The sequence below is a fragment of the Pterocles gutturalis genome, unplaced genomic scaffold (assembly GCF_000699245.1).
Source record: "Pterocles gutturalis isolate BGI_N339 unplaced genomic scaffold, ASM69924v1 scaffold12894, whole genome shotgun sequence".
Classification (NCBI taxonomy): Eukaryota; Metazoa; Chordata; class Aves; order Pterocliformes; family Pteroclidae; genus Pterocles; species Pterocles gutturalis.
In genome coordinates, this window is record NW_010128369.1 from 15,562 (window position 1) to 71,774 (window position 56,213).

At 42.9% G+C, this 56,213-nt stretch overlaps 1 protein-coding gene across 1 annotated transcript; it reads right to left on the minus strand.

Moving 5' to 3' along the window:
• Nucleotides 1-10,950: 10,950 nt before the first annotated feature.
• Nucleotides 10,951-47,130, minus strand: PTPRJ (protein tyrosine phosphatase, receptor type, J). The gene is made up of 25 exons (XM_010079600.1): nt 47,065-47,130; nt 34,777-34,795; nt 33,565-33,732; nt 32,533-32,799; nt 31,797-32,057; nt 28,631-28,897; nt 27,733-27,999; nt 26,322-26,588; nt 24,861-25,127; nt 23,675-23,941; nt 21,665-21,952; nt 21,276-21,410; nt 19,783-19,990; nt 19,523-19,641; nt 18,856-18,943; nt 17,778-17,819; nt 16,935-16,943; nt 16,757-16,844; nt 15,570-15,660; nt 14,588-14,661; nt 14,293-14,427; nt 13,767-13,886; nt 12,828-12,988; nt 12,181-12,316; nt 10,951-11,331 (listed from the first exon to the last, which is right to left on the minus strand). The coding sequence occupies exons 1-25, from the start codon at nt 47,128-47,130 to the stop codon at nt 11,173-11,175; spliced, it is 3,969 nt and encodes a 1,322-aa protein (XP_010077902.1). The 3' UTR covers nt 10,951-11,172.
• Between the last annotated feature and the right edge of the window lie 9,083 nt (nt 47,131-56,213).

Consider the following 56,213-nt stretch of genomic DNA (forward strand, 5'->3'; position numbering starts at 1 on the left):
GAATGAAGGAGCAAGATGAGCCTGAGGAAAAGGGTGTGCGTGTTTTAGTTTGTCTTTGTTCCCCGCTATCCAAACCTATTTTTTTTAGCCTGCAGTACATTAATTTTTCCCAAGCTGAGTCCATTTTGCCCATGGCGGTAACTGGTGGGCAGTCTCCCTGTCTTTATTGCGGCCTACCAGCTTTTTTATCTTATCTTCTCCCCCGTCCTGTTGGGGGAGGGGGATGAGAGAGCAGCTGGGTGGGGGTTTCCAGCTGGCCGAGGTCAACCCACTGCATATTATTATTTATCAAACTACAGGCCTTGCACTTGTTCTTTTCTTTCCTGTTAACTATTGTCTCTCCACTATTTATTCTTTTGATTTGCTTTATGTGTTTCTGTGGGACAATTTTCCTGTGTGTTTTGCTCTCTCCCGTGCACTCAGTTTTCTTCACATCTCTGTGCCTCAAGGTACGTTCCCTCAGAGCGGCAGGTACATTTTTGCCCCCACAGTAGTACCAGCTCTGCGTTTAGTCCACTGTTTTCAGGGCCCTCTTATGTATAAACCCGTGGAATAAGGGACTATGTACAGCACAGTAGCTTTTTCTGTGAGCCAGTGTCTTAAAAGTTGCTCTCAACCACCAGTGCCACAGGAGTGTTACCTTGACTCACACATGTGCTCAACAGGTTCATGCATGGGAGCCATGAAGCCTTCCTGAGAAGAAAACCTTTGATGCCAGCCTGGTCTTTCTGAATCAGCTTCCCAGCATACAAGTCCATAGGCGCAGCCAAACTGAGGAAAAGTAAGAAATTATTACTGGTTTCTGTTATTTAAGTACCAGATACCATTGCTTGCATTTTATTCCAGACTCCATTTCCAAACAGCCACAAATAGATTTCTGTTAAAAAAACCCCTTTCTTCTCCTTCTAGTAACAGTGATGTGCTGCAGTGTAGAAGAGGTATAAATCTGTTGTCACCACTGCTCTGCTGGCCCAGCGCCCTCAGCTGCGCTGTACTGCAACTTCGGTTAGCGCAGAATGCCTCAGTCAGCATTGCCAGTAAATACATCAAGTATAATATGCTTTTTTTAACTTTTAAGGCTTCCCCTCCAGCTTGCATAACATTACACATCTAATTTCTTAATTTCCTACATGCAAAAACTGAGCTCTTTGTTCTGAAACCACACAACTTTCATCTGCTGCCAAAGGGGAATCCATCTGGGTGCCGTGACTTCCGCCCTTTGAAATGAGTCCTCCCCACACCCGTTAGCAGGCAGCAGGTCTGCGGCGGCATTCAGAATGCCTGCCTGGTTTTGGTTTGTCAGCGGAGCAGGAGGTTGGAGACAGCAGGCGTACTCAGGCTGCTCACAAACGCCTCCTTGCAACTAAACAGCCAGCTTCCAGGGTGGAGGGATTTGCCCAGGTGTAGCAAGACCCTAATCACCACCATGTTTTCTGTTTGCTTTCTGCCTTTGCTGTGAAGTTACTCAGGAGTAGCTGGCATTTCAGTTAATAGTATGAGTTATTCTAGGTTTTCCCATCCGTTGCAGCCCTATGGTATCTCCTGGTTTCCCGTGCTGTGGCTCTGCTTGGCGCAGAGGGCCCTGGGGCTGCTCCTAGGGACTGGCGTATGCCAGAGAGACAGAGCTCAGACAGCTCCTTTGCAAGGCTGGCAAGGCACCACAGTGAAACACTGTGACTTCTTGTGCTGGCCCCTCAGCTGCCTTTGCATAGCAAGAACAAGATCAAAAAGCCAGGAACATCCTGAGACGACTGATTTTCCCCAAACACCTCTTCCCCCACCCACAGTCTTTAGCTCTGGCAAGTCCCCGTAGCCTCGCCACCCTCACGCCTGCTGCCTTTGCACAGCTCCCACCCCCACCTTATGTTTCAGTTTCATCGTTTAAGTTATTTTGCTGCAATTAGTCAATTGAGTCCCTCATATGCAAATACTGAGCCATCCTGAGACTATCATTTCAGAGGACATTTGTCAGGTTTGTCACTAATAATTAAAGCGTCTCCACCCAAGCAGACTGCGCTTTTGATCAAGAACATGCAGTTTGCTCCTGAGTGCGGGCCAAGGAAAGCCATGGCAGATGTCCTAGTGAGCAGGGGAAGCTCACTTTGTTATGCTTAGCAGCTCCTGCCTTTCAATCATGGGAAATCATGATTTGACTATTAGCATTAAGAATTTTCCTTACATGCCAGCAAGGATAAAATGCCACTGTCAGCTTGGAGCATGATGCCTTCCCTATGGAGGCTGTTGAGCGTCTCCACACTAATCTCAACCTGCTGTTTTCCTGCTGGTTGCTGGTACAGTCCCAGTTATTAAGATGCTCTATTAGTTGTAATGGAATTACTTAACTATGTGGAAATACTTTTTTTTTCTTGTTTCATGCAACAAAGAAGGGAAGAGGCACCACAGCCTCACTTCTGCAAACATTTGCAGTGTACACCTGCAGCGAAACACACAGTTTTCCCCACCACGGCCCCTTGGTTCCAGCACAGCAAGAGTGCGTTCTGCTTCCCCCAGTGCATGGGAAAGTGATTCAGCCCCACAACACAGCTGCTGGCAAAGATATGAATTCAATTTGCCCATCCTTTTTGTGGTATTTCATAGGTGATTGCGTGGCTTTGTTAGAAATACCAACATTCACTGTCCAGGCTTTGAATTACCCACAAACTCCACTCCACCCATTTTCCTGAAAGGAACTACTAGTGAATATTTTGCAAAACTGCTTGCAAATGTCTCCTAAAAATTTTGTATTTAAGAACTACAAAAAATGGTAGAAAATTGCAAATGCTGCTTATTAGGGTGACCGTGATCATCACACAGCTGTCTTGTGCCTCACTCAGCTGCTGGTTATATTTATCTCCTGCCTCTAGTCCTATATCACTGACTGCAAACTCTCATCAGGAGATGGTCCTTCCTTCCTCAGCAGCTCTGCCCCAGCCCAGAAAGCAGCCAGTTTGACTCCCCAAGAGCCATCCTACCTTTTCCAAAATAAACTAAATAGTGGAGTCCCCGAAAGTTGAAATGTTCGCCAAGTGAAAGACCAATCACGAGAAAAATTGCAGTGGGTGTTTTCTCTGAGTGCAGAGAGAGCAGCCCCTTCAGACTGCGGTGCTGGGAGTTCTGTTTTCACATAGATTCTGGCTCTACCTAGTAAAAGCACTTAAAACGTATTGATCGCTTTATGTAATAAATTGAGACTACAATCATGTTTCATCTGGAACCAATTTGCCATATGCTATAGAATAATACTTACAGGTACTTCTAATATCATTTAAAGCCAGTGACTTTGAGAGCACCTTAAGGGTCTCATTTGGTAATAACATTTTGCCTTCCTCAGACTGATGTGTAAAATGTCAGCCTACCCAGCCACGCACACTTACATTGCATTGGAATAACTTGGCTAGAGGCAAAAATTTTTTAAAATCCTCTAATTTCTGTCTGTGAAATGGAAAGTTGAGTACCTAAATACACATGGTGGATGGCTCAGTGCAATGCCCTTCAGGAAAAAGCATGTACTTTCTACAGCTGTTTAGAATAAGGCCCTGTCTCAAATCTATAAATCAAATATGAGAAAACTGGGGAAAAAATACATTTTAAAGGTATTGACCTATTTCAGTACAAAAATCTACATATAGAAGAGCTATCAGTATTACAGTAATTTGTCTTCCAGATAGCTCAGGTTACTACCTGCAGAAAGTTTAAAGGGATATTACTGATTGACATCCATATATATTCAGATTCCCTATGATCTGTCCCACTGTTTTCTAGCTGGGTGCTTAGTTATGTCAAAAAAAAAAAAAAAAAAAAAAAAGAAAGAAATGCCAAGGCCCTTTATAAGCTGTTTGCTCTGGGTATGCCTCTGTTCCCTCTCTCATCTGACTTGCAAGGGTAGGGGGCCAGGGATAAGGTAATGTACCACATGTGACTGAAATTGGTGCTTTCTTTGGATTTCTCTGTATTTCAGTCCCCTTAAACACAAAACACATTTTAGAGAAACAAAAATGGAATATACTCTTAAATCCTGATTGAAACAGTTAATATTCATCTTTACTTTTAAAAAAAAATATGTCCAAATGGTGGGGAAAAAAAAAAAGGAAGAAAGAAAGAAATTCCCAAGAATTTCACGTTCTGTGGAACTATTCAAATCCAAATCTCTGCTGACATTTTTGAAAGGCAATGCTTTCTAAAATCCTAAAAAGCTAATTTTCAAAATATAACATGCTGTTAGCGAGCATGACAAATGAAATATTGATGGTCTCGCTGCAGCTAACCCTATGAAATCTATTTTGCTGGCATCTCAGTCACATTTTAGGAAATCATCATACAGAGGAAAAACAGTGCAATAGCTTTAGAAATGGCTTATTATTAAATTACAATGGTTTTACAGGTTTGATTGATCCATGTAGTTCACAAAGTTTTCTCAGTATTTTGGTAAATGGCCTACAAATGGCCTCCAGAGCTCAGCTTTCCTCCTGCACATGCCAGCCTGGCCTGTCACTGTTGGCACTGGGAGGCAGCAGGCCCAGGGGCAGCAGCTGAGAGCTGTTCAGCCCCATCAGACCCTCCTCAGAGCACATCTTCCATGGGACCAATGGTGATATACGAGCATGGGAAGTTTCGCTGTGAAGTGTTATTTCTAGTTTTGATTTATTTCTCATTCAAAGGCAGAAGGGTTTCTAAGCAGCTGGGTAGGTTTAGATATGTCTTCCAGTAGATTTAGAGCATTTGCTGAAGCTTCCTCACACACCCATCTCCATTATAGCTGTGCTTATGAAAGATATATATCTATCACTAGAGCTTTGCATTGAAATTTTGCTGTATTTCATGTTGGAGGTGGAGGAAGCCAAAAGTAACTCAGCAGATGTTGCTGAATGCTTTAAAAGGTGCATTTAAAACCTCCCTGAGGACCTATGTAAAAAAAGGCATGGAAAAATCATGGCTAGTGTTACACACACACACAAACAGATCCAGTAACTGAAATAGCCTTTTAACTGTAACTTGTATGGAACAGTATGAGCAAGCACACTGTTGTTTGCTGTATTTATCGATGTATCTGCACTGTGTTCAGCAATCCTATAAATCTGTTATTGCTGGGAACAGCTGCAGAGCAGACTGATAAGCTGGGAAATGAGCACACAGCCAGTAATGCCAAATAACCAGCTCCAGGCTGGTCTGAGCCAGAGCCCTCACACCTTGGACTACGTGCACCATCAGAAAGTGTCTAGGTATCAGCGAGACTCACATGTAAGAGCACTTCCCAAGGAAGCAAAGGATTATTTGGCGTTGTTGTGCTATTGCTGAACTTAAAGAGTTTCTGAAAAGAGTTACCTGATCATCTGTACGATGTTCTATAGATGCACATGAGGTACCTAGCCCCTGCGGAGCAGGCAGCCAGCCTTACACAGGCATGGGGGCCAGGGCTGGAGGGGACATTAGCAAGGGCTGGAGGAGACAGGCTGTGCACCTACAGCGTAGGGACAAGGAAGAGGAAACTGCACTGGGGTGCAGGGAGGTTGTCAGAATCTGGGAAGGAAGTGGAGAAGCAAGCAGCCTGGCAGGAAAAGCTTTCCTGGGAAAGAACAGTGATATCATGTGCCATCTAGAGGCCTAAAGCAGAAATGAACAGGCTATACTTTCTGGAGAGACAGCAATCCCCTTCTAGGTAAGATACATACTTTTAATCTGAGACCACACGAGCCTGTTTTCCTTCTGATAGTACATTCCCAACACTGGAAACACATCAGAAAACTGCCAGATCAAAAAAAAAAAAATTAGTCCAGAAATATCTTAGAGAGGATACATATCTTCTTCACAGTCCTGCCCTGCATTGAAACAAGGGCAGAGACATGGCATGGTGTATGGAGAGTACTCTGTCCGTAGCACAGTGAGCACACAGCTTCGTGTAAGCGCTATTAACATAGCAGGGACATCCATGAAACACAAGCATTACATCCAGAACATTGTTCCAAACAATCTAGCTCTTCCCTGGTCACTCAAAAGTTGGAGGCAACAACGATGGATCAAAGTAGACTACCTTTCTTTGTAAGAGGGGCTAATTTGCTAGCTTTGCTCTGGCTGTCAGGAGATGATTGATGTCTAATAATTTAAATAAACCCAGGAAAAGCAACTTGAATTAATAAATTGGGTTCTGGTAAGTAACAGAGACAAAGAACGGGCCTGGATCCTGTATGTTTTTCTTCAGATCTAAGAAATGGCCTGAGAGGAGTTCCCCTTGTGAGATGTACAAACATGTTGCTCCTTCCCTTCTGCCAGCAAAGCAGTCGGGAAACAGCTCCTCCTAGTGCTTCCAAGTCAGGTTTTCTGCTTCATTTGCAGCCTCCTCCCTCACAGGCAGGAGGCTGGCATGGGCAAAGAGCTTGCCCAACCCGAGAAGAAGGAAAAATGGAACAAAGCACACCACCAGAGAGAGCCGCTGTTTGGTACCAACTCTGTAAACACTTTTGCAAAATGCTAAAAATTAAACCATTTAAAGCCAGAGGTTTTAACACAAAGTTTCTTATGTGAAGACTTGAAAGGGATTCCCTGAAGCAGAGCCACAGTAACTGGCAAAAGGAAGTAAAGTAACTTCTCTGGTGGGTATGAGAAGTGGGAGAACACTGTACCCACCTACCTCAGAAGTGAGTAAACTGCTGATCTTTGCTTGCACGTCATTCTGCCCCTGGACAAAACTGATTGCATCTGCATTTTTAAATTAGTTTTACTCAGATCACCCAGGAGTTGTTAAGCATCTTTCCCATCACTAGAAGTGTTTTTCTTTTGCTTTTCTCAAAGCAGTGTGTGCAAAGTTTTCAGGTGTTTTTCCTTTCCAAACTCCTATTTCTGACCCTCTTCCACAAGAACATCTACATCTGTTCATCTCCAAACTCCATTCACCGCCTGATAACACCCAGCCAGGAAGGGCATGCAAGGGCAACAGTATTTCTGATTACATCCCATTTATCAAGCAAAGAAAATGACAGAAATGTTTCGTCCTCTCCTTTCTGACCTCCACCTTTTTAGTCTCAAAGGCAGTAAAACTAGTAAATGACAAGACCAGGTACAGAAAGTGATTTCCAGATACACAGGTTCAACTCTACCCACATCAACAGACTAACACTCCAAATGGCAGAACAGTTGGCTTTACTGAAGGTGTAGTATTTCAAACTTGTGTGATTTAAGGAGAAAAAAGTGAGGAATTTTTGCTCCCAAAGTCTCCCTGAGGCTGACTGCCCCTGGCAGTGGTGGTGACCTGCTGCAGGTCCTGCACTGGGAGGTTCATTGTCACAGCTTCTCTTCTGCAGCACAAGCCTCACCAAAAGCACTCAGACAACCATCGTGTGGCTGGCACGTGCTTCCACTGGAACATGACGAGACAATCACGCTTCGCTCCTCCCATGTCACCATGCAGTCATTTCAGAAAATGCACCAGAGTTACCACAGAGGATCACAAGATTCTACAGTGTCAGCACCCCATGTGGAACTGGAGAGCTGCTGAGTTCCAGTATCACCCTCCAGGCATGTGATCTTCCTCGTGAGTGATTCAGATGGCCACGAGGAATGGAAACTAAGAATTTTAGAAGAAAGGGACTTAAATGTGGTAATTTTACATGCATCTACCGTCAGGTAATCTGTAATCAAGAAACGAACTATAACATTACAAAGATATTTCTGCACACCCTTCTATCATCTCCCCCTGACAACAGAACATCCCCTTCAAGGGATGAAAAAGTCCTCACTCTTGTTTTTCTGGAAGTAAATGAGTGCTAGAAACACTGGTCTTCCCCCAAGGCTATTTCAGTGAGTGGAAATGTTCTGATTGGCCTTGGGTGAAGGTGCTGTTCCTTTAACTGGTATCAAGCTCTTCATTTAGAGAAACCACCAACCGCCAGGGCACAGGAGCATCAGACCCTGGTTCTGCCAGGCAAGTGTCAATGACAAATGAACACCCTTGCAGGGAGCCCCAGTGACCATAATACAAATCTGACAAGTGCCACTCACTTTCCTTATCCATTCTAAAGCCCTTCTAAATGAAATGGGTATTTTGGTAAATTAATTTTATCCAGAAGGAACTGAAAACCCCAAGAAAGAAAACAAGACAGAAAGTGCTCTAGGATGATGCTTTTTAATTGTTATTTTTATATCTTCAAAAAAAAATCAAACCATCAAAAAAATTATAGACATGTGCTGAAATTTCCTGTACAACAAATATGAAAACAATAAAATTTGTACATCATTTCAAGATATTCAGCAATCACTTATTTGAAACACATCAACTTTTCCCTTCTTAAGCAGGCCCCAAATGGGAAAAAAAGAGTAGAACAGAAATGCAGATGTAATTGCCACAAAGTGGAGCTTTCAGCCTGAAAAGTGGATAGCTTTAGACAAGCAACGAGAGAAAACACTGACCAAAGAGACAGATTTCAGCAATTGTAACACAGAGAACATCAGAAGGCAGTGAAAAGTTATTTGCAGGAACTCAAGTCATCTTGACCAAGACAGATCCACAAGGTAGTGGAACATTATCTGTAATCCTCCTCCTGCAGAGATATCCTATGAGGCACGTCCTACTTATTCACACTGACACTATGGCCAACTTCACTTTTACAATATTTTCCACCTATACCTGGGATCAGCAGGTCATTTACTTAAAACTTCAGTCTCTTCTCACAATGAGTCAAGTTTTGAGAAAACACATGCATACAGTTGTATTAAAAATGGATACTCATTAGATGATAAGTGAGAATTTGGCGCCTGCTTCCAACGTGAAAACAATGGGACAGATACATTTGTTTTCTGTAAGAGTATCTGGGCCGTGGTTAGGTAGAAACACATACCAGAACACACAGCTAGTTTTCTGATGTTCTGCTGAAATATAATGCAAACACATGATCTAGCAGAGAAGATTCATCTCCCTCTCTTCTGTGCTATACAAAACAAGGGCCTTCTGAAGCATGAGAGCATTCGCCACCCTAAGGCAGCAAGCTCTTGGGAGACCTGGAATAATAAGTACTGGCTCTGTGCTCTGCACAGATGTGCAGTAATTAAAAGATTAAGAGAGAAAAAACTAACATGACTGTAAGGGGTAGGCTTTCCTCCCTCCTGGTTCCTTTGGAATGGTTCTGTTTGGTCCAAGTGGTTTATCTTTGTCGTCTGACAGCAGCCTTGGAAGAATGCCAAGTGAGAGATCCACTATGTGGACTACCAGCTTGGATGGAGTTGGGCAGGATCATTAACTTTTTTTAAAAAATTATTTTCTTAAAGTATTAAAGAAAGCGAGAGAAAAAAATATTCAAGAATGCACAAGTAGCTGCTACCAAAAAAAATAGCTGAAGCGTACTGTGGTTTGTCGTCCAGTTCTGCTCACACAGCACACCACAATTTCACACCAGGTTGTAAAAAATTCCTCTGGATATCTGTAAAGTTACAGTTGTGCACCAAGAATTCCTGCGTTTTCCTTCAGTTGACAGTGGATTCTGCGAGGTTGACAGGTTCCACTGCAATGCCACATATACTCCTAGTTTCTGTAGCTATTTCTGACAACTCTGCTAAAACAAACAAAAAAACAAACCAAAACAAAACAACAACAACAACAAAAAGCAGCAGAATTCCAGGGACTCTGGTTATTAAACCTTCATAAGATTTTCACCACTTTATAGCTATGCTATAGCATTATTCATAAACTTCATATTCCTCTGCAATGCAACCAGTGCAATGATCCAAAGACCAAAAAACACCCTCCCCCCCAAGCTACTTAAGAAGTCCTTCATTGGTAATGCCTTCATAAGTCTAACAGTTATGTACCAGCAAAATAAATCCAGTCTAATCCCTGACTTGTAAAACCAGCAACTAAGGGTTTTCTGCTTTTGTTCTGTTTTTAAAAGGAACAGTTAAAACAACAGCAGCAGTATATTACAAATAACTGTAAAACAATTACATTAGATCAATGAGATGCAGGCAAGTAAGATGTGTCTCAGTTTTGAACGGCTAAAACCACCTAGAAATTGGTCTTTACAGCAGAATTTTGTGCAATTTGGTTTGGTAGAAACAGTAAAGCCAGTCAATCTGTTTGGGAGTGCTTGGACACTTGGAACCTTAGTTCAATATTTTCACAGATTTATATACTTGAGGAAGAAGAACAACAACAATGATAAAAAGACACCAACCTGAGTAAAACTCTATTAGAATAGAGTGATCATTATTCAGTAAATCATATATTGCACCTTTAAATAAATCATTATAAATTGTATAAAAACAGGAATATCAGCCAGGAATAGGGAGGAGCTCTTCTGTCCTTCATACACACCCACAAACACCCCTGCACACACATTCACATATTCACTTGCTCAGTTTTTTTACTACAATTAAAGCTCAGAGTGACAGACAACATTCCTTTTCCTCTAGCAGAGGCACCGAAACGTTAAGGCAGGGGATATTTGTGGTGAAATGCTAAAACAAAGCTCACCTCCAGACTTCTGGAGAGTCCTGCCAACAGTGCAACTCAACTACAGTTAAGTTTGACATAAGCCTTATTTAAAAATCTGTGTTCTCATTACAAGTTTCAGTACAAAAATAGAATCTCTGCTGGTTTTCTTCTAGAGTAGCAACTAGAAAAGGCACAATTTCCAAGTATAAATGTCCATTTGAAGGAGCTGTTTGAACTCCTTTTTTTAAATAAAAAGGAACACAAAAAAAAAAATCACAGAGGCACATATCTATTAGCTAAGTAACCAGATACAGTAGATAAAATATGTTCCTGAAACTTATAATTAAATATATTAAAACAGCCCACAAGCCTGGTGTGTCTGTAAATGAAATAATATAAAATTGTAATAAAATGCTTGTGTTATTATTTTAATATTTAAATTCTAGTTCACCGTTCATACTGTGAATGCTGTTTCACCTATCAGTACTGTTAAATTCCCAAGAAAAAGCAAGATTCCTCTGTTAACTTTAAATAGTTTTGCTTGGGTTTGTTGTGGGTTTGGTTTTTTTTTTAATATCAATCTGCAGCTCCTGCCAGCATTGTGTTTTTCCTCCTGTAGATCATGTCTTCAAATGCAGACAGAACTGGAGAAGCCAAGCGTGAGACACTGCACACAATCCCGGAAAACACGAGCAGAACATCCCCCTTTCCGCTGTGCAGGTAACACCTCCTGGAGACACCGTGTTCCTTCCAGGCTATGTGTGGTAGCCATTGGCCTTCCCGAAGCCTGACCCAGGTGTGAAATTTTCATAGATTGCCATTGCTGTCATGTTTTGGTAAATAAGATCGGCTTTCTTGTCTTTCTGGGATCTAATAATATCCATAACACACTGGTTTAGGAAGACGTACTGGTCCTGATGGGAAAAAAAGAGAGGGTAATACGTTTCTAGAAAATACCTGATTTTGGAAGTAATTCTGCTCCTGAATACAGGTTTTAGATGTACTACACTGAATGTTATCACAGAGTATTTTTTAGAAGTTGCATGTATAGTTCACAGAAAAAAAGGGCTGGAAAGCACCTCATGATATAATCTGATCAACCCCCCGTAAAAATCTAGAATCATATCATAGAATCATAGAACCATAGAATGGCCTGGGTTGAAAAGGACCATAGTGATCATCTAGTTTCAAACCCCCCCCCCCCATATAGGCAGGGCCGCCAACCACTAGACCAGGCTGCTCAGAGCCACATCCAGCCTGGCTCTGGGATCAAATTTACACCCTCTTAAAAGACTTTGAAGATAGAGATTTTACAGCCTTTTTTACACCAGTTCGAGTTAATCCACACAGCTTTTTGGATCAAAGTGATAATTCCAGCAAAAAAATATGTGCGGCAGAACACAGAGGAAAAGATGCACACTGAGACCACCTAACTCAAGATAATACTGGCTCACAGCTGTAAGGATAAAACTCACATGGATAAAACAAGCTGTAAAAAAAACTTTTTCAGGATTTGATTCTTTCCAGCTGCAGATGCCAGTCTTACAAAATACTCTATAAAGAGACTGCTTGGACATACTACAGCCCCTGGCTGCAACTACTGGTGTGGGAGGAGATGAATCAGGAAGGAGGGAAGTTAAATCAAGAGCAATTTCAGATTACTCTTTAATATCTCCCTGTAATTCTGAGCTACATCTTGAGTCCACCCTTCCTGGATTATTACGCACATTTGAACAACATGCTGCTGGATGAAAGAGCCCTACCTCAGTTTGCACCATTAACGGTCGGTGCATGCGAAGATCATACACCACTCCGTACACGTCCACAGTATTCTCCATGTCAATCTGCTGAATGAGGCGGTCAATAGCAATAAATGTCCCCGTCCTCCCGACACCAGCACTGCAATGACACGGGGAAGCTAGTTACTGCTTTTTCTCAACCGCCTGCTCACCAGTAGCCTGATGAAAAGCCAGTGAGGCTACTAAGATGCTTTCTGTTATTTCAGTGACATAGGTACTACAAGTCCGCAGTCCAGAGAAGTGGTTCTTACCATCAATAAGATGGAGGGAGGACACACTTCTGGGCTTCCCAGCCTTGCACATGCACAAGATTACATGTAAAAGCACTTGAAAAGGCAACTTTTTCAGCTAAATTTTGCAGGCTAGGAGAGACAGTCTGTTCTAACGAAATTTTATATCATGTACTTTGCTACCTACATAGCATTGCTGTGTTTCTGAACCACCAGGCAATGGTTTTAATTTTGCAGGGTGAATAAGTCCATGCTGTTAAGCAAAGAGACTTCTTTTCTAATGTTGTGGCTTTTTTTTTTTTTTAAATCACACTGAAAAATAATTGTTCTTAAAAAAGCCACAAGATAAAAGTGTGTCTCACACAAACACATTCTTCCTACCTGCAGTGCACCAGAACAGGAGAGTCTATTGGATTTTGACTGCTATACTCGTGAACAAGGTGTCTGAAGTTGATGAGAAGGTCTGTTGTTTCTGGCACTCCATGATCTGGCCAGGAGGTGAAATGGAACTGCCGCACTGTGTGGCTCTCTGGTGTGTTGGACTAGAGGAATCCACATAAGAAAAAAAAAAACAAAAAACAAACCAGCTTCAGAGGAGCAACAGTAGGGCTTCCTGCCCTATCTACTGGGCAAAGCAAAGCTTCATTAAAGACGCATGCTAGAAACTGTGCAGCAATTTGATCAATGCTATTTCAGTTTCCCTCTTCCGCTCTGATAGAGAATACTTGGAAATAATTTCCTTTGACTTTTCACTTTACTCCAAGATCATCTCTGCTGCATCATTACGTTTGTTGACAGAGATGTGGCTACTTGTTCATTCTAGCAGATATTGCAAATAACTGCAGAAGCACAAGTTTTGGTGCAAGTCTCAGAGAAACATGAGCTGCAGGATCACTGACGGGGCAATCAGTAATTCCCATTAGCAGGCTGGATTTTGCTGGCAGATCCCTTTCTGCGCTGGAGAGGGTCTTATAGACAACTCATTCCCACCTCTGGATATGTTACTAACACACTGCTGTGAGAAGCCAGGGCATATGAACAAACGCATATAAATAAATATCACTGAAATCTCATTGTCAGTAAGTAGTGTCAAAGATTTTAAATCAGACAGTTGGTAGAAAGCAGACCAATACAATCAAAGCCTCAAATTAAAATAAACCACTCTTATCCTTTCTCTTCAGATAACTGAATTTGATTAAGTTTTACTGAAATTATTACATTCTGTCACTCCAGTGTTGCTTGACATTTGAAGTCACAGTGATACGATAAACCACGTCTACAGATATTTATACACTAACAACCAAGCAATGGGGTACTCACCTTTTCTACAGTGAAGTCCCTTATTGTCCATTCTGGAAGGACAACCTCTGAGACCATTGTCACAATAATGTCACCATAGCTCTTGGATTGCTCGTCTGGCCAGTATTGTTCACATTTTGTCTAAAAGAGCATTACAAGGTTAGACACATTACACACAGCAACAAAGCAACTTACTTTTAGTTTTAAATAACACACCATCTGAAGCAGGGCTAGAAAGCACGTCACCCTTCCCAGTGGCCAATCCAAAACAGGAGAAGCTCTGCCAAAATAATTTTTTAGGGAGAAGAACCCACCCTTAAAGGTAGCGATTCCACAACCCTCCTGAGACAATCTATTGTGGCAGTCAGCATATATAAAAATGGGAAAAAGCTAAAAAAATTGGGCTTATTTAATTTAGAAAACAGTCTTCCAGTAAGTGGATGGTTTTAGAAGAAAGTGGTCAGCTTCCAACCTACTAGGAGTAACAACAAAATTAGAAGAGATCCAACCGTCTTCAACAGGAGATTCAGTTTTAATAAAACCATACCCGGCCTTGTTCAACACATTTTGTCAGCATAACAACGGAGTAGATATTCTTTTCCCAAATCATGCGCCAGAAATCTTCTACAGTATTGGGTAAAGGACCCTGTGCAGCAATAAATGCCTTCTTTGAGTTATAGCCCTAAGAGGAAAAAAAGAAAATATATATATATATATACACACACACACACACACTTGCATCAATGAGACATAAAAAGCCATTTTTAAACATCATTATGATTGTTAAGCCTGCATCATAAAAATACATGTTATATTTCATTTCAACTAATGAAGCAACTTACAGGCATATAATTTGCATTAATATAATCATCAGTTGGAGAGCTTTGATCTGAAAGTTTAACACGAGAAATATCATCTGCAGAAAGAAAAAAGGAAAATAAAATTATGAATTTTAGAACTAGAACCTTTTCAGCAAAATACTGTTTATCTAATACATAGTTTCTACACAAAAGGTGTTTTAGAACAGTGTGCATTTTAAGAATAAGAATATAGCTTTAGGAATCATAAATAGCAGTAGTTTAGAATTTTTATAATGAAAGACTTCAGAAAAATGAGTGGCCAAAATAAAAATTCTGACTAGTCAACACAGATTTTTTTTTTTTAAACATGGTTTGGTTTTGCATATTTATATATTTTTAAACCAACAAGAGATCTACTATAGTTTTAATTACTCAAGGAAAAACAGGTAATTTGTCTCCTGCTGCCATTGCAGCTGATGCTTTTCCTCCAAAGCATTCCCTAAGTACCCTTCACTGTTTGCCTTCCAGTTCCTTCTTACGTTCTGCTACCTTGGGGTGCCGGCAGACAGCTTGGCAGGGTTTAGGCTCTTAGTTCATCTGCAAAGCTGGCCAGCAGGGTCTTAATATTTCTCATAGCTCTGCACATCTGTCTGTCCATAGTCAACCATTAACCTCTTGTTTTTTCAATCTGCACTGCAAGTTTCTCACAAATGGAAAATTAAAATTATTTAATTAAGGAAAAGTTTTTTAAGGGAACTTTCTTGAGGGAAAGTTTAGGAACTTCAGGGAATATTCTTGAGGGAAAGCTTAGGAACTTCAGGGAACATTCTTGAGGGAAAGCTCTTTAGTGTTTATAGAGGGATTTTGGGCAAGCAGCAGCCCAAATTCATTCATTTGGAAATTGAAAACATTAATCCCTCTTTGAAACCTCTGTGTACTGCTAAAGCCAGATCAGCCAAACCCAAGGTTTTGCACCTAAAAACCTCAACCAGCAGAAGATGCAAAACTTAAGAGAGTAACTCACATGGTAAGACATTGTTGTATCTATTTTTTCCCCTGTTCTCAGCAAGCTCAGCAGCAAATTTGGGCTGATGAACACCAGCAGACTTGAGTTCCTACAATAAAAGAAGGATTCATGAGCACCTGGTCCTGGGCTAGGAATCATACAGAAACACAGGACTGAAACAAACACCCCAAGCACTCTTGGCCTTTGCTGTAAAAGTAGGCATGTTAAACTGGAATAAATGAGGATAAAAATCAGCTTTTTACCGAGTGGGAAGGTGACAGTGGCAAACTGGCTAGAGAAGAGATTGATACAGGATGTAGGAACAGCAGCATGCTTAAAACCCAGAGATGGGCTTTAACAGCCCAGGAACAGTTTTGCAGAAATACATGACACTGACAACTGCACACTCGTTCTGACCCCAAGGCAGTGAAGTACTTGACATAAGCTTTGCAGACATTACAGGGAGAAAGGGAGCAAGCACATCATGACAGGACTGAAGGAAGCAAAGTCTGAGAGGAATGCAAGGCAGAGCACCAGCCTGCAAAATGCCATAAAAGGGACAGAATTTGATCGGGAAAGAAAAAAAGTCAACTAATAGGTTCAAGGAGATGGAAAAAAAAAATATTCAACAGCAGCCATGACAACACAGAATCCTTACTGACACTTCATTTGTCTTTTGTACCTTATAAAAATCAAGCTTTAGTACATTTCATAGAAAAACAGTTACGGTCACTAAGCAAACCATAATTGCTGTTTCTCTGACTGCTCCTTCAAGCTATTCACAGGTTTGCAAATCACACTTATGCATTCAAGGAGTCAGTGATATTAACAAGACACCTGTCTTGCTGTGTAGAAAACCAAAAACAAGATAAAAAACCCAAAGTGCAGAGAAGTTAAGTAGCTCTTCCTAGGCTAACTCTGCAGGCTAACCAGGGCAAGGGCTCTGGAGATCCCACCTCTGGTGAGAGCTGCTGTAAGCTCACAGGTAGAGACAATGGTTCAGGAGGTGAAGTATTTATCATGCACTTAAACTAAATTTAGAGCTGAATCAGGGAAGGGAAGGCTATACATGCTGCTTAATAATCTCTATAATAAATATCCCTTTTCTTTTCCTTCAATAAGCCTTGCATACAAGTCATAGGAAAGCTAAATTGACTTTCCAAAGATATTTGTCATGAAGCTCTCTCCAGTGAGGGTGCGCATACCTCATACTCTTCAGCAAAACCACAGTTGGAGTCAGCTTGCTGCTTCTTAAAGTAGGACTCAAAGTTCTCCACTTTAATCATTTTTGATCTAAAATGAGAAAAGCCATGTATTGGTAACAGGTATTAAGTAAATAAAGCATTAATTCAGTTAATGTGTTAGAAACTGTGCTCTACTTACTTCTTGACTCTTCAGGGGAGGGTGAGGGGAAGAAAAAAAAGGTTGATTAGTCACATGCAGCTTTATTTTTCACTTTGTGAATCAAAAATAAAAGCATGACTGTTAGTAGCGCCACAAAACTGTTCATTTTCAGGTGATAGGATACCAAGCATAGCATTTAATTGATCTGTTAAACCGAGGAGAGAACAGCACATCCTTCAGGAGAAGGACATCACAAAAGGTGTCCATCAGCTGCTTTTATACTCCCATCAGATTGGCCCCATTCCCTGGTGTATTTATGTCAACTATCAAAGTCTACACGGGTGGGACTTCACAGGATGCTCCAGCCATGCCTTTCCATCAGCACAAGAATTTGTGCAAGAACCAATAATGTGACTCAATTGCACCACCTGTGACTTCCAATATATTGTGGCTACCCTCCCACAGACAGCTTTTAAAAACTCAACATTCTCAGAATTAACAGCTCAGCACAAAGTAGTCATAAAGCAAAGGAAAATTCAGGCCACAGTGCAGAATTTTTGCCTATGTGCACTCCATCAATAATTTGGAATGTTTCCTCAATGTGCACGGAAGCCTGCGTTTCACTAAAACATCCTGTTTTTCAAAACTACATTTGGTGTCTAATAGTGATTCATGAAACAATCACTCAAATCCCTGTGGCAGGTCTAGAAGTCTCAACCTGATTATTTTTAATCTGCAGGCTGGAGTCTTTAAATTCTGTGAGGAATTCATACTGCAAAATTTCATATAAAACTGCATAGAAAACAAGTATCACGGTTCAGACTAAATTTTGCAAATATCACTTGAGCTCAGAAAACAACGTGCAAAAGGATATGGACTTACTTAATTGGAGAAAAGGACACTTCAGTATTTCTTTTATCTTTCCTATAAGGCGAAAGAGAACAACACAATAGGTTCACAGTAGAATTTAATGGAATGCATATGAGATTTCTCACAACAGCTATTTCCTGTGCCTGTTCAGAACAATTTCTTTTAATACATCTCATTCTGTGCAAAAAGCCCTCCTGAGGCAAACCTTATACCTGGAGTAAGAATAAAATACCTCATCCTTCATGCGGTGATGCTATGCAGTGGGACTGTTTCTTTCTGTTGGAACCAGAGTACAACATATGAACACAAAGCATGTAGTGTGGTGGAATAAGTACATCTGGGGGATTTGCATCGCCAGCTAACACCTCAGAGGAATTGCTACTAATCCCAGAACCCCTACAGTAAGCGTTCAAGAGTGATGTGTCAGCGGTACTTCAATGAAAAGTGTTTTTAACTTTAAGGGAAACTCTTCTCATTATTGTCCACAGCTGTTGGCCACGCTTGTAAAAATAACAGCGGTTAATCAAAGAAACTACGAAAACTGGACTAAGGGCCCTACATCTAACTCTTTAGAAAGGACGTACTGCATGATCAGAAGCAGGAGAAAGCCTGTGTGGACTCTTACATCCCAGATTATTTGGAGATGGAAAACTGAGAGACCAGTTCAAACCTAGCTTCCGGAAACTCCAGAATGGAAGTTTCATGTGACAGGCCGTCAAGCAATTAAAAAGTGTGATTAATGGATAACTTAAAATAAAGCCATCTAAGATACAATTACGTATGTCTTTTACCACAATAATTTGTAATGTTTGCCCACTTCTGACTGAATTACTTCATCAGCACGCGTGAATTCAGGAGGGCTAATCAAAACAAATCTTAACTCATTAGTTTGTAACTATGGGCTTGAACAAAATCATTTAACTGGTTTGTAACAATCGATAACATACAAAAAAAGACTTAATAGAATGTATTTTAAAGCATCATGACAGAAGTGTATAAAACAGAAAGAGAGGCCTTTTTAGGAGAAAGATACAGAAGCAAAATACTGGTGTTCCTCATCACAAGAAATACAATAATGAACACACATTACCTTCTCTTTCTCCAGAATATGAAACCCCCTACAGTGACTACAGCCAGTATAGCTAAAAGGCATCCAATAACAGCTCCAGCGATAACACCTGATAAAAAGGAACAAGTATTGCTCATTACCAATTTGCCTCTTTAGTAATGATCTAACTCAGTCAACATGCTACAAGAAAACCTCACAAATGACACAGCACATTCCGCTCTACTATACTTCTTTTCTTTACTGTGTCCTTTGGCAGTACCAGTATTGAAAAGTCATTAAGTATAATAAACCAAGGACGATAAATTAGTAAAAAATTGGGATCAAAGTACCAGTATTTGCATGCCACTACAACTGCTTCTGATTTACCAGAACTGTTAGAACATGAGCTTTTTGCTACTTGTTTCTGTACCGAAGTCTCAGTGTGCCATCCAATCCCTTTCAGCATGCCATGAGTAGCACAGCTTTTGGTTACTTCCACAGTGGAAGTCATACATGGGAAAAAGAGGTCACCTGCGGAACTAGCAAGGTATGAATTTACAGAGCAGTGTCACTGCAAAACTAGAAAGAAACAGTCCATCCCAGAGAAACCAACAGGTGTTTTGCTGTTATGAAACCTGCCATAATTAAGGAATCTCCACACACTGTGTACGTGCCAAGCCACCAGTCCTATACTTGACATTAACTATACCTGGATCCTGGGGTAGCAAAACCGCCTCAGAACAGGGTGAAAACGATACGTAACTATCTTCCTCCTCAATGACGTTGGCCATAGTAAAGTTTATTTTTGTGAAACCTGCAACACTTGCCCTGTTGATAAGGGACAAGAAAAAACCCAGGTACATTACATGGTTTTAACAGACTTAAGCAAGATCTGTAACCTTTTCGTTAGACCATCTTTTAGATTTCAACTGCAGCAAAATGAACCAGACAGCCGTTTGAGATAAATACCTGTATGAACGAAGTGGAATCAGTGGTCCATTTTCGTAGCCATACACTTTGTTTCCCTTGCCCACATGAACGATGTTTGTACCATTCTCAGAACGGAAACAAGGTGATTTTGCCTGCTCTGTGTTTATGACACATGTTACATAGGTGACTGTTGTCATCTTGAAATCTTTGTATGTGTTGTTCAATTTAGACTTCAAAGACTCACAACCTTCAGGAAAAAACAAGGATATACGTAGTATACATCATCGCCTGATTCTGTATCAATCGGCACAGTGGCCGAGATGGAAATGACAGCATGTCACATTAACCACAGTTGTCATTACTCCAGAAATACTGCCTGAAATGAAAGGCCAAGTGCAACTATCTCTTCTACTGCAGTGCAGTCTAGTGAACTACCTCCCTATTCCCCTATGTTATTTGGATTAATCTCCTTTTAGTTTTACTTTTGCCATGTATAGTGGAGCTTCTCTGTAAAGGTACAGACACACTATCAACTACCATATGTAGAGAGCACAATGCAAACAGCGTAGAAAAAAATCCATTGGTACTTGGTAACATTGTGCTACCCAGACAGCATCAAGCCTCATTCAGGGTGACACTAAACTCATCCTGACTCATAATTCTTTGCTGTGTCTTACAAGAAGTCTCACACCCAAACCCTAAGAGACGGAAGAGTTAATTTCTGACTCCTCTTGACACAGACAAACATTGGACAAACCAGTGATCAGAACAGTTTCTCTTCCAGAAGACTAAGAATGGACTGCCACAGTTGAGGCACACATAACCTAAGAGATACTAAACAAGCTCAAGTCACCAGTTGTCCAACAACTCGAGCAAGAAAACTGATGTAAATATTCAAGCGTTGCAGGAGGAATAAAAATCTCTCTCATTCAACTGAAGTTTGCATACATTCCTTTCTACTGACTGCATTTAAAAAACTAAATGCTCCTTCGAAAAGCAGATATAGTGTTGAACTGACCTTTAAAAAGGAGAAGCTCAAGAAGAGCTCTCTCTTTTTTTTTCTTTTTAGTTGTAAGACCTTACTGCAGATATCTTCCATCTGAAGAAGGGAAGGAGAAAAAAAATCCCACATTCCAAACTGGCTTATATTAGTAGCTCTGAAAATTATTGGGGGGGGTGTGGGGTGTAGGGGTGTGAAGTGTGCAGGGCAGGGAAGAGGAAGGAAGGAAGGAAACTACACAATCTTGTGGCAGGAATCACTGGCAAATCAAGATGGCAACAGCACAGTGTCAATACATATGAGACTTGTACAAGGATAAGTCAGGCTGTAAAAGGCTGAGTGAAAACAGTGGCCTTCTGAAAAAGAAGGAGCGATCTGACTGCAAGCAAGCAAGGTATTTGCCTCATGATTTTGGAAGGGTGATTGAAAATACTGAGCTTTTTCTCTATCTATTTAACACCTAGAGTTTCAAATATAATGCTGTCTAATAAATTGCTTCACACAGCTAAAAGTCAATATCATAATATCTTACCTTGCTTTTCTGTTATGATCATTACTGCATAGGCTTTTAATGGTCCATGCACTGACTCAAAATCAGAGAATTCAACAGAAAACGAGCTGTGACTGACTGCCTTGACTACAGGAGCTTTGCTTGGAGCAGGTGGGTCTAGAAACAGAAATATTTTTTAGTACCTTAATGATTGATAAAGAAGAGTTCTCCAAACAAGAAAATGCTGTAATACCGATGCTGTTCATATGATGCATCTTTATTGTGCATCAGATTAGACTTGCATGAATGTAGTGTTTTATTCATAATCTGTAGGCTGATAACATACTGCATATCAAGTTTGGCATTCTGCTATCATGAAGCTAACACTTTGGTCCTATGGATATCTTTCATTCTTGAATCTTAACACTTACCAGTAATGCTTGTATTACACATTTGCTGCACTGGAAGGCTTTCAGAACTATTTGAAAGAGTTACAATAGTAACAGTATAGGTGCTGAAATAATCTAAAGATACTATTTCGCAAGTTTCTTCTGAGTCTCCTCTTGTGCAGGATGGAGTCTGTTCTTCTTTTTCCCATGTAGCATTAGATATTTTAATTTTGAAGCCAGAATTGTTGCCAGAAGGACATTCCCACTTCAGCATTAGGGAAGGCTGCTTGGCCACTGGTTCACATTGAAATAAATTCACTGAGGCAGGAACTGAAAAAAACAAAACAAAACAAACAAGTATTGTAGTAAATAGAAAAAGCTGTCTATTTGTAAATTCTATGTATAAATATTTGTAAAACTTCAGTATTCCTTTCCACTTTTAAAAAGATGAAGCTCCTGCCTACAAGGACTTGCTACCCTATGAGAAGAAGTATTTAGCACACTAAGTACACAGACCTCTTCTGTGTTAACTCCTCTGCAGACAGGTTTACTGAGAAAATTTAGGTTGAGTATCTGTCAAGATCAGCAAAGTTTTCAAAATACTGTTCAACTGCTGAACATACCACTCTACGAACACTTTTAGAGTAGCACGTGAATTGACACTAACTCCTTGTATCATTACATAAAAGTCTTAGCAGCCAACAAATAAGAAAATTAATATAAGCTCCATGCATTAAGAACACAGCAGTAGCTATCCTTAAGAGCAGCAACTATGACATGTCAGTTTGTGTGGAGAGTCCTATAGGACATTATATAGAAATTGCAACCTTACGACCAGATATAAAAGGATTGAAAAAGTTAATGTAGCAGTAACACTGAGAAGAAAGGTCGCTCTAAACCAAACATCCTATAAAACTTGGTATTTAAGACCAAAACTCTTATAACTTCTACAACTGTAGAACACAGCAAATTTATTTCCTCTCATGATAAAGAAATACTTGGGACTTCCAAATACAGGAGTAAAAGGCTGATGGATTGAATTATTTTGTTATTTAAAAGGGGCACTATTTTAAGAAACTTAAGGAGGAACAGAATTGTGTATCAGAAGAAACAGATTTAGTTCAAAGATAAATGTGAGTGACTGGGACTTATTTCTACTGCATTTTATAAATATTTGTTTTCCTTCAGTAACACTGTCAGCTACTCCTACAAGTATGGTGGACAGGGTTTATGTCTGGAGTAACAGCTCTGGTAACACTGGAGGTCTAGTTTCAAGACGAGGAACCATAAATTTCGATCTCTATCCTGTAAGTGCAGTTAGAAGAAATACTATTTGTGCTCCATGGGAAAAATCAGAGACCAGCATACTGTGCCCAGATATGGAAAACGGAGCTGGGCTCCATGAAAGTCACAAATATCTGCTGACAAACAGAGACTGAAAAAGCAGAGGCACAAGCACACTTCCACGTTTTGGACAGACTAAGCATTACAAGTAGCCAAGCAGCACTTTCACAGTACCAGAGACTCTCTTAACGAGTTAATCTTGGCACCTCTGGAAACCCCACTGAGGAGCTCTGGGACATATTCACTTCAGTTAAAACGTGATGAAACGAAGGAAAGAACACAGCAGCACATATTCACAACAAGGCGAAAAATGGTCACAATGCCTAGCATGAGGAACACAGGAGCACCTCAACCTTCTCTGCTGACAAGCTGAGCAGAGCAGCATGGCTGAGAGCCACACAGCCCAGTGCTGCCCACAGCCGAGCTGCAGCCAGGGACCTCTCCAACAGGGAAAGTCCTTGAGGCACAACACACTGTGTGGGAGGCCTTCAAAATAAGGACCGAGGGCCTCATCCACATAGAGGAGAAGGCAACAAAACCCACAGAATCCCCTTCCACACATTAACATTGCTGACTGAAGGCAGGCCATGTGCAGCACTTCTGCCTGAAACAATATTGGATTTCAGTCCTCGGGTGGGTAGGTAGAACCCTCCGCTGCACAGCAAAATACAACCCAGTGGAACAGGGCTACAAGAAACTGCAACTTACTTGTGTGCAGGCTCATGGACACCCCTTCTCCTTCTGTCTGACCATCAGCTGCCACTGCAAATACCGTGAAATTGTACATCGTCCCAGGGATTAACTCGGTAACTTCAACTTCGGTGTCACTGGATGTCAGGTTGCTAACAGACAAACCATTTACAACCTCTATCCTGTAGATGTAGGAGCGAGAAGCAATGTCGTTCACTGCCCACGTTAAGTTGACAGAAGTCACACCAACATATTCTGCCTTGAGATCATGGACTGGGCTGGGCTCTGTGAAAGACAAGAGAACAATCTGTTAACCTGCAAGAACATCTGTGCACATCCATAGACAGCAGAAACACAGGTAACACCACTGCTTCACTGTCCTGACATGACTCATTGTTCACAGTGCAGGAGCACTCCAGCAACATCACCAGATACGCATGGAGGCTTTTGCATCAATAGGCAGCTAAGAAAAAACTGGAAAAAAGTCATCTTAAGTGAGATTCATCTCCTTTTGACACTGCAAAGCAGAATCAGAGGTCATCACGGTGCCAGCACTCCCAGGATTTTGCTTGGGAATTCCTTGTGGTCAGGAAAGATATGAGGTTGCAGGGGAAGGTGGGGAAAGAAGATGGTGGTGTACCTGTGCACAGCAAAAGGTAAGGAACATCAAATATCACTAGAAGAGGAACAGAGGTGACGACCCAGCCACCCAGTTCCTTTGCCACGCTTCATGCTCTGAGCTCACTCCTGAGCTAGTGCTGCCTAAGCTCACTCTCCTGCTGCAGCCCAATGGCAGCCATGGGCCCCCAAATCATGGAAGTTCCCTTGACACAACACACTCTGTCAAGGAGCCCTTTAAAATAAGGGTCTGAGGCTCCCATCCTCTAAGAAGTGAAGGCTGCAAAAGTGCCCACACAAATCCCAGGCCAGGGAGGCAGGCTCTTGGGAAGAGTTCCTTCACTGCATCACAGGGCTTAGTGACCACCTTCAACAACTACTGTTTTTGAAGGAGTTTGTTTTACTTTGTTTTTAAAAAGAAGGCTATGTCCCTTCCCACAAATATCTCCGATTGCAAGCAGGCAAAGCACAGCACCTCTGTCTGCAACAGTCTTAAATTTCAGCCCTCAGGCAGGTAGGCACAACCTTGTGCTGCACAGCAAAATACAGCTCGGCAGGAACAGATGTGGAAGCAACTGGGACTTACTTGTATACAGGGTTATGGAAACCCCTTCTCCTTCCGTCTGACCATCAGCTGCTACTGCAAATACCGTGAAATTGTACATGGTCCCAGGGATTAACTCGGTAACTTCAACTTCGGGGACACTGGACGTCAGGTTGCTAACAGAGGAACCATTGACAACATCTATCCTGTACGTGTAGGAGTTAGAAGCAGCATTGTTCACTGCCCACGTTAAGTTAACAGAAGTCACACCAACATATTCTGCCTTGAGATCAAGAACTGGGCTGGGCTCTGTGGAAAGCAAGAGAACAATCTGTTAACCTGCAAGAACATCTGCACACATCCATGGACAGAAGAGACACAGGCACACCACTGCTTCACTGTCCTGACATCACTCATTGTTCAGAGTGCAGGAGCACTCCAGCAACATCACCAGATGCGCATGAAGGCTTGTGCACCAATGGCTGTGTAACAGAAAAATAAGAAAGAGGCATCTTAAGTGTGATTCATCTTCCTTTCATATTCAAAAGCAAGAGCACAAGGTCATCATTGTGCCAGCACTCCCAGGGTTTACACTGGCAATCCATAGAGGTGGGCAGCAAGGAGAAAAGAGTAGAGGGGAAAGACTTTGGTGCATCTCTGCACAGCAAAAGGTAAGGAACATCAAATATCACTGGAAGAGGAACAGGACCCACGAAACCCTGCTCCTTCTCCAACCCTCATGCCCTGAGCTCACTACCATGGCAGAGGCCATCTCCAAAACCCCTCTCTGCAGCACGCTGTTCTCTGTGCCTCTTCAAAACAGGGTGATTAGCCATTACAGTCAGGCAGCACAGGAGAGAATTTTGGGAAGTGTCTGGAAAGGTAGGAGCACACATGCAGGTAGATTTCAGACAACACAAATGACAAGTACAAGTATCTCTTTGCTTTCAAATACACCCTTGTGACTACAGCCTTGCAGGCCAGCTCCAGAATGGTCCCTGCAACACCACATGTAAAGACTTCTGATACTCAGCAAGGCAAGGTGCTGGATGGACAAAGCAGTTCCCCTGAACTAGCACTGCCTTAACCTCACTCTCCTGCTGCAGCTTATGTGCCCCCAAATCACAAAAATTCCCCTCATGCAATACGCTCTGTGTGAGATCCCCTTAAAATAAAGGACTTGAGGCCCCCCTACTCTAGAAAGTGAACAAATCCCCTTTCCTAAATTTAGAAGATGAAGGTTCTCAGGGTAAAAAAAAATCTCTTCTCTGTGTTGTCAGCCTTGGGGACAAACTTCACCAACAGCTTTCTATCAGGGAAATACTGCTTCTGCACTTTAACATCACACACCTGGCAGACTGACCATTTCCAGCCCCAGGACCAAAACATCACCTCTGCCTGCAACAGCACTAAATTAAAATCCTCAGGCAGTTAAGCAGAGTTCTGTGCTGCACAGGAACATACAGTCCACAAGAAACAGGGCTGCAAGAAAGTGTGACTTACCTGTATACAGGCTTATGGATGCCCCTTCTCCTTCTGTCTGACCATCAGCCGCTACTGCAAATACCGTGAAATTGTACATCGTCCCAGGGATTAACTCAGTAACTTCTGCTTTGGTGACACTGGATGTCAGGTTATTAACAGAGGAACCATTGACAACATCTATCCTGTATGTGTAGGCGTCAGAAGCAGTGTCGTTCACTGCCCATGTTAAGTTGACAGAAGCCACACCAACATATACTGCCTTGAGATCATGGACTGGGCTGGGCTCTGTGAAAGACAAGAGAACAATCTGTCAAGATGGAGAAATAAAGAAAGAAGAGCCACAGCCGCATAACCCTATTCCACACAGAACGAGCATTATTTGTAGTCAAGCAGCCCTTCTACAGTATCAATGCCCAGTTTCAGACATTCATGCTGGTGTCTCTGGAAAGGCCACAGGAGTTCTGGGGTTTATTCTCTTTATTTCATTTCACATGCTAAAATCATTTGTTTCCACAGTGAGTTTCCAGACAGAGAAACAGACAGAAATCAGGGAAGGAAGCAGACAGCAGGGTGATCTTGGTCCATTAACTCAAAATTGCGCCCACGAGTCTTAATCTGAGCCCTTCAGCCCAGCCTCTCCCCAACGTCAGCAGAAGGAAATGGGCTCCTTGAGCAGGTCCAACAGCTGACCCACGCTGAGTGGCTGTGTCTACAAGCCTCATTCAGCATCAACACCAGGCAGACAAGACTCGCCTCAGGCAGCTTAGACAAGCTCATCTACTCAGTAGCAGCTCCAGGACATGCTGTTTCTAAATGCTTTGTAGGGATGTTGCCTGTTCCCTTCCCACTCCTGACCTAGACAAAAAAAAAAAAAAAATCTTCTCCCATCTGTTCCTCTGGGAAAAAGGTACCACGGCACAAAGCTGACAAAAATGGCATCAAACTCAACAATGTGTCCATAGGCACTGCCACAGCCCACAGGGAACGGAAGGCCAGTGACTCTGCAAAGGACTCGGAACAACCTTCAAAACCAACAAGCCTCTGTGATCCTGACACCACATCCCTGCACACGTCCTTTGGTATAAGGTGTGATAACCGGCTCCCACAAGCATTGCAGGGCACCTGTTCAGCCCTCAAGTGACTAGTGAAAGTCACGCTGTTGTAGCAGCTGGATCTCTACATAGTTTGGAGCAGTCAAGCTGATTGAAATAACTGCTTCACAGGCAGCGTGCACACACACACAGACACATACAATTGCAGTCCTTTTCCCTTTTACCAAGGACCTCTCGGCACTCATGCTCTCAGGCATCTGGAGAAAAGCAACATTACAAGGAGAAATAGTACAAAGCTGGAAACCCAAGGTAAAGAAGCAGGACAATTTGGTACAAAGTGCATGTTTACGTGCAATTGTGAGGCACCATTTCCTTACTTGTATACAGGCTTATGGATACCCCTTCTCCTTCTGTCTGACCATCAGCTGCCACTGCAAATACCGTGAAATTGTACATCGTCCCAGGGATTAACTCGGTAACTTCAGCTTCGGTGACACTGGATGTCAGGTTATTAACAGAGGAACCATTTACAACCTCTATCCTGTACGTGTAGGAGTTGGAAGCAGCATCATTCACTGCCCATGTTAAGTTGTCAGAAGTCATGCCAACATATTCTGCCTTGAGATCATGGACTGGGCTGGGCTCTGTGAAAGACAAGAGAACAATCTGTTAACCTGCAAGAACATCTGCGCACATCCATGGACAGAAGAGACACAAGCACACCACTGCTTCACTCATTGTTCAGAGTGCAGGAGCTCTCCAACAACATCACCAGATGTGCATGGATACTTGTGCATCAATGGGCAGCTAAGAGAGAACTGAAGCAAAGTTATTCTGAGTGACATTCATCTCCCTCTGACACTGCAAAGCAGAAGCACAGGTCACCTCGGTGCCAGCACTCCCAGGGCCTTCCCTTGGGAATCTAGAGAGGTGGGCAGGAAAGGGATGAGTATGGTGGGGAAGGAAAGGGTTTGTTTTGGTTGGTTGGTTGCTTTTTGATTTTGTTGTTGTTGAAGGGGATTTTCGGTTTGGGGGGGGGGAAGGGGCAGGGAGGATGGAGAGGGTTTGGTGTTTTTTAAAAAAAAACAAAACAAAAACAAAAAAAAACCAACAACCAAACTCAGGGCTATATTTCTTCTACATACTAACACCACATTCTTAGTAGGCAGCCCAGGCAAGGCTTGTATTCTATTTCAACCCTCAGGCAGGTAGGCACAGCCCTGTGCTGCACAGCAAAATACTGCAGGAACAGGTGCGCAAGAAACTGTGACTTACTTGTATACAGGCTTATGGACACCCCTCCTCCTTCTGTCTGACCATCAGCTGCTACTGCAAATACCGTGAAATTGTACATCGTCCCAGGGATTAACTCGGTAACTTCAACTTCGGGGACACTGGATGTCAGGTTATTAACAGAGGAACCATTGACAACATCTATCCTGTACGTGTAGGAATCGGAAGCAGTGTCGTTCATTGCCCACGTTAAGCTGACAGAAGTCACGCCAACATATTCTGCCTTGAGATCATGGACTGGGCTAGGCTCTGTGGAAGGCAAGAGAACAATCTGTTAACCTGCAAGAACATCTGCGCACATCCATGGACAGAAGAGACACAGGCACACCACTGCTTCACTGTCCTGACATCACTCATTGTTCAGAGTGCAGGAGCACTCCAGCAACATCACCAGATGCGCATGGAGGCTTGTGCATCAATGGGCAGCTAAGACAGAACTGAAGAGAAGCCATTCCGAGTGGGATTCATCTCTCTCTGACACTGCACAGTAGAAGCACAGGCCACCACAGTGCCAGCACTCCCAGGGGTTCCCTTGGGAATCTGGAGAGGTGAGCAAGAAAGAGCAGAGCACACAGAGCACAATTTCAGTTGGAAGTGACCTATAACAATCATCTAGTCCAACTGCCTGACCACTTCAGGGCTGACCAAATGTTAAAGCATATTATTAAGGGCATTGTCCAAACGTCTCTTAAACACTGACAGGCATGGAGCATCAACCTCCTCTCTAGGAAGCTTGTTCCAGCATTTGACCACTCTCTCAGTAAAGAAATGTTTCCTGATGTCCAGTCTAAACCTCCTTTGGCACAGCTTTGAACCACTCCTACACATCCTGGCACTGGATCCCAGGGAGAAGAGCTCAGCACCTCCCTCTCCACGTCTCCTCCTCAGGAAGCTGTGCAGAGCAATGAGGTCGCCCCTCAGCCTCCTTTGCACCAAACTAGACAAATCCAGAGTCCTTAGCCGCTCCTCACAGGACATTCCTTCCAGCCCTTTCACCAGCTTGGCTGCCCTCCTCTGGATGCAGTTGAGTACCTTAACACCCTTCTTAAATTGTGGGGCTCAGAACCGCACACAGTACTCAGCGGTGAGGCTGCACCAATGCTAAATACAGCGGGACAATCACCTCTTTTTGACCAGCTCATTAGGCTGTGTTGGATGCACCCCAGGATATGGTTTGCACTCTGGGCTGCCAGGGCACACTGCTGACTTGTACTGAGCCTGCTGTCAACCAGCACCCCCAGATCCCACTCTGCAGGGATCTCCAGCCACTGCTCTCCCAGTTAATGCTTGTGGTCAGCATTACTCCATCCTAGACGTAGAATCCATTTGAACTTGTTAAATTTCATCCCATTAATCACAGCCCAGTGCTCCAATCCATCTAGATCCCTCTGCAAGGCCTCTTGTCCCTCAAGAGAGTCAACAGCACCTCCCAGTTTGGCATCATCAGCAAACTTGTTATTGGTGCATTCAAATTCTGCATCCACAAAGCTGATAACTATGTTGAACAGGACTGGCCCTAGAATTGAGCCCTGAGAGACACCGCTAGTGACTGGCCACCACCCAGATGTAGCCCTATTCACTACAACCCTTGGGGCCGTGCCCTTCAGCCAGTTCTTCACCCAGTGCACTGTGAACCTGCTCATCCCACAGCTGGACAACTTGTCTAGAAGGCCGCTGTGAGGGACAGTATCAAAAGCCGTACTGAAATCCAGAACAACTACATCCACAACCTTCCCTTCACCCATGAGGTGCATGACCCTATGGCAGAAGGATATCAGATTAGTTAAGCAGGACTTTCCCTTTGGGAACCCATGTTGACTGCGCCTGATGATTGCTTTGTTCTTTAAATGCCTTTCAATGGTACCCAGTATGATCTTCTCCATAATTTTTCTAGGAACTGAGGTTAGACTAACAGGCCTGTAATTCTCTGGGTCTTCTGTCATGCCCTTCTTGTAAATTGGAATAACATTGTCTAGCTTCCAGTCAGCAGACTGAACCCCCCCAGACTCTCAGGACCTTTGGTAGCTGATCAAGAGGGGTCCTGCCATAACATCTAGTAGTCCTTCAGTACTCCAGGATGAGTCCCATCAGGCCCCATGGACTTCTGATCATTCAGCTGACACAGCTGAATTCCAGTGTCCACAAATGGAAAGTCACTGCTGCCACACTCGTGGTCCTCCAACTCAGGACACCACACAGCCCAAGGTCTATTTGTATTATTAAAGACTAAAGCAAAAAAACCCATCAAATGCCTCTGCCTTTTCTTCCCCCTCATTAGGCAGGTGACCATCTTCAACAAGTATTGGTCCAATATTTTCTTTAGACCTCCCCTTGGTCTTAACATACTTTAAAAAGTATTTTTTCATCTCTGACACAACGCTGGCCAGTTTCAACTCTAATTGAGTTTTGACCTTTCACGTCTTCTCCCTGAATATATGAGCCACAGCTCTGTAATCTTCCTGCAAAGCCTGGCCTTGCTTCCAGAGATCACAAAATTTCCTTTTCCTCTTGAGCTCCACAAGGAGTTCCCTGTTCAGCCAAGCTGGTCTTCTGCCCAGTTCGCTTGACACATCGGAATTGCCTGCTCCTGTGCTTCTAAAACATGGTTCTTAAAGACTGACCAGCACCTGTGGACTCCTAAGCCCTCAAAAGCAGATTCCAGGGTACTCTGTTAAGTAGCTCCTTGAATAGCTTAAAGTTTGCTCTCTTGAAGTCCAGGGTAGCAACTTGTCCATCTTTTTTTCTTATTACACTGAAAAATTTAAACTCAACTGTTTCATGATCACTGTAGCCAAGACAGACACATCTCCCAGAGTCCTCCTCTATTCACACACAGCAAAACTAAGAGGGCATCTCTCCTAGTGGCTCACTGAGTACTTGTGACAAGAAGCTATCTCCCACATGAGGAGACGCGGATGGACCAGAATAAAGGTGGGTTTTGGCTGTCTGGGTTCGCTTTGGTTTTTTTTTCAAGCAGGGATATATCTCTTCCACACATTAAGACCCCATGCTTAGTAGACAGCCCAGATTAGGCTCCAGCATTAAAGCACCACATCTACAGACAGTAGTTTTATATTTCAGCCCTAAAGTAGGGAGGCAGAGCTCTGACCTGTGCAGCAGAACAGGGCTGCAACCAGCTGGGACTTACTTGTGTACAGGCTTATGGAAACCCCTTCTCCTTCCGTCTGACCATCAGCCGCTACTGCAAATACTGTGAAATTGTACATCGTCCCAGGGATTAACTCGGTAACTTCAGTGACACTGGACGTCAGGTTGCTAACAGGGGAACCATTTACAACCTCTATCCTGTACGTGTAGGAATCGGAGGCAGTGTCGTTCGCTGCCCACGTTAAGTTGACAGAAGTCACACCAACATATTCTGCCTTGAGATCAAGAACTGGGCTGGGCTCTGTGAAAGACAAGAGAACAATCTGTTAACCTGCAAGAACATCTGCGCACATCCATGAATGGAAGAGACACAGGCACACCACTGCTTCACTGTCCTGACATCACTCATTGTTCAGAGTGCAGGAGCACTCCAGCAACATCACCAGATGCGCATGGAGGCTTGTGCATCAATGGGCAGCTAAGACAGAACTGAAGAAAAGTCATCCTGAGTGGGATTCATCTCCCTTTGACACTGCAAAGCAGAAGCACAGGCACCACAGTGCCAGCACTCCCAGGGCTTTCCCTGGGGATTTAGAAAGGTGGGCAGGAAAGAGACAAGGATGGAGTGGAAGGCAGGGAAGGAAGATAATTAAAAACAGAAGAAAAACATCAGACCTATGTTTCTGCTGCACTCTAACATCCCATCCTTTGCATATAGGTAGGTAGAACCTTGAGCTACACAGCAAAATATAGGGCTGCAAGAAACTGTAACTTACTCGTATACATGATTATGGATGCCCCTTCTCCTTCTGTCTGATTATCAGCTGCTACTGCAAATACCGTGAAATTGTACATTGTCCCAGGGATTAACTCAGTAACTTCGGCTTTGTTGACACTGGACGTCAGCTTGCTAATGGAGCTACCATTTACAACCTCTATCCTGTATGTGTAGGAGTTGGAAGCAGTGTCGTTCACCATCCACGATAAGTTGATAGAAGTCACACCAACATATTCTGCCTTGAGATCAAGAACTAGTCTGGGCTCTGTGAAAGGCATGAAAAAAAAAAATCTTTTGACTTGCAAGAATATTTGCTGACAAACGCACAAAGCAGTCTTTTCCCCATCCTACCCAAACAACAGGTCTCTGTAAAACACTGATCAGTCTGGGAAAATAATCAAGCCATCCTTATATGTTGCAAGCCACACTTGCTAGCTCCGCAGTCTACTCTTCCTTTAACTCTTAAGTTTCACTTCATCTGAAGGAGTAAAACTGTCCAGGTGCAGCAGTGATACCATCCTGCCTCAGCTGTCAGCTTCATGCAGGGTGCTGAGAAGACTGCAACACACAACCTGCTGTTATGTTTTCCTAAACTGGCCACCCCAAAGAGAACAGCTTTTCTAGCTGCAGGATGCACACAGCTCTCCTCTAGATACGCGATACAGCACCCTCTACACTAGGTAGTGTGCTTCAGCTGTACTCTTTTATGTATGTATTTTAAATCTATATGTCACAGTATGTTTGAACTGTTGCAGCTGTAACCTAAAAAGCCATAATAAAATGGGAAGGGAGCCTGAGCCTAACAGTGATAAAACTATTTCAAGGCCACGTGACAACCACAGCGTTAACTGCACTCCCAGTCAGCTGTGCAGATACCTTTCTTTGGCTCATTCTCTATTCCAGTAAAGCAGCTGGATCCACGCCCCTGTGATACCCTTTGCACTCTGGACTAGAGTTCGGGCTTAAAATACTAACACAGCACAAAAGCAGAAAAAAACCACACTGAGGATTCACATTGGAAACCACTCACGTGTTACATTGTTCCCATCACTTATTGCCCTCTCTGGTGCTGCCACACTCCGGGGTGACCTTCCACGTCCATAGGTTTTGTTCCCATTTCCAGAGTTTAGTGATAAGTTATCATTACTACTGGTTCCCATTTCTGCAGTTACATTTTTTGAGCTGCAATCCTCAGTGCCTGAAAGAATGAATACAAAGCAGTAAGTACCTTAGCAAAAATTCTGGGTTTCTCATTTGCAAACGTAGAGCAATTTATAGATACCATGCACAGACCCCTGCCACTCCTGTCTTCCCAGTTTGTTCTCCTACAGAGATTTCACTGCACATTTCCCAGTTTTACCACTTTTAACTTCTGTCAAACAATTTGAATTAGATGAGGGGATTGCGACATTATTTTGGTCATTCACTGACTCTCCTCATGGTTTGGATGAAAGCTACCATGATCTGCTCTTTTTTTCAGCGCAGTTGTGTTTGAAAAGGATTGAACAAACTTGCAGCCACATTTCTGCATGTGAATCTTCCTCACGTATTATCAGAAGCTCGCTGCTTTACTCAACATGGCATAGCAATTTTGTCTCTTCCCTTCAGCACATGAGCAAAGAAGTTCTGGTATTCCCACAGTGTGTTCCCACAGGTAAGGAAGAGACATGCCGCGCCTACAGAAAACAACTGCAGGTTGGCACAGCACAGCCCAAAGTGCAGAGAGTTGATTCAGGCCCTGATTTTGCAGGCTGACTCATCACGTCTGATGTTCAGTATTAAGGCAGAACTCATCTGCAAGTACTTCTGGAAATTTTTGCCACATGAGAACTTGTCACCTTGGCAAGTACAGCAGTTGCTATACTGCCTTCAGAAAATCCTTAAAGCATCACTTTGGGTGTCTTTTCTTGCTTGGGGGTTTGTTTTGTATCGCCTTTGAGCGTATTTTCCAATCTCTCTAAGCACATTAAATCTGTACTTGACTCTACCAGCACTCTTTACAAACTGAAAGGCAACGGAATTAAAGTGCACGTTTATATCTTTAAATATCCTTAATTGCATCGCAGGAATTACAGTCACTAAAATAAGTAAGTTTACATTTTTGAATGCTATTTCTAAAAACTCTTTTCAGGAAGTTTTTTTTAAATACTTAGCTGACACTGTTTGATCTTTCTTAAAATAAATTAAGATAATGGGAGTTACATACAAAAGAAAATAAATTAAGTAACAGAAGGATACTTACAGGCAATTGTATATCTGACCTGAAAGACAAAAATAAAGAATAGAAATTACAACTTTAAAACTCCTGAAAGGTCAAATAAAATAATAACTGGCTTAATTAACACACAGAGGGAGGAAGAAAAAAAAGTCTATTGTTGTGCTCCAGACTTTTCAACCTGCAAAACAGATAGCTAAAAATCTACTGGCATAAAAATAACACCAAAAGTATACCAAACTATTACAGGGAAAAAAAAAAAAATCAAACATGCTGGTAAAATGTTAGTTTCCACTTCTTTTTTTAAACCAGTTTATTTTTTCACAAAACCAGCTTGCATAACATATGCTGATTATTTTGCACATATAAATGGTAGATAAAATGTTTGTTTCCACTTCTTTTTTTAAACCAAACAGTTTATTTTTTCACAAAACCAGCTTGCATAACATATGCTGATTATTTTGCACATATAAATGGTAGACTCAGCATGTCAGGTTTATGGTTCGACTGGATGATCTTGAAGGTCTTTTCCAAACTAAATGACTCTATGGTTTGATATAAATTTAAAAACAAAACTTACAAGATTTTAGTCAAAAGACACTTCAGTTAGCACCTTCGACACTATCCCACAAAAAGCAGCAGATGCAAATTAGGTCTTCTTTATTCGTAAGATATTTCTTTCACCCTATTACTGTATAAACTTTACTATTACTTCTCACAAAATAATATTTTGCATTTTCCAAAACAAACTCAGTGTTGTCGAAGTATAAAACCTTTGCTATATATTTTGAAAACTAGTCTGTGGATGTGTACATGCCCATAAAGTATTAGCAGCTGCCAGTTAACTGTAACCTGAACCCACTCTGCTTGTAGTACTGACAGGACACCACAATTCTGCTTTGAGTGTGTTTTTTAGTCTTTCAACTTAATGCTTCTACTTCCGAATATGCCATTTCTCCTCCTGTTCGTGTGCAAACTGGCCTGTAAATTGTTTTCTTCGTCTCCCTCCAGGTGGCAGCACAAAATGCTCCTAAAGGAGTGAAATAAAAGCCCCAGACTGAGGTCTGCAGGGCTTCAGAGGGAAACTCTGATTTCCTGAGACTCCTGTCGCCAGCTGACGCCAACCGACTGCAGCAGCCACGTTTGTCATGTAACAAACAGATGACTTCAGCAATTGTATCAGGGATTAAATACAACCCTTCACCTTGCAAAGCTGCACTCCACAAGGCAAAAACAAGCATGCAGAGATGTCCCACAGAGCGGCAGGTCCCCGGCGTGGTGCTGGAGATCCACGGGTCACAGTGCTTTGTGCCAGGGATGCCTGCAGGCAGGGGAGGTTTTTGCCCACTGGTTTTGGCATCGCGGGGGGTGCAGGCAGAGGCAGTCTCTACCATCACCTGCAGAAGGGCTAGTCCTCTGTTGGACCTTACACTGTGTTGCTCTGAGAAAATCCAGCCTCACTTTACACTGGATGGTGCCTTACACACACAAAGTGCCAAGCCTGCTGACTGCACAGGCTGACACGTTTATCTAAAGCACTTGAAATTGTCTCATTTTCTCTTTCCACCCTGTTTTCTTAGACAGTTTATTAGCTGTTTCTGTAATGCCATGAGCTAACTCAAAATAAACAGCTATATCACAACAACCCAATGCGCAGCCTGTATCCCAAACCACTCGCCCCCCAGGTCTCACGTTGCTGGTGCCACAAGTAGCTCCATCCGCAGTGGCTCCCCGCATCACAGTCATGGGCCCAAGCAGATGCACCATCAAAAGTAGTCCAAAGATACCATTAAATCATCTTCTTCTCCAGGTGAGAGACTACACAAACCATACCCCTCCAGCTTTACAGTAAGGGGAGATGCAGCAGAAGCAGGCTTCAAGTGGAGAGACCCCCTTTCAGCCTGTGACAGTCTTGATGCCACAACAAAAAGAGTTTGAGCATGCTTCCTAGGCAAAAAAACACTTGTAAGCATCCAAGAGCTGTCAGCCCTACTGACAACGCAGATGTCCTGCATCCAAGTGTGAGGCTCCTCCTCAACCTTTCTGAATATTTGAGAGCCCAGCCAAACTGCAAGGCTGTTAGGAAGTGAGGAAATGTTCATCTGCACTCAGGGCAAGAGCTTTTCTGTATTCTTTCATAAAGAAGTGGCCAAGGAAGAAGAGACTAAAGGAAAAAGCCACTCTTCGGGCAGGAAAACACTACCGTGCCATGTTCAGAGTAGAAGAAAGAGCTGCTGAATGATGAGCAAGAGGTGAGATTGCCTGAAAAGCAGGCTAATCTAAAAGCAAAGCCAAAAAGATGCTATGTTTAATAAGAAAGGTAAATCACAAAAAGAACAACAAAAACCTCAATGAGAAACTCCTTAGGACTAAGTCACAGTGATTTCTGCAGCCCTACAGACAAAACAGCAAAAGCCTGACGTTATTCACAACCTGTCCTTCAGTTACTTTCTCTTCTGTAAAACTGCCTGAAGATGAAGTTTCTTGTCTCCTTCTCCCCACATCCTGAGTTCAGGGGCACAGCATCCCTCCTGAGCACCGGGAGCACCCACTTCAGCAATACCCCCTCACAACAGCCCTCTGGCTTTCCAGAACCCTCTGTGCAAACTAAACTCAAAAAAAGCACATCTCATTGGCAGCAGACCGGCCTCCTTCTGAAACCCAAAACTGCGCAAAACAAATGATCCCATTCCCAAGCGTCAGCCTGCCTGACTCAGTCATTCCGTGCTGTATTTTTCAACACAAGCCATGAACTGAACTGTTCTCCGGCCTTATGTTATCAGTTAATGAGATGCTATTTATACAAAACATTTGTTTATTATTTGAGGACATTTGTGCTGAACACCTGATTCTCCTCGTGTTTGCATCAAATATATAAGGAGCTCTGCTTTTCTTTTCAATGACATGAATCCATATTATTCATGTATAGAGTCGGGTACATTTTTAACCAAAAAAAATGGAACTCAGTGTAGGGATGGAACATCCCTCCCCAAGAAAATACTCAACAGATCAAGAAAAGACAGCAAAATGCAAACACTGAACATTTCAGCTGAACAACAGGAGAGATGTGTGTGCACAAACTCATCACTGTCACCAGCTATGGCAAATGAATCTTTTCATGTGTCACACAGCCACACTTTGAGCCTGATCAAAGGCTGTATGTTCCAGAGAAGGTGAATAATTCATCTGCACTTGCACAAGGTCTGTCCTGCGCTCCTTATGTGTGAGGTTTATTATTGGCCAGGAGCTGGTGGTGTGCAGCAGATACAGCATTCAGCTCCATCCTCCTCAGGTGCACAGGGGGTCACGTAATCGAGGAATTACTATTATTAGCCTAACAGGTAATCTTACTGAGGAAGAAATAAGATGTGCTGCAGAAAAACATCTTCAAAAATACTGAGTGACTGAGAAGCCCAAGTTCTAAATTGTTAACACTTAGACTAAGATATTTTCAGGAGTAGGATTTAAAACATGCCTGCTGTACACAGGCATGGGGGGAGCCACGGGAGCTGGTCAGCAGTGGGGAAGACAGTAGTGCCTCCCCTTCTGCTGGCTGCAAGACTCTGTAGATTGGCTCTGCTGCCAAACTGCACCCTCTAACGAAGTTAGGGGTCCTGCACCAGGGGGAAAACCCTTGTCAACAGCAGCTCACCTGCCTGGGGTGCTCCGGTTTCCAAAACAACATGGTTTGGTTCATGTAAATACAAGGTTAAGAAGCTGGCTAAACAGCCAACGTGAGCAAATCAAAAAATCCTAACCAAAAAAACCCCTTAGCCACAAATCCTTTCTGAGAACAATACTTGAGGCTGCTGCTTACTACGTCTTGTGTTTTCCCCAGTGTGTGCCTTGTGACTCAGACGCAAAAAGCCAGGAAATTAATCCCATCCCTCTCAAATCTAATGATCTTTCACATGTGTACCTTCAAATTTTCTCTTCTCCACCCACCTACCTCTCAGGTGGGGAAGAGCTCCACAAAAACACCACCAGGATATCACAGTGGTCTCCAAATTCTTTCTCAACACCCTTTCACAAAAGCAATAGTATAATTAAGATCACTGTCCCAATAACCCTGGTCTGGCTTCCTTTTTTCTTCTACACACACCTACCACTAGTTGTCCCACACGTGTAACCACGGTCTTTAGGGCAAGCCACCACGCTGCAACCAGCATGAGGGTTTTAAGACTCCAGGCTTCACTTCACTGATTTTACCAGTCATCCCTGCTCAGCAACAAACATTAACCAGCAAAGACACAGTAACCCACCACTTGCAGACTGCTCTGTCACCTCTGATACTTCATACCCGCCACAGGTTTATTCAGAAAGCATTCCCACAGAAAGGTTTTATTCAAGGTCACACAAAGAAGTGAAAACTAATCCCTGGAACGCCACTGGGAAGCCCCACAAAGATGGATGGTGGATTGCCCAGGCGTTGCATGGACAGACTGACACAGCTTTCCAGTCCTTGCTGATTTTCTAGGATTTGTACAGCACTGACTGCTGTTCCAGCTGGGGACACCTTCCCACTTCACGGGGAGCATACAGTCTAAATCAGCAGGAGTGACACCTTCCCGCAGGAGACAAGGGTCTCGGAGACAGGATGGGGTCTAGACAGAGGTAATGTTTCTCTCTCTTGCAACCATCTCAGGGCTGTTTCACCTCATTAATTTCCACATTATGTCCAAATTAATGAAGTTTTGAGGCTTGCAGCACTGGGCAAGAAAAATGAGATCACCTGAACTGGGGCATAAAACTGTGTGCCTAAACCTGTATGTGCCCAGTTCAAGTAACATGCCTTCCTTCGCAATTTCTGGGGTTTGGAGTGAAAAAAAAAACATATGGGAAAATGAGCTAAAACACACTTGTGTAATATTTTGCTCTATTTTCTAAATTCTTCCTAAAATGTTGTAAGTCTTCAATTACATTGAAGCATTTAAGCAGATAACTTAAGCACAGACCGTTATACTGTTATACTATTGTAAAGCAAATAGAACTTCATACACAACTAAAGACATGCCAAGCCAAAAAAAAAAGTTTTCCCCTGTGTATATTGTACAAAAAGAAAAAAGCCAATGTAGATTAAGCCTGTGTGCTGGAGCTACGCTAACAGTTCAGTTATCAATTTCAGTGGCAGTTGTGAATGCTTGGCCCTCCTGTATCAGGTCCTTACTACTTGAAGGAGGAAGGAGTCAACAGAAGGCTAAGTCTGAAGCTAACATTTAATTATGCCACATAGTTTCATTCAAGATTGATTACTTTCTGGATGTGATGTTAGGGTTTGGGGTTTTGTTTTTTTTTTCTTTTTGTTTTTCCTTTTCCAGCGCATATTTACTCTGCTAAATTAATTTTAACTGTAGCCCACAACAGGTTGTTTGATTAAAATTAACTCTAGATTATCTCAATAATATGACACATTCACTTCCAACGAAAACCTGAAAATACGCTGCAGCAAGTGTCAGCTCCATATGTTTTCCCTCTGGCATCTTAAGCAGGCATCCACAGCCCATCCACAAAACACCAGTTCACAGAATGTTTGGTTTAAGTTGGTTTATCCTGGGGAAAAGCTCCAATTTTAGAAGCAGCGCACTAAGTTTTTGCAAGATCTTTGGAGTCTTCTCTTGGAACCCTAAACGAGCAGCTCCACTAATGAGACTGCACGGGACCAGATGGAGATCCAGAACCCAGAAGAAAGGAACACGAGCTGGTTTTTGTTATTAGCAAGGAACACGAGCTGGTGTTTGTTATTAGCTGGGTAGGGCTGGACCCTACCAGGACACCACCTTTTATTAGGAAGCCATGCAAAACCCTAAAGCAGTTGACAGCCATCCACAACTATTCACAGGCTATTTTGAGCTGTTATGCAGTTATGTGAAAGAGGAAAGACTATTTCCACTTTGCATGTATTTATATTTTACCCCTGACATTACTAAATTTTGTTTTCCCTGAAGCAAGCCTTTCTCCAAAGAGGAACCAAATATCATTTTTTCCACTGGCTTCTATGAAAACAGATGAGGAGATTCTGGTTTGTGCAGCACCTCCAGTGAACTAAAAATGTTGTGGAAGACAAAGCCCTGTAGGAAAGCCAGGATGAGACAGCGAATGAAAATTTGTGGTGAAACATACTGGAGAAAGTTCTTTTTCTCTTCTCCAGATTTTTCTCCAAATTTTACCTGTATCTGCTTCTCAGATGATGAGCCTAGGAGAAAGAAGTATTCTGGGCAACATATCCAAAATAAATAGAAAAATATAGAATGGATCTCATCCAAACTGTACCTGCTAGATGGGTTTCCCCTTCCTCAGGCCTATCTTCAAGAAGACATTTCTGGGGTAAGCTTTCCTGTGGTTTAGTACAAGGGTGATTCGCTTACCTGTGCATATACAAAACAATCAGCAGAAATATCTAAGACCAGGCAGCCAAGATTTTTGGTAGGAAACGGGCTGATAACAGGCCCAGACACCAAACACGACTGCATCACAACCGACGGCTCTCTCACCACTGACTCTGGGAAGCACCATTAGACTTCTCCAGTGGTTTCCAGATCAAACATCAGTCTAGAACTTTTCCATACAACCCAGCAGTTCTTCTCTGGTTCCCCCAAACCTGCAGGTCCTGACGAATGACAGGCAGAGGTGCTGCAAACCCCCTTACAGTTCAGCAGCATCCCTCCAAGCATCCTGCAATCTTCCAACTGAGAAAAACAACTAAACCATCCCAGAGAAAGGCTGAGCAGTTTCAATGAGTTTAAATTATTCGCATAGCCCAGTAAGTGCCACATGTAATGTCTCTTCAGAGACAATTCTGCTGAAGGAGTTTACAAAACGAACAGTGTGCATATCTGACAATGGCAATGACTAATATTTAAAACAACTACTTGCTAAAACCCAAATTGTTATCCTACTTGAGATGCATATCAAACCGACACCAGTGGAACTGCAGCTGGGTGTGCGATGAGCAATGCCTGAATCGAAAAGCCTCCTCTTTTAACAAAAATTTTAACACTGCCAGTCATTTTTGGTCAAAACTAAGAAAGCAACAGCCCTTATTTTATGTGAACAAGGCACATTCCTGCATGTAGCCCAAAAGCTCTATTTTTTCACTCTGAGTCATTACTCAGGCACACCCGGGAAGGAGGATACAATGAAAAAAAAAAAGAAGGAAAAAAAACCCAAACCAACAACCAAAAGGCTCCTATGGCAATGACACAATGCTAACTGTCCCCAAACCAGCAGGGCTGGCCACCCAGGCAATACGGAAAACATCCACCAGAGCCAGCAGCCGCCCGGCCTCTGCAGCAGTTGTGAAAATGAGGGACATTCCCTGAGAGGGCCCTACTTCAGATCTGCCCAGCTGAGAGCAATCGAGGCTCTCAAGTTTCTCTCTTATCAGAAGTAGATTTCACTTTCCTGAGCCGGACATTTTAGACTCCACACAGTCTTTGCTCAGGAAAGGGTTAAAAGACACTTTACGAGGAGAACAACATGGAGCTGGAGTTGGTTTGAGAGTTTTCCAAGTAAAACTAGCTGTAAAGGGATTTTAAAAACTTACACACAAGTGCAAATACATCATCAAGAAAGATGATTTATATTGAAAATGAAGATCAAACATTTGATATAGGGCACTCTGTCCGGGGACAGGAGAACCATGGCCTGTGAGAGCCTTCAGCTTGCTCGCACAGAGCTCAGAACTGTCCTGCTAGACAGAAAATCCTTCTTCTTTTGTGGCAGTCTTGATGCTCACACATGAAAGGCTTTTTGCTTCCTGCCTTACTTCTATACTTTTCTTAGGACAGTTTATCTTTTTGCCCGTACCAGGGTCCTGAAAACTTCCTAATTTAAAAAGCAATGAGGTGTGCAGCTGCGAGAAACCAGGCTGGGACCACTGCGGGCACAGAGACCTCTCGGGCTAACCCTCATCTCCTCCTTCATGCTCTATTAGTGTTTATGACCATTTATTTATGCTCCTCCAGCACGTTCAGTTCTAACTCCACATGAAATGCTCCACTAGAATCCAAATACATTATCTGTAGGGCCCTGCCCTTGTCCTGTAGCTGGGTAAAGCCACCCAAAGGGAGGGAGGGAAGCATCCCCCAAGAGCAGCTCTGGTTTGGCAATGCAGTCCTGAGACCACTAGAGGCCCCAGTAAAACCACCAAACTTCATCCCGAGTGACACAGCAGTGAAATATGCCTGAATTCCCATAAAAGTTGGCATATTCTGGAAAGTACAAGGCTAAGGATGACCAGGCCAGAGCGTAAAGTGTGGATGTAGATGTCATCACCGGCTCAGATGCAGACCGTGGAAGCTGATGACACCGTGCCGAGCTGGCTAAGGCAGGCTCAGCACATCTTCAAGCATCACAAACCTGTCACGAGGGAAGTAATTTTATACGATAAATTAACTCGCTGGACCTTAGTATTTCTTCACAGCACTTATTTACACCACCTCACATCTTCAGCTGCACTGTTTTGCGCTGAAACTACAGTTTTTGATGGGCCCTAAAAGCAAAGCAGCATTTGACCAACTTCTTCAAAACAAATGCAAATTGCCCCAAAGCAGAAAATGTAGTGCTAAAACCTTTTCCAACTCTACAATAAGTCAGAGATCTGGCTGATGTACAAGAATCAGATTATCACAAACACAGACAGTTCCATTAAACAATGTTTTCCCATATGCTGTGGATGCTGTTTTCACATGCGGCACCATGGGGCTGGGGGGACACTCTTCAGGTTTGCCTGCAACTGTCAGCCCGTTTAATCCTGTAATGAATTTAAACTGTAGCAAAAGACAAATGGACTGCAAGCCTTCAAAACATGTAGTAGTACTCCTGGGAGGGAACAAAAGATCTCATTGTACAGCTCCAGTAAGTTCATCTAGGGCTCTGCTAGAGCCTCCCTTTTCCCCGCTTTGAACAGAAGCTGAATAGAAACAGGAATGAGAATTGGCTCCGCCATCACCCCATCGCCAGGCTCGCCTCTGTGAATACACCGAGGCTGCATGAGGAGTTACTCACTGCCAACAACATGGGCTCTCTCTCACTTACCAGTCAATAGACATGACTATCAAAGGTCAACTCCACGGCCAGCTGGGAGGACCAGCTATGGTGGAAAAAGTCTGGGTGATGCAGGGTCAGAACCAGAGACCAAACCGACACTGCAGCCTGACCAGCTGCAAACTTTTCATTCTAGAAAAACAATATCCGTGGCTGCTTTCTCCTTCTAAGATACATGAGAGAGTCCCTGCTGATCTGTATGTTTGGCTTAGCTCTGATACAGATCAAATAGCTAATAGCTCATTTCAAACTCTTTAAATATAAGAGGAAAGAATGTTTACATTATTTATTATGAGTCTCAAAACATGTTCATTCCAAATAAATTGCATATTGTAACACTGGGCAGTGTTTGCTTAGCCTTGTACATCACTTGAAAAAAGAAAGGAGGAAGCTTTTAAAACTAAGAGTCAAGTTTCACAACATTTTGGTCATTGTTTGCTTAGAGCAATAATACCACTGATATGGCTTCCCACAGCCTTCGCTATTTCCATACAATTGTGGATTTTCTGTGACCTATATCACCAGAATAAAAAAGCATGGCTCCCTCCACTGCATGGTCTTAACAGACAAAGTTTTCAAAAGAAATTACTGAAAATAATCTTAAAAAAAATGCAACTAAGGGAAAGACAAACACTCCTTAAATTTACCCAATGTCACCCAAACTGGCTGTATTACCACTAAATGAATATCCACTACCAGCAAGTTTAATGATCAAGCACAACTATTTCAATCAGAAATTCACCTACCTGATGATGGTTCTTGACAACACAAGTTTTTTAAAAAGAAAATTTCTACAGAAGTTATGTTTCTGAAGGCACATTCGTACATACTGCACACAGGCAGCCTTCTGTCTAACAGATTGGCTTGGCAAAATATTATAAAAGCAGTTTGAAGGTTTATTAGAACTAGTGCTGCACTATTAAGAATAATTTTGTCACACAGGCCTCCACAACATTTTACAGTGTTACCCCTAATGGAAAACCAGGAAGGAGCAGCAACAAGTGGGCATTTGAAAGCGTTACCCCTAACGGAAAACCAGGAAGGAGCAGCAACAAGTGGCAGCACCATCCTCCAAGTGCTTTGGCAGAGTCTGTAGTAGCAACTATCGCCTCAGCTGTGGCCAAAAAGAAGTGGGATATTAAAAAGAACCAAAACTAGTCAGGCACCAACACTGCAGAAGAGACTGGGGGTACGGGAGAGCTTCAGTTACCTCTCTTTTTCCTATCTATGTTATTAACCCATTTAGTAAAATTATTTTTTAAAAGCATATTTGGGACAGTTAGAAATTCAGGTTTAGGGATGTCCCCCAGATATCCTCAATGTATTTTAGACAAGCCTTTCATAATACTTTTGTATAAAATGGCAGGATGAAAAAAAAAGTAGCAGGTACCAGGATCAATCGTAACTTCTCATCCTTCTGCTTCATTTTTTTTGGATCTTCAACACCACCTAAACAGTTCCTTCAGTTAATTAAACTTTGACTCAGACTGAAAGGCACAAGAATATATTTGATTTTATTTCACCCAGATGATAAGCCCAACGTCTCTGAAACATTAGATGTATTCTCTTTTGCTCCTAGGCCCTCAACAAACCACAAACATGGAAACCGAAAAAATATCACTACTTCTTCTCTAGAACCTTTCAAACCTTAAGCTGAACTGCAAAAACAGTTTCCCTGCACCACCACAAAATGCCTTGGAAGCCTAAAAGCACAAGAATGTTATGATTTATTTAAATACAGGTTTACATGGATTTCACTTGTTAAAGATGAAACAATGCCTACAATAGACAGTAGCAAAGCATTTCCAACCAAGAGAATAAGAAAAGGTAGTTAAACATTTCCATATCAGAGACATTTCGTTCTGGCCTGACATTTAGTGCTTAATTTTTTATACTTTGCAATAGCCAAGTATAACATCTCTATCATTTTTAGGGAGGAAAGAAGGACATACCCAAACCGGCTAGAGCACAATCACTGCTATTAGGTATGTGAAGAAAAAAAAAATACAACAAGAAGAGTAGCTAGAGCACAATCACTGCTATTAGATATTTGAAGAAAAAAAAAATACAACAAGAAGAGTAAAATACAGGTAAGGCTCTGAAAAACAATGCTGAAGCATTGCGTTAAAACATACCTAAGGCCACAAAAGGGATTGTGATCGATCTGTTAAAAATACACTTCTAAACTTCCTTATCTGCCTGTTCAAGGCTGGCAAGTACCAACTCTTTGAACAGAAAACCCACGTAAATGTGTCCATACGTGTTGAGCAGTAACTTGGAGAAGGATAGAGGAGAAACCCTCCAGTTCACTGTGACGCATTTCACCATGCACACGTGGGGCACAGCTCCATCTCTCCACTCCAATACTAAAGCCACATTAAACTAGCTTTAAGACAAAGATGAAACTAAGTCCTCCATGCCTGCATCATATTTTATGTGCATGCCACAGAACACTAAGTCATGTAGTGCATTTGCTCATGTAATATCCCCATAGTCTGGGGGAAATCTGGCTAAGATACCTGTTGGTAACTGTCTATCACTTCTGCATGCCAACAGTAAAGCCCGTAAAGGAGCAATACAAAACAGGAGTCACGCAAACCTTGAGCACTCCGTATCACACTGCTGGGTAGGATCTTCTTTGGTCTTTAAAGTTTAGCACATTAAACAAAAAAAAAAAAAAAGTATGAGAAGTCAGGGTGCTGAGTCAGAAGCCAAAGCCTCATATCAGATGACATAAATACCTGACCTTTGCTACCTGACGTGTGGCTGCTCACCTGCATGGAACGTGAAGGTAGGAGAGAGAAGTAAGAGTGAGGAGGAAGTTAATGGCATTCGAGCTGCTAAAACCTCGTTATCTTGTCCTGTTTAATTGATGTGGCTGTGCAGACTTCCACACTGCCCTCCCTGAACCACCCCCTTCATGGCCTCGTGCTCCTTCCCCAGCTTCCCGGAAGGGTTAAACCAAGACTGAGCCACAGGCTGGACTCCTTTGCACCTCTCCTGTCTCTAACAGAGACAGCCAAAGTGTCAGAGTTAGACAGTGCTGACAGGAACGTGACTACCTGAAAAGCAGGTTTGAGTAAAGAATGTAAAACTTTCCTGGGTATGGTTATAGACCAGAGAAAAGCAGCGGATCCCTCACAGGCTACAGCAGCCTCTCATCATCCCTAGGAGACAGATACTGCGTTATCACTGCTTACAGCAGCTACACCACAGCACTTCAACTGCGGAAAATAAACTAACAAGAAAAAGCACTTCGGACCAACTCACCTTATCGGCAAGAGGTGCCAGCAGGGTTTGATCCACACCCGGCAGGGTTCGATCCCTCGTCTGCATGGCAGAACCCCCAGCCTGTGTTTCAGCACCAGTGGGGAGGCATCTTGCAGATGCAAACTAAGAAGGGTTTTATCAAGATGAAAGACTCGGCTAAGAAGACACACACAAATGAGGCCGAAGGCATACCAGGCCAAGCCGAACTGAAGACCACTGTTCACTGCACCCAGACTGCCCGGTGCAAAGCTGAAAGACTTTTCAAATGACCGAGAAACACACTAGCTTGAATACACCAGTGCAGACAAGGCCCTAGTTTAGAGAGATGCCTGATCCATCACCTGACTCAAGCTGTGGAAATGGAAATGGACCCGCAGATTTTTTTCTGTCAAGGGAATACCATGTATTGGGACACACGAGCCTCCAGAAGCCAAAAGGCATGAAGGCAGATGTCTAGACAACCCCTAAGGGTACATCTTTATAAAGACATTTTCTCCTTTTCTTTTCTAGTGAGATATCCTCTCTGTATGACTCATAACCTTTTAAAATCCACTGTTATAACACTTCCTCCCCTGCACCCTACAGCAGGTTTTATGTCTGTGTGTCTAACAGCAGCTGCATGTTGTGAAGGCTGTGCTCAGACTCTGCTTTAAATCCAGGCTTCAAGATTTAGAGCCCAGGCCCTGCTCTGTCTCTCAAAGACACTTACCAAAGCACATTCCTCCCAAGTAAGCCAAACAAACAGAGAAGTGTTTGGATAACTAAGGGGTTTCCTTCTTGTTTTAAAACAGAGGAGAGACCAGCAAGTGCCTTCCCCTGCACTGTCACCAAGGGGGTTCAGACACAGGCTGCCAAAAAGATGAGCTCTGATCATATATGACATTGTCACATGTAAGAGGGAACACACAGCATCAACCATTTCTCAAGATCATAGTTTAAAAAACAAAACAAAACACCCAAAAAACCAACCATGCACTAGAATGTCTTATCAGGGGATAGCTCTAAAATCAGGGATGTGCTTAGAGAAAACATTTCAAGATTAAAGTATCCTACAAGAAGCAAGTAGGTAGGGCTTTGTAGGTGCCAAAAAAAGTTTTTGCACTGCATGTACTTTAAACAACCATGTTTCATTACAGACCGCGAGAACGTGAAGTTACCTGCTCTCATACAAACACTACTGCTCTGGGGACAGGAATCCAACACCAGAAGAGACAATCCAAGCACAGAAGACACCAAACACGAAAAAATAACCTTTTTACTGATAGAAGTAGATGGCATGGTCAGTCATCAAGCTCAGGGACAATCGTGTGCTGAAAGTCAGAACTACTACAATAAAAAGCAGCAATTAAATGAGAAAGTCTCTGCTAACACCTTCCATTTTCCCAACATCTACCACTTAATCTTTCCTAGACCATTTCTCAAAAACTTAAGCTGATACCACCACTTACCAGAATTTAACCTTCATATTTAAAACAAAAGAAAATGAATTGCACTTGTGGTGTTATTAACTCTCACTCAAAGCATTCATATTGCAGGTTTACCAGAACTGTCTCATCTGAATAACGCCCTTGGTACCCTACATTCAAACTACCCACACCGGAGTCTGCAGAGTGAAACAACTGAAGAAGCAGATAGTATTTTATTCTTTCTAATCTTTAACCTGATTTAACTAGAATTTAATGCCAAAAGATATCACCAGTTTTCCTAATATCCCTCTTACCCCACTTCAACATCTGCTGTACGAAGATTCCCCCAACCCCAGACATCAGGACAGTAACATTTTAAGCTCTCACATTGTTCTTTCACACACCTCTCCCATGCCAGATGAACACGTCACATACAGATGCTAAGACTTGATAGATAATACACAGCCAATGAGGTTTCTTTTATTAATTTCATTAGTATAGATTTTATTGTAATTCCATCAACAGAACACATTGGAGTGTTTTTAGTGACTATCAGAAAAGCTGGGTGTAAAGGTGGCCCAGTCACCCCAGAAACACGGTGCCTGCACAGCTACACCAGTTAAAACAGACCGAAACATCACCTTCCCACTGAGCTGATCTTCTGCAGAACCACCTTTCCAACAAAGCACCAGAGCTCCCTCCTTTATTTCTAACACTGAACAGACGCCCAAGAGCCACAACAGCTTTGAATAAGGATGAGTTTAAAATGACTAATCGTTTCCTCTATTATTATAGAGAGTTTATGTTGCCTCTTAGATATCTTCTTTGTGTTACCACGCGAGCTAGTTCCTTCTACTGCAGTACCGCAGCTTTTGGTTGCAAAGCTCTCTTTCTAAAGCTATAGGCTTAAAAAAAACCCCAAAACAAAAGCCCTCACTTCTCTGAGGAAGTCAAGCTTGGTTATCGGCTGAACTGGATCCACACCGCTTGCAGCAAGCCTGAGCACTGTATAACAATAAAGAAATAGGCCTAGCAGATGTTAATAGTGCTGGTTCTGGATGGAATTTTTTCTTCCCCTTGCTGAATCATTTATCCATGAAAAAACACAGTTTCAGGGAAGACTAAACTACTCATGAATTTGGGCTGAACTTACAGAAGGGTTCACTCGAGGACAATCCCCTCTGACTTGCACTGAAACCAACGCAGGAGATCAAAATGAACTCTTGCGATCACGACAAAAACATTCAGATGCTGGGCACGGGGAATAAAAGCCAAGGCAACAAAGGGCTGCATTCAGCTATAATACGGTGAAAGTAGCTCCCAGTAGCCAAACAGTTACAGCACTCAGCTGGCACGCCGTAGATTCAGGTCGAAATCTCCTCGCTACCAGGCCAACAGACTAATCCTTCTTTCTGCAGGTTGGCGTTTCGGACAGGCGTGCCAAGCTGGCTGCAGGGCCACCTGCTCGCTGGCTCCCGCGGGGGAGGGGGGAAGGCAAAGGGGGCTGCAGGGCCCCCCGCTCGCTGGCTCGCGGAGTCGACGGGCAAGTGCAGAGTGGGGCCACCGCTCCCTCTCGGAGAGCCACCAGCGTGGCTCAGACCTGTCCTCCCCTGTGTGCCCAACTGCCCAGCTCAAAACACATTCCCGCTGCAAGGAAGACCTGAGGTCAGGCCCCAAAGATGAAAACTGGCTCCAACAAAAGACACAGAAGGATGTGCCTCTGGGGAAAAACACCGGCTGCCCTCCTCTCCTGCTGCCTTCCCCAGCTCCTTCCCCTGTGGTTCTTGGTTTTAAAACACAAACCACACAAGCATGAAGCCCAAGCTAAAGCACTCAAACATGAGGTCACGCTAAACAGCCCAATTAACTTGAAACTAGCCAAACTGGGGGTTTCAGGGTTTCTGTAAGACTTCCCCTCATCTGCGCTCCTCCCAAAAATTGGTTGAATTGCCACAATCTTTTCCCCTTACCACTTTTTTGGGTTTTTTTAGTATGGCAGAGGGAAGGAAAGTTGTTTTCCCACTATCTATGCCACCAAATGCAAAAATAAAGATGTGAAAGACGTAGATGTTTGTTTTTCTTTTTATGTTACACAAAAAAATCTGGACCCTGCCACATACGCTTCGGAGAGGGTGAGCATGGGACACATTCACGTTTCATTAGCACCTCAAGGCCAACAGCCCTGGGAGCAGAAAATATTGTAAAAAAAATAAATAAATGTTAGAAAAGAAGCATTGGGGAAAGGCATCTGTTTGTGTGCCGGGGTGGGGAGGCAGCAGAGTACAAACAACAAGCGTAAATTGTTCTTTTTCCTTTCTGTTTAGCTTTCTGCGTAATCCCACTGAATAGCAGTAATTTGGAGAACAGCCTTAAATTCCACTATCAGAGGCCAGGCGGTACATTCCCCTCATTCAAAAGCAGTTGGAGCACAATGGTAAGAACGTTATTCATTACTTCCTATTACCTAGGGTGGGACTAAATGCTGCTCAACAGGCCTGTGTATCAGACAGAGACATCTATAATATGTTCACTGAAATTAACACCCTGGGGAGGGAGGGGTCTGAACCATTTAATGCCAGTTTTGTTTGTAGGCAAAATAGTACAAAGTTAGACCCAAAATTCATCTAATTAATCAGAGCAATAGGCAGGACAATGCTACAAAGTGACAGCATTGAGATCCTGATGCAATGCTCTGATTAACACCAGTCCAAGCGCGTTGATGTATGCACAGCAAAGCAGGATTCTCCAGCCTGGGGCATTTGGGGAATCTGTTCTGACACATGCTCTAACAGCAGCATTCCCGGCCCTCAGAATGCGGCTGAAACACCTCCTTTTGTTATCTTATCTTTACTGGACAGAAAATACTGTGTTGCAGGTGTAGCTTCTCACCTAGAAAGCGGCCATCCATCCACACAACCACTCTTTCAGCCCCACGCAGCTTTCACAAGGCATTATACCCAATTACACACCAGGAGGGCTGGTGTTACTGATTACTCAAGAGACCAGACATTTTCAGTCCTATGGCTTCGGACACAAACTTGCCCCATTTACCCAAGCTTGCCCATTTCTTGCATCTTTCCATCAATCTGCAAATTTACACCCCCTGATGACAATGGAAATCAAACAGATAAACATGAAAAAGGGGCTAGCCACTAAGGCTGAGCTGGGATTTATGTTTCTGCCACACAACAGCTTCTGTGAACTGTTTTTCCCACCTGCCACTCTGACACCTGCCCAAGCTCGCAGGACCCCCAGCCCCGTTTCCCTAGTCCCAAGCGGGTGCACCAGCAGCCACTCTGCACCAGAACCCGGCAGAAGCAGAGGAAAGCCTCCACCCTGCGGCACAGCTTTTCTATCACCAGGCAGCCTCAGGACTTCTAAAAGCAAGATCGAGACAATGAAAGATCTCAGTGATACGATGGCAGCCAAAATTGCCCTTTTGTGTGTGTGTGTGTGCATGCAAATGAACCAAAGTTTCCTGTCTGATAATGTCTTTCAGCGCACGGCTCCCAGGCAGTGGCACATGCCAGGCTGGGGTGGAGAGCTGCAGGCATTCACGGCTCTTACTGGAAGGACACTCAGTGCTTGTCAGGATCAGAGCCTTAGTTCCTAATTGCCACTCCAGTAACAGCTACTGCAGAAAGAGCTGAGGGGGGGAAAAAAATTATATAGTTTATTATTTATGCATAAGAGAAGTTTGTATGGTTTAATAAAAATAATCACTATTTGAGACATCTTTTCTGCTATTGATTCCGGACTTATATTCTGCCCAAGCAGCAAACCTCCCGTTTTTGCAGGCACCAGGATCTCATTCCTCCATACACGAAAAAGAGCTGCTTCAAAATAACAGGGGAAGAAAAAAATGACAACTTTTAGGATTTTTTTCCCCACAGTTCCCCCCCCCCAAAAACACACACAACCGGAAAGAGCAAGGCTCTCACTATATAAATAGCCTGGCAAGTGTGCAGTGTAAACCACACCCATCTCAGGGCCACTGTCTTAAAGGAAACAATATTAAAAAACTCAGGGATGCGGAGAAGGCGATAAGGCTTGCACTTGACATATTTCTGTACCTACTTTTGAAGGACACCGAGTACCTCTCAGGAAAATGCTGTATCAGGTCTTTTCCCCACATTTTCCCCATTTTATTTTTCATGGACAGAGACTTTTCAGCAGCTCTCGCAGCCCCACTGTTACTTGGCTCCTCCTGAAGCCACAACAGCTTTTGAACACGACCAGTGGTTAACAGGACATGCACCCTGGGGCTTGGGGGAGGGAGGGTTCCCCCAAAAAAACCCCATCCAGAGTTTCAGGATGCTAAGGCAGGAAGATGCACAGAGCACATCTTTTTGCACGACCGAGGTCCCATCCCACCACAGAGGGGTTCCCTCCAACCCCAGAGGGACGCAGCTGCCCTACCTCCAACTTGCTCAAGGTTTCCAGAGCAATTGTGCCAGCAGGACCCGCAGTCTCCCGTTGTACAAGGGGACACCTGACACCCAGAAGGTACCACTTTTGCAAATAAAAAAAAGAAAGCAAATTTCCGGGCAATGCACACTATTTCTGCAGTGCTCTTTGTTACTGTAGTTATAGGAAGTTGCCGAGAAGTAAGATCTCAGGAAGCTGAGAAGAGGAACCAGAGCTTTGTGGAACTAAGATGGATCAGAAGAGTTGTAATAAGATTGCTAAGAAAGAAAAAAATATATCTCTTAAGGGCATGATTAAACCTTGCACTTCAGTTATAAAGACAATTCCTATGTTCAGGGGAGATGGGGAACGAATATGGAATTTCTCTCCACAGTTAAAGTCCCTTTGTTCTGCCAGAGCTGGACATATCCACCCTTCACTGCACTCTCCCCTTTCGCCCCGTTTCAGCGATGGGTGGACGCCACCCTCCGTGCCCACTGTAAGAGCCGTTAGCGTTTTGCTGTGCATTGAGTGAGCAACAGGGAAACAGAGCAGGACTCCCCAAGAAGCCAAGGCTCCGCTAGCTCTGTGGAAGCTGGAAACTACAACCTCAGCCTGCGCTGTTCCGTGTCTGCCGAAAGCCTTTGAAGTGAATTCTTTGAAGTTGGCCAGAAGCAGCTCTGGACTGGAGAGCGAGGAGCAGGCTGGCTGGGGGCCGGCTGGGGGCTTTGATTCTCGCACAGCCAAGGCCAAGTCAAGCTCGGATGCAGCACGTAAATGTGCATTTTTTAAAAGTCACTGTGCCTTCTGCAGGTAAAAGGAGACTTGAATCCTAACGTAGGTTCACAAGATGACCAGCAGGCTGAACTGCAATTTTCAACACATGTAAGGAGCTAACAGGAGCATACGCTCAATTCAGTCTCTCCCACCACTGCAAATATCATCCCTTGAGAAGCCACATCATCCACGGCAGGACTGGACTAGGCACCCCAACCATTCACTGTGCGTATTTCTGGAGAAATGACTGAAAATTCCCCCAAACTCCCTGCAGCATTTCTGCTACAGGGACAACAGCAGCACTTAATGCAGGTTTGATTTTCTCAGGGACAAGCAAGAGCGGGAGCCATTTAAAACTGGCCTTTTCTGGAACCTGTCTGCAAAGGACATCTCTGATCCTCCTTTTCAGTCTGTGACCCTGTATCACACAGCTTGTAGTTTTAAGGGTTATAACCTTGGAGATCAGAAATAAGAAGTCTGGCTTAAAGTAACAGTCTGCCTGAAAACAGCCCTGATCCACTGAGCCTCGAGTATACACTATCCCGATGAGCATCCGGCAAAGGAACATGGTAATAATAATTAAAAAAAAAAACCACCTTGAAGTATTATGCATTAGAAACATTTCATCCTAATTATGAAGGCTGAGAAGCATGGGAAGGGAGGCAGTAACTGCAGTGTTGAACACATGCAGGCAGTTTTTTAGCAAACTGATGGGAATTAGTGAAGTTTCTGTTGCACTGAGTAAGGAATCATGCACAGCAGGCAGCCGGGCTTTGGCCAACAGAATTATGAGAGTGTTAGACAGGTTTTGATTCTTACAAAAAAAAAAATTATTATAATTACGGTAAGGAAAAAGAACCTGTCAACACTATTTCCTCTTTATTTGCTCTCCTAATTTTGTGGCTTTCTGCAACAGTCTAAATCAAATAATTTTCAATTTTGAAATCTGAAAAAGTTATTTTTCCTTTAAAGGTCTTCCATTTAACATACCAAGATTTAGCGTACACATACTATTAAAAACACAACATCACAGCACACTAAACAGCAAAATCTTACACTGAAAGGAAAACATTTCCCTGTGATATTGTACAGCCCTGAGTGTAAAGTTCTTGTAAAGCTGCTACAAACAGCGCAACAGGTTTCTACCCCATTGTGTCTTGGCTATTTATACATTAAATCGCAGAATTTGCAAGATGAGTTGCCAGTGTTACTCTATTCAACCTCACTCTCTGTTTTGGGGGGGGGTTTTCTAATTAATTTCTTAAGATCTGCATTTTGAAATCACTTAACAGTTCCTCTGAGCTGCTTTTAGGAACCCTTCTCATCTACTTGCCTGCAGAAGCCTGACTTGCAAGAAGTTCCCTGAAGAAATCTTACAGTTATATTGCAGGAAGGGATTACTCAAAATAAGCACAGCAGCATATGAGTTAAATATATGTTTACTGAACTGGCCTGCTGACCACGGGAGATCTTTATGCAAAGCAAGTTTAGTAACATCACATTAAAACCACCGAGTACTATTTTAACAGCTTTCAGTTTCGACAATGTTTAACCAAATACAGCATGGAGCTTCGGTCTCTAAGACAGCCTCCAGACATAAGGGTTCATTTTCCTTAAGGACACCCATAACACATGAATAAAAAGACTTGGAACCAGACCCTAAGCCAAGCCCTCTCAAGTCCCTTGCTCTGTGCTTGTGTATTTAGCATGCCATCAACACAATGAGCCAATAAATTGCTGCCCTTTCCTTCCACGTTTTGTTTTTAAAGGCTTCATTGTATTTTATTTCAGTTTATTTAAGCAAGATTTGTATCGCTGTTGGTACAGAAACGGGCAAATCTTGTTATCTTTGCAAATATTAAAAAAGCCTCTGAAAATACATCCATGTACATTAACTGCTCTGACCTTACAATAATTTAGCAACTTAAAACTTGTTTGTTCACTCTAATCAGCAACCACAAATCAATAAGCCTTTAAAACTTGACAAGTTATGGAAATTAATGACATCAGGAGAAGTGCTTCTTACATTTGCAGTTTTTTCCTGATAATCTCCAAGATCAGCGATAAAGCCAGTTTTACAACTGGTGTTTTGCCTATTACTGAGCTCGCAGTGCATTCCTGAACACGCAACCTTTGGGAAAACCTTCACACTGAAGAAAAAAAACACCTCACGTTAATGAAAAAGTTGAAGGCTAATCCCTGCATGTTGTGGGGACCTGCTGCAACCACGCAGGCGATGTATTTGAAGAACAGATCTGACAGAAGCTTCCAAATGTGTTTTCGGATCAGCTGCTCAGTTCTGATGTGTACACGAGGGTCAGCAAGACCTGTTTTGACAGACTTTCTCCTATGGCACGTGCTTTCTCAATCACCGCAGACATTCAAAACAGAGACGTGACTTCTTTTCCCAACCAACTGCTTACAAGGTTTATTGCTTCCATGGGCCATCAGACACGTTTCTGTCCTTTTCCATTGTTTCTGCTGCTGAGTGCGGATGGCAGCTCAGCGCTTCCAAAATAATTTTGAATTTAAGAAGAGCAATGACAGAAAAAAAGGCGG

What these genes read in the sequence shown, in the direction of transcription:
- PTPRJ (XM_010079600.1), bottom strand. Translation starts at nt 47,130, where the DNA reads ATGCAGACGAGGGATCGAACCCTGCCGGGTGTGGATCAAACCCTGCTG. An exon ending in ATCCATAAGCCTGTATACAA is followed by an intron (nt 26,589 to 27,732) that starts GTAAGGAAATGG and finishes TGTCTTTCACAG; the next exon opens with AGCCCAGCCCAGTCCATGAT. An exon ending in CGTTAATGGTGCAAACTGAG is followed by an intron (nt 11,332 to 12,180) that starts GTAGGGCTCTTT and finishes TTTTCCCATCAG; the next exon opens with GACCAGTACGTCTTCCTAAA.